The following is a 72,089-nucleotide window of genomic DNA, read 5'->3' as shown; positions in this document are numbered from 1 at the left end:
GATTGAATTCTTCACCAAACATTTGAATTACGAAAGTGTGAGTATAAAAAACGAAAATTTAATAGGGAAAAAAATTTATGCATATTTAGTTTCTTTCCTCAAACAAGAACAAGTGTCCTCAGTAGCAATAGAAGCAATAGACAATAAGAACCCATTCATCCAGTTTGAAATTTCAATATTGTTCAACATCTTTTGCATTCTGGGAGAAATGCTCTTATTCACTTTTCTTACAAGGCACACTTGAAATCAAACACATATACCTAAAGAAAATGAAATTATAATAACTGGTGGTCAACAGAGAATACCATTTTAATCATTGGGATATATGAACATTTTATGTTCCTTCCACAGAATATAGTTAAATCTTCTGGAAAAGACAAATAAATACTTATTGGACAAATTAATTCAATTCTAAAAATTTTATGTTCTTTAAGCCTATCAGGCAAAATATGTTTAAGAATTAATATTTGAAAGATTCTGTTAGTTTGTGTCTATGGTATTATATATAAATTGTGTATGCAGAACTTAAGTCTCTTACTGTACAGAGTAGGGGTATGTGGTTAACATTGGTCCTCTAAGACTTATAAAACTTGTAATAGCTTTTTATTTACAGCAGAAGAAAATAATAAACTAGGTTAAGGGCCTGGGGTTGTAACAGAATTATTTTTCTATTCCAACCTGACTACTCTGGAGGCAAAATTTTCTGGTCCTGTGAAAAAAATCTTAACTGTTAAGCCAATATGAAAAACTAGACTTTTTAGTATTGAACAGAATTTAAATCAAAGGAAGCCAGAATAGCTATATCAATTAAATTTTGCATTGCTGCAAACTCTATGTTAGCAATACCTGATCTCAGTCTTGGCCATTTTATATTTGTATTCATTGTTGTCTTTTTTGTGTGTTTTTACCTAAGAACTCTACCATTTAATACCAACCATACAATACCCTCTCTACACAATAATTAGCAAAAAAGATGAAAGTGAGACAAAAATCATACACAATTGCTGTATATCAGAGCTTCACATATGCTGTTTTACCCAATTGGCATAAAAGCACAACAAAGTGGATATTATTATATTTGGGGAGAAGTAGAAAACCAGACTCAGGAATTACAAGTTATGTGCCAAAATCTAAAAACATAGATGGTGATATTTAAATGTGGGATGGGAGGAGAGAAGAAAAAGAAAAAATAATAATAATAATAAATAAAAAGCAGAAATTTTATTCTACAAGGTTTACTTTTATGTTGTAAAATCAACATATATATATATATATATATATATATATATATATATATATATATGGTATGCATAAATATATCTACAATCTGCTGCATAAATTTAGTGGTAAGATAGATATGTAGAAGTCTCTGATCTCCTGATTTCACATTACTATTTAACAGTAATTACTTTGCAGTTAATTTAGTTACAACATGACTTGAAATACCGATTACTATTGTAAGTGCCACAGTAAAAACCCACAGAGTACAAAAGATTAATTATTAGATAACCTGACCTATTCTGGGGAGTAGTTGAAAATATGAGAAGTGATGGAGAGTGTAAGGCATCAGAGAGACTTACCATTTGGACTAATTTTCAGTGAATCCTGATACCTGGTCTAATTTCTTCCTTTTGTTCAGCACTGGAAAACACACACACACACACACACACACACACACACACACACACACATACACACACACAACTGTAGAGTGTCCAGGGTAACATAGAGTTAAGGGTAGAGAGTATATGTCAAAGAGTTTAATTTCAACAGTACTTATAACATATTCTGGAAAGGTATCTGTGTTTGCCACCATATTGCTTTCTGGAGCACTAGATTAACTATGCAACTAATTATTCTCTTTCCTTAAAAATTTCACTCACAATCACCTATTCAAATACTGGAGTGCTTTCAGTGACTTTAGTTACCAACTGTTCATCCCTCTGACCTTTCTTGCCACCTCTTCTCTACACCTACTTTCTAAAAACATGATAATTTGTTATATGAAAGCAGATAACTAATAACCTCTTTCTGGAAATTATGACCCAGGTTTTACTCTCTCTCATTTATTTTTTCATGTCTTTTCCCATCTTGTTGCTGAGAGTTCAGTTATAACTTTACTTAATCAAGAAGATAAGCGTCATATCTTCAAAACTGTGGAGACTTGAGCTAGAACAAATCTGAGTTCCTGAGGGGTATTCATGTGAACATAGCATTTATCTTATTTAAGCCATTATTATTTTTCATTTTTAAATCTCTTGATGTTAAATAATTATACATAATGTAGTAGGTATTGTTAACTAAAATTAGTTTTATTTTACTTTTTTTCTATAAGAAGAATCATGTTAATTACAGGTGCTTAGGAGAGTACAAAGTATATCAAAGAAGAAATATAACCCATTACTTTATACTCAGAGATATCATTATATTAACATTTTGGTATACTTTTATAAGTATTTTGATCTAATTTTTTGAAAATGAGGACCTCTGTAAAGCGAATATTTGTGACATTTAAATGTCATGACTTCTTGTTATAAGAAAAGTTTGTTGAAATCACTTTAAAATATCTGGCTGTAATGTAAAAAAGTGCAATCAAAACAAGCATGTAGCATGAAAAAGAAAAATATTCCATCCATTTCTTTAGTTAAATTTAAGCATGTTTTATAAAAAGACAGTTTAGGTCATTTTTTAATATATTCAGAAACCTCAATAACTAGGCAGATAAAGAAAATTAGATTTCCAAGCCCTAACTAGTAATCCAGGAGTTTATTTCAGATACCTAAGTAATCTAGATTTTTTTAAATACTCATTAACTCATTTAAATTTTTACATATATAAGCTTTTATTTTGCTAACATTTTCACATGCTAGTTAAAAATTTATGCAAACTCAAACTTACTATATTATTGCACTTTTTTAGAAATTGAAGATTTGCTAAATATAAGTTGTGAGTTTTAGAATTTCTCAAGTCCAATGTTCTTACTAGTTATGAGCCTTTATATTTTTATAAACTTTTTCTAAATAAATTCTTAGCTTTAGGCAAACTTGCCGGCACTCCTGCATACCTTTACTCAGCATCTCAGTTTATAATGATCTCTTTCCAGCTCTGAACAAAGTGAAGGGTCAGCTTCTCCATGAAATCCCTCTTAGATAAGGGCATTTCTCTGTGATTTCTCTATCCCCCAACCCAGATCATTCCTCTCATCCTACTCAGATGGCATTAAGCACCTTACTTCTACCTAAGGTAAAGGATATTTTTATTCTCATCTCTCATAGCTTGACTACCTAGAGATTTAAATAAATGTTAAATAAAGATTAAATTTTTATTATAATTATTCTGTTAGCATTACTACTGAACAGTTACTTAATAAATAGAGATTGAAACTGTATTAGTAACTATATTTTCTCCTTAGTAAAATACATAGCCTCTTTTTCAGTGAAATATGAACTTATTTCACAGTTGAGGAAAGATTTAAGAAGAGTTTACAAAATTAGGAAATATAAACCTGAATATTGGAAATTTGTAACAAATTTATGATCTGAACTAAAGCCATGCCAAGGAGGAATGGACAGAGTTATTGCATCCCATGTGCATTATCCTTAATGGAAGCAAATATGTGCATGTAATCACACTGAATTTCCTTTGGAAATGAAGAAAATGGAATAAAAAAGTGTAAGGAGTACAACATGACATTTAAAAAAGAATTTTGGTAATTTATAGAAACTCTTCAATTCAAGGTGAAATGTCAATTAACACCCAGAGCCTTTCATGTTCCAGAGTATTTCACAGAGAAGAAATAACCATATAGAGGTGTTCCTTTTCTGAAAGGCCTCCAGAATGTTTAACTGTATATTTATACTGCAGAACAATAGGATCTCTGATGCCAGGGTTACATGGAGCAACTTTCATGTGCTTAATGGAATAGTCGTAATTTTTTCTTAAACTTTATAGTTTCTCAAAGTTATACTAGAAACTTTTAAAACCTAAAACGGATTTGTGCATTAGAAAATGAAAAATAGGCAAGTTTTATTTGGTGACTTTATGGTTTGCAAAATATATTTTTTTCAAACTTAACACTTTATATTTAAAGTGTTTTTCTTTTTTAATACAGCACACATACTGGAGAGGATGAAAATAACACAATAGATTTGTTTGGACTGTGTATATACCAATCATTAATCCATCATATTTGATTATGAAGATTAGTTCTATACTCTCATCACAGTATACACAGTGGGTTTGCAAACAAACAACACACTGGAGACACCTGAGGGGAGGAAATGGCATACATGTCCACTGTGACCACAACGTACACTTGAGATCACATTAGTTAGGGATTTTGGTTTTCAGTTGAAGCAAGGAAGTTGGCTTCTATTATCATTTTTTTAATTGACACACAATAATTATAGTATGGTGTACAGGGTAATACTTTAGTAAGTTTATACAATAGGTAATGACCAAATTGGAGTAATTAGAATTTACAAATTCTTACCACTTATGTATGTTTAAAGTCTTAAGACTCCTCTTGTCTAAGATCATCATAAAATATACAGTAGATTGTTTTGAATAATAGTCATCTTGCTGTGCTGTGGAATATGAGAGCTTATTCCTCCAACCTATATTTTTGTATCCATTATCCAACTTCCCTATCTAACCCCCACTGCCCCCTGTACTTTCTACCCAATAGAAATCACCATTCTACTCTATTCTTCATTAAGATCAATTTCTTTAGCTCCTACAGACAGCATGAACATACAATGTTTATCTTTCTGCATCTGGCTTGTTTCAGGTAAAACAGTGTCCTCTGGTGCCACTCATCTTGCCACAAATGCCAGTGCTTAGCTCATTTTTATGATAGAATAATGTTCTGTTGTGGTATAAAGATATACCACATTTTCCATATCCATTTATCTGCTAATGGATATCTCAGTAGATTCTGTATTTTAGCTATTTTGAGTAATGCTACAATAAATAATGGCATGCAGGAATCTATTTGAATGCTGACATCATTTCCTTTTGGTATATAACCAAAAGTAGGATATCTGGAACATGTGCAAAATCTATTTTAATTTTGTAAGGAACTTTCATATTGTTATCCATATGCCAAATAAAATATTTTATATAATGACTATAGTAATTTACATTCCCATCAAGTATGTCTTTTTTCTCTGTGATTTTATTAGCATTTGTTATTTTTTTTGCTTTTTTAAAAAATAAGAAACATATTTTTCAAAGAATATTATTATACTCTTAAATGATTCCATGCATTACTGTACAGGTACAGCAGACAATACTTTCAGAGATTCAAGTTAGTGGTACAATGAAGGCTTCAACTCTGGTTCTTTAACTCCTTTAGATGAACTTATCATTCTTTTAAAAATTTTTATTATTTTTTCTCATTTATATATGACATCAGAATGTGCTTCAATTCATCGTACACATATGGAGCACAATTTTCAATTCTCTGGTTGTACACTAAGTAGGGTCACACCATTCGTGCAATCATACATGTACTTAGGATAATAATGTCTTGTGGGAGGCCATCCTTACACGTGATTTGAGTTACCTCCCTGGCTGGATGAGAGGCACTTAGACATAGCTGTGTCAGAGCTTTCCCCATTCTTCTCCAGGTCCGAGGGCTTGTCCATGCAGAGGCGTGTATGGCCCCTGCCCTGAAGACCCAATCGTGGTCCCTGACCTTGGGATGCTGCCCCCCTTAATCTTCATTGGATGGGATTTTCCCCAGAATTTTTGTTCCCCAATAAAAGTCCACTCCCTGGTGTGTTCTCTCTCTCTCTCTCTCTCTCTCTCTCTCTCTCTCTCTCTCTCTCTCTCTCTCTCTCTCTCTCCTCTTCAGTAACCTCGCTACCACATTAGGAGGCTGGAGCTAAGAGAAGCTGTCCTGGAGCTGGTTTTAAGGGTAATTAGAGTCTTGTCTCTTTAATTTAAAGCTCCCTAGCGTTTTTCTCACAGTTCGAACCTTCTTTCATGAAGCCAGCGTGGGTTGCAGCTAGAATGTCTGTCTCATTCCACCATCTTTCTTACCCCCATGTCCCCTCCCCTTTTTTCCTTCTCCTTTGCTCAATCTATATATCCTCCACTCATCCCATGCCCCCCATTTTGGAGTAGCACCCACTTATCAGAGAAAACATACGGACTTTGTTTTTTTGGGATTGGCTTACTTCTCTTAGCATGATATTCTCCAACTCCATCCATTACCTGCAAATGCCATGATTTTATTCTCTTTTGATGCTGAATAGTATTCCAATGTGTATATAGACCACATTTTCTTTATTCATTCATATATTGAAGGGCACCTAGATTGTTTCCACAATTTAGCTATTGTGAATTGTGCTGCTATAAACATTGATGTTGCTGTGTCATTGTAGTATGCAGTTTTTAAGTCCTTTGGGTATAGACAGAAGAGTGGGATAGCTGGATCACATAGTGGCTCCATTCCAAGTTTTCTAAGGAATCTCAACACTGCTTTCCAGATTGATTTCACCAATTTGCAGGCTCACCAGCAATGTGTTAAGCGAGCCTTTTCACCCACATTTTCACCAACACTTATCATTGCTTGTATTCTTGATAACTGCCATTCTTACTGGAGTGAGATGAAATCTTAGAGTAGTTTTAATTTGTATTTTGTATTTTGATTTGTATTTCTCTAATTACTAGAAATTTTGAACATATTTTCATGTATTTGTTGATTGATTGTATATCTTCTTCTAAGAATTGTCTGTTCGGTTCCTTTGTTCATTTATTGATTGGGTTTTTTGTTTTATTGGTGTTAAGTTTTTTGAGTTCTTTGTATATCCTGGATATTAGTGTTTTATCTCATGTGCATGTGATAAAAATTTTCTTCTCTTCACCTCATTGTTTCTTTTGCTGAGAAGAAGTTTTTTGGTTTGAATTCATCTCATTTATTGATTCTTGATTTAAACTGGAAATCCATATGTAGCAAAATGAAATCAAACCCCATCATACCCAAAACTCAAAAGTAGATCAATGACCTAGGAATTAGACCAGAGACCATACGCCTATTAGAAAGAAATGTAGACCCAAATCTTCATCATGTCAGATCAGGCCACAACTTCCTTAACAAGATTCCTAAAACTTTTCATCCTTGAGAAAATTTGTTATTATTTATGGTAGTATGGCATTTTAAAGCCATGATAGGCAATTAAATTAAGAACAAAAATCTTTTTGTTTATTTAAATTGATAAATCTGATGATTATCTTAAACAGATTAGCTCTCTTTTTTTGTTTGTTCGTTTGTTTTGTTTTGTTTTTTCCCTCTCACTCTAGGAGAATAAATTTTTTACAGTGATTCTTTCATTTCATACAATCTCAGATATAGTTGCTTTTCTGATTGATCCAGACAGGAAGAATCAGAAATCCTGTATTTTAGGATCTAAAATAGAAGGCTAATGAAAGGTAGGGAATTTCTTTTCTCTTCTTCATAGGCATATTGGTTCAAATATTTGATGTATGATTTTAGATTACATTTTGTTGCAGTTTTATTTTTTATGGTTCAATGTAAGGAAAACATTTTGACTATTTGGCATTTTAAGAATGACTTCCAATTTCAGAGAGTGCAGCACTTTTAACCAAATAAATCAAAGCTGTCATTTATGTGTTCAAGGTGTTATTGTCCTTGAAAATCTTACACAAGTCAGAGGCTCTTTTCTAGCCCATGGGTCAATTTTTGATTCCTCAGCTCTATTTTAACTTGGAAATCACCAATCACAACCAAGTAATTCCTCTCTGTACCATAATATGGAAAGAGACAAAATGACTTCTGTGTAGTTAAACAATTAAAACAGTCCAAGAAATTGTAACATTTCTACATGTCAACATTTCTAGAAGTTATGATCAAAATCGGTGGACACTTTGGAATTTTAATATGTTCCAGTTAGGTATTAGGTTTAATAGAATTTCATTTAAGATTGATTTACAAATTCCTTAAAAGTCAAAGGTCTTTTAATAAAGTAAAAACAATTTTGAAAGGTACACATCAAGGGCCCTGAGTTCTCATTTATTTGAATGTTTATCAAATAGACTCTGAATCAAAATCACTGAGAATATTTGAGAAAAAGCAGGTCCTCTCAAGTCTGCCTTAAACCTATTTAATTAAAATCTTTAGTGGGTACATATTAGGAAGCTGCATTTTAACAATCACCTTAAGTGATTCCTGTGCAGTGAAAAATATAAGATCCTATATTCCTATTCTTTCTTAATTTTCCTTTTCTATAAAGTGAAAGTACAAAATATGTAAGGATTTTAAGCATGTTTTTATTTCCTAGATCTATTAATTTCATTAATACTTGAGTACCGTAATGTGGGGCACAGTAGTCATTTTGTTTTAATTATTATCACCCATATAAATGAAAAATTATAATCTATAATTCTAGTTAACATATAACCTTATGAACATTGTATATTGTAGCCATCTCATCTTTTATTTACTTTCAGTGCTATTTTTAATCTAAAAATTTAAAATTTAATGCTGTGTGGTTTCCCTTGTCCCAGTTTTAGAACATAAAGAACTTGAAATTAGTCTTATGGTATACCCTTCAAAGAAGAAAAGAGATACATTGGAGAGAGGGGAAATATTCATCCTGCTGAATGATCACAAATCCTATAATGATTCCACAGTCAGGTATTATTTTATCAAGAATTTGTGCTGAGAGAAAGAACACTGAAATAAAAAACTAGGATAATGGAAGATCCTTGAAGAAGAATGAAAATAATAATAAAATAAAATTATCAAGCAAGATACTAAAATTAGAGATGATGAATTTCACTTCTTTGAAAGCACCACAAATTCCATAGGGGGAGCAGATTCTCACAAAATTCCTCTGAGCAATATGTTGGCTTGATTTTCTTTTTTTCATTTTTTAAAATTTTTGAAATATTTGTTTTAATTAGTTATACAAGACAGTAGATTGTATTATTGTATCTTATTAATAGTTTTTCTCCCTCTTACACTATCCTGAATGAAACATAGGGAGAAAATAATATGATTCCATGTAAAGATAAAGAAATTAAAGTATAAATGGTATTTATTTTTTCATGTAGAGAAAGAAAGGAGGTTACTGATTTGCAATCCAGTATGCTTTGCATGATTATCTGAGACAATATGCAAGGTCTGGGATAAGTTACATTATGAGTTCCCATGCTTGAAATGTTTTGGAGAAATTAGATTACAATTTTTCATTAAAAATAATATTAATAGGAAAAATAAAAGAGCAGAACATTCTGATCAAAACCTTTATGTAAACATGAGAAGTAATAATATAATTAGTTTTGTCTAGGGGAGAGTGTCATGTATGTAAACCTAACATGTAACATTTACTGCCTGAAGATCTTTCTTTTCCCTCTACCAATGTAGTACTCTCCCAAATTGCAACCCAGATATTGGGTGAGATTTGAGTCTATCATTAGTTGTTGGCTTCCAATTCAAGAGGAAATGATTTTTCTCATCTCCTAAAATGCATAGTTAAAATAATAATGAACCTAAATCCAAACATTAAATATACTTAAGAACATTTCGTGAAGTGTTGATTGCTACTGAAATATTGACTGGAACTTTATTTAAAAGGCAAATTAAAACTTAAAAGTTGTCATAATGTTAAATAGAGAAGTATTTTTTGAAAGTGTATAAACAAAGAGTTACAATGAACAGCTTTGCAAAAATCAACAGAGTTGGAGTAATTTTTTCAAGTCTCCCTTTTAAATGACACATTGATATATTTGACCTATTTTTAGACACATGATTATTGTTCAACACTTCATTCTACAGTGTATTTCTTCCCAATCTATTTCATTTTAGTTTTTTTTTCTTTTTCATTTTAGTTTTAAAACAGATTTCTAAGGAATACTCTGACCAGAAACAGAAGTATAGTAAAAGAACAACAAAAGAGTAGTTGAGGGGAAAACACTTGAAGTATAGTATCAAATAGAGTGTTAATTATCAAAAAATAATATATAATCTGCTCATTGTGTATATTATTTATAGGATGAAAACTTAAGACTTTCTCCTTTAGAAATGATTAATTTATTTATCCTGTTACATTATGAAAACATTACTTGTGGTAAATAAAATAAAAACATTACTTGTGGTAAATTTAAAACATTACTTGTGGTAAAATTTAAATACTTTTGTTTTAGAGTCCTTACTAACCCATGTTGTTTGCTAACATATAGTAATTTTTGAGCAAAAAAAAATTTCTAGTTGCATCATGTCTAATTTTAAAAATTCCAGCAGCCATTTGCTTTATTCATAATCATATATTAGTAGAAGTGAATTCTGTGCTTTTGGCAAATGAATATCACCTTCACTGTCAAACACTATCGTATTTCTTCACTTTGACATCAACCATGTCCAAAGTACTCCTATGAATCCACATATGGCACAATTGGAACAAACACAAAATGATTTATACACACTTCTGTGTGTCTTATATCTTATTAGATAAAAAGAATTACTGTACTATGCAGGGACACATTCTTCCCCCCTAAAATCATTATTTGTAGATTTCCAGGACTTGGTCTGAGGTCTCCTGAAAATGTATTTTAACACAGTACCACAGTTTTTCCTCTTTCTTATGTCTGATACATGATTGATCATTGTGTAAACTCTGCAGGAAATCTGAACTGTATTCCATTTTGGATAGGACCCAGTATCTACACATTTTAGACTGCTCTTTATGTTACTTGTTCATATGAGAATTCTATTAAAAGTTTTCCAGTGTTGTATATCAGATTCCAAGTTTATTCTTTATGTGACTTAACTGTCCTAATTATTTTCTCTGTATGTGTGCATGTTTGTGACTTTATGAGGTCACTAATGAACTTTCTCTTAAAGCACTTTGGTTAAAGCACTTTTTAGCACACACAAAAGAAAAAATGGCTTTTAGGGATCAATAATTATGGCAAATAAAGTAATGCATTAATACAGAAAAGTATCATTTACCAGTAACTTCATAAATGCACAACATCTTATGGTTTAATGGACAAGCTAGCTCTAATCTATCACTCTATAGAGTATTATCATTCATAATATGACTGCTGTTTTATCAGAAAGTGCCAAGACAGAAAATTAAGAGTTTCTAAGAAGCCAAAGAAAGGTTGTGTGATCTCATCTTTTAGCCTCAGGGAAATATTTTGCATAAAATCTGTTCTCTGATGCTTTCAAGTTTAGGATGGTGGAAGGCCTTTGATTTTTCCTGTTTGATTCTGCTGATGTGTTTAAAGGTCAAATAGGAAAGACAATTAAGTAATTTGGATGCTGAAAGGCTTATTTGTTACAAAACTTAAGTAATATATGTTCCACTACTACAAAAATGCCCAGTTGTTCATATTCGTATAAAATACAAACTTCAGATAAAATAGCATTAGAGATATGTAGCAACAAAATTGTCAATCTATTTAAGATCCAAAGATTTTATTTTAAAGTATTTCAAAAACCCTTTCATTTTGACTCTGTAATTGAAAGGTCAAAAGGTAATCAAAAGAAGATCTCTAAAATTTTTTTTTTGGAGATAATTGGACTGGATTTGTGTTTTATAACAATTCTTGTCCCCAATCTGCAGGAACAATTCTTGTTTCTTATTGATCATAAGCTTGTTAGCCAAATTTTATCTCGTTTTATCAAAAAAGGCACCAAAGAAAAGAAATTAACTGAATTTTACTTGCTGAGCTTCACAAAAATACAGAAAGCTTTCCATGATAGAACAATTTCTGAATTTTTATTTGATGAAAATGTAAATGACATGAAAATAAAGGGAAATTATAGACTAATTAATCTCCAAACTCAAAATAATATTACTGGCTTTGTTGTCAATTGCACAGAATCATCTTTTTTCTCATATATTCTGGAAAATTATCAATTTTTAATTATTCAAAACAGATAAGAAATTGCTTTTTTATGATCATGCTCGAAAACGAATAAATAAAATCACATTGAAATTTCAACTTTAAATCATTTTTTGACTTCTTTATTATTAAGGAAATGCATGTTATATAATTTTGTATGTCTTTATTTTATTTCTTTTTTATGTGATACTGAGGATTGAAACCAGTGCCTTACATATACAAGGCAAATGTTCTGCCACTGAGCCAGAACCCTAGCCCACATGTTGTATAATTTTTTTTAAAAACAAAGTTAGCCACCATTTTATTGCTAAGAATTTTTTATATGTTTATGTACATATATGATAGAAAAAATATATTAATGTACAAACAGAAACAAACATGTATATACAAATTATTATTTATATATGCATACACAAATATACACAAATATAAGTGATAATATCAGATTATTTCTTTACTGCTTTGCTATTTCCAATATTATGCTGTCACAAATAATGGCAAAAAATGTCCACATCTCTAATTTTGGCAGGGGGGAGGGCTAGATTGCTAAAGTGAAACTTCATCAAATTTTATGAGTGTTTTTAAGATGTTTGATGCATATTTAAAATTGCTTTCCAGGCAGGTTTTGCCAGCTCTTTAGAGCACTCCAAGTTTCTTCTTGATCAAAAAGAAAAGTAAGTTAAGTATGGGATAAAATGAATTAGATTAATATTAATTAGATTTCTAGTAATACTAATAATTACTAATAATGATAATTAGATTAATACTAATACATTTTATTGCAAGCTTAACTTACTTTTCTTTTTAATCAAAGGAAAATATTTTTAAGTATCTTAAATGGTACTGTATTTTAAAATTTGACTTACTAATATAATCTATTATATACATTCTTATTTATTGAATACCTACTACTTTCATCTCTCTCCTTCTCTTTCTTCCCTTCCTTCTTCACTCCCTCCCTCCCTTTTTCTTTCTTCTCTCCTTCCTTCCTATTTCAATAAATGTACAATATGAGTTTCATGAATTATTCCCTTATAATAATATTTTCAGTCTTTTTAAATAATATGAATTGATTAAATGGGACCCATGTGAAATATTAACCGAGTGTAAATTTTCTAGGAACCATATTCTACAATCCAAAAATCATAGGAACTAGCTTTGTTGTACTTATTTAATTGCCATTTTAAAGCCAAAGCTGCATTAAAATTTTCTTAGTTGTTTCTTAGTTATTGTGAATCCAACCAAAAATAAAAATTAATGAATGAAGGTAGTTATAAAAAGAGGGGTGGGATGGAAAGGGAGGGGGCAGGGGATTAGCAAGTATCATGGAATGTGATAGACATCATTATACAAAGTACATATATGAAGACTTGAATTGGGTGTCAACATACTTTATATATACAGAGATATGAAAAATTGTGGTATATATGTGTACTAAGAATTATAATGAAAAAAGTACATGTATAAAGGCACAAATTGGTGTGAACAAACTTTTCATACAGAGATATGAAAAATTGTGCTCTATATGTATAATAAGAATTGTAATGCATTTCACTGCTGTCCTGTATTTAAAAAAAATAAAATCAATAAAAGAAAAAAAATTACATAAAAAAGAATATTTAAATGAGTCCTATTTTCTATGATTTAAGTATATAAGACTATTTCACAACTAAAGCAAAATACCATAACAGCAAAGAGTTCTTTAATAATTGGGCATATATTGAGAATATCAGAATAACTCATTATAGGATTCAACTAGAAATACATAATTCCACGTGCATGGATGATTTTTATGACAGGATTTTGTGATTGTATTGCATGCTTGGATAAACTGAAGAAGTTTTTTTTTATCAATTTGTTTCTTTTTTATTTTTTCCAAGCATTCTTTGGTGTTAAGATGCATTCTGAGGTATCTTGCTACTACTTTTTATTTAAGTGAAGAAAAATTATTTAACTGTTTGATCCAGTATATCAAATATGATGTTAAAATATTCAGCCTTATTATATTCAAAGGAATACAAATTTAAACAAAAATTAGGCTGTTTTGATGACTTTTAAATTATCATCCACATTAAAAATAATAACACCTTAAGCTGGCAAGTCCCCAGTAATGCTGGTATATTACATAGAACTCCTTACATATCTTAGAAAACAATTTGATATTATATATCACAAACCACTGAAAACTTAATGTTCTCTGACTCTGTATTTTCTCTTGGGAATTTATCCCAAGGAAACTTCAAAAAAAGAAAAAAAATAAATAACTTTGAGTATAAAGAATTCATTAAGTACCAATTACAATGAAAAGTTAAGAATAAATTTAATACTAAAAACATGAAAATAGCTAAGTCAAAGTGTAATGGTTAATTTAAATTGTCTACTTTACTGAATTAAGAGATGCTGGAAATTAACAGGTTTTGGGGTGTGTTAATGATGGTGTGTGTAAAAATGACTGGCATATGTGATAGTGAAGTGAAGACCCTCCTAAGTGTGGGCAGCACTGTCCAAATGGTTGGAGTCTTGGATGGAATAAAAGTTGGAAGAAGAGGGGAGTTGCAGCAGATGTAAGCTGAATTCTTCTTTAATGAGTTCTTGGTTGCTGCTTCGATTGCTTGAGCATATCAGACTCCCATTTCTTAATTTTTCTAAGTGAACTCTGCCAATGATTCTCCAGGGAGTTTACAGAAGTCTTCCATTTCAGACTGGAGTAACATCATGGATCTCTCTTAGAGTTCTGAGTCTTGGATTGTGCATCTTGGATTGTGCATCTACTTTTGCTCTGACTCTCCAGCCAGCAGGTGGTCATTGTGGATTATCCAGCCTCTGGTTGTGTAAGCCAATCTAATAAATCCCCTTTTATAATCCTACCTTCTATTGGTTCTGTTCCTCTAGAGAACCCTAATATACAAAATATTGTCAGTTGATATAATATTATAGTATTATTAAATAAAAGTTGTGGAAATGAAATCAACATGTGAAAGTATTTGAGATAGCAGATTAAATAGCAAAAAGTGAAAAACCATATTTTGTGTTCACTACTATCACATATAAAATTTCAGTCTACATGAACATATCCTGGGGAAAATAGCTAAAGAAAAGTGGAAATAACCGATTTTAGATTTGTAAATTGCAAATTTTTTCTTTGAAAGTGTCTTATTCTTTTAAGTATGTGTTTGTTTTTAATGACTAATTAGCTAATTATTTATTAATGATTTATTGAAATATTCAATGAAAAATTAATTCTTATAGTTCATAGCTTAAGACCCATCCATTTCTTACTTAGAATTATAGATTTACTACACTATTTTAAAAATATGTTGTATTGGATAGTTTCAGTGAATATGCTGTGAAGATATATGTGATTGGGCATATCATTTGCTTACTTACCTGCCAAAATATGTTTGCTGTATTTAATGTGCTTATACACATATAATGCATTGTATTTCTAAAACTCACCACCTTTTTCTTACAGCATAATTATTTATTTAATAGAAACGTGATTATTTACATCCCAACCTGTACTTTTGTCCATAAACTTTATGCATGAGACAGTTTGACTTTTGAGACATTTTTTTTGTATGTTGTTATTATTTTTCCCTGTCAAAATAGGTTCTCAGACTGTGATAGAGTCAGCTTTCTGTTACTTTAGCAAATACCTGATTGTGGTGAGCCGTTTCTGTGAACTGTGGCCGCCATTACAAGATGGCGCTGGTTTCCCCTGTAGTCTGTGACAAACAACTCCTTATCAGAATGAGTTGGCACGCTGTGACTTGGCACCCTATGAGAAAAGTCCACGTGGCAGTTGTGCATTGGGGCTTTATCTGCTTTATTAAGGCTGGGGCACACGGCAGTAGTAGTAGTGGCAGTAATAGTAGCAGTAGTAGTAGTGGCAATAGGAGTAGCAGTAGAAGTAGTAGTAGGAGTAGCAGTAGAAGCTAAAAGACATGTCAATACAAAGGCCTGAATAAACAGCTGAAAGAAGAAAAAGTATCAAGGACCTGAATAAACTGCTGAGAGAAGATTCCCGAGTTGCGTCTTCCTTGCGGGCAAGGGGTCGCGACACCTGATATTACCAATTTTTATAGAGAAAAGATTAATTTTTCATTCACAGTTTTGGAGATTTCAGTCCATGGCTATTTGTTCCTGTTGCTTTGGGAATCTGATGGCAAATCATGGCAGGAACGTGAGGCAGAGCAAGTCTCTTCACCTCCTGACTGGAACAGAAAGAAAAAGGCATGGGGCCTGGGGTGCCACTATTCTATTCAAGAGCATGTCTTTAACGAAAAGAAGAACTCTGTTATAATTTAGATTAGGTGTCCTTCAAATTCTCATGTATGAGACAATGCAAGAAAGTTTAGAGATTAAATGTTGGGGTTATAAGAGGTTAAACCCAAATCCGTGCATTAATCCCCTGATAGGATTAACTTGGTACGACTAGGCAGGTAAGGGTGGGGCTGGAGGAAGTGGGTCTCCCATGGCCTGCCTTTGGGGTTTATATTTCATCCTGGTAGAGAGCTCTCTAATGCATAAGGGTTCGCCTCTCTCTCCCTCTCCCTGGATGCCATGTTCTCAGCTTCCTTTCTCTGCCACACACTTCTGCCCTTATGTTCTGCCTCACCTGAGGCCCTGAGAAATGGCGTTGGCTTTCTATGGACTTCTGAAATCATGAGCCTCCAAATAAACTTTTCTTCTCATTGTTCCTATCTGGTGGTTTGGTCATGTCAGGGAAAAAGCTGACTAAAACAAACTCCCTCAAGGCACCACTGCTTATAGGTTCTACTCCTTCTTAATAGCACCAAGCAGAGGAATAAGCCTTTAAAACATGTACATTGGGAGAAGTTTAGGATCCAAACTGTAGCACAGGCACTCCTTAGCCTGTATAAATACACCACTTCAATCTTTCCCTTGTTCATCATTTGGGGCTCTCTTCTTGTGCCTCTGTGTCTTTTCCTCTTCTAACGAGGATACTTGTAGAGGATTAGGGCCTACCCTAAATTTAGGATGATTTCCTCTTGAGATTCTTAATGAATTATATCTACTGATCTCCTAAATAAATTCTATTTCTAGAGTTATATTCTAAGGTTCTGAGTAGGCATGGGTAAAAGTGGCACTATTCAGTCCTCTACAGAAAGTATTACCAATATTGGGAACAGAAGAAGATTAATTAAAAACAAACAATCAAAAAAAAACACTGGGGACCGAATGAAGTGTAAAATGTGAAAAGAGAGTTTCTACACTAAGTGGAAGAGAATTTAGGTACCAGAACACTAGCATAGACCAAGATTCTCCTCTTAGGTTAGGGATGTGGCTTAGTATGCTTGGCTAGCATGTGCAAAGTCCGGGGCTCTATTCCCAGCACCATAAGAAATAAAATACAATAAAAATACACTACCAAAGACAATGCTCCCATGGCATCACTTAAAAACAACAACAAAAAAAGTTTCTTCTCTCAAAATTTGTCATGGAAACAGTAGTCACTTGCCTTCAAGAGACCAAACAGGCAAGGACCATTTTAGATTTAAATAAATTAAATTCATAGTTTTTGCACATCAAATTGTATAAAAAACTGTGTAAAATATAAGTAACTACAACCATACATTCTACCATCTTAAAAAAACTGGACTCAAATTCCTTTCTTCTATAAAAACACAGGCTGTTAATTCATTTCTTCTTTGTATTGATTTTGACTTTCTTTTGGTTACTGGTCTTGCCTCCTCTCATGTTTTTTTTTTTTCAAAATATTTGTATTGTAAGACTGTGATAATATAATATCATGACTTTGTTTTCTGGCTATGTTAGGTTTTAGCTTCCTTAGGGAAGGAACTGTCTCTATATCTTTCTAGCCATCACCCTTGTTACTACCATACACTTATTAGATAACGAATTTAACTTAATTTATTGCTTTTACTTTTTTACTGGTTTTTACATCCATCCTTATTTCATTTACATATAAATAACATATATAAATTATATATATATATATATATATATATATATATATATATATATATATATATATAGATTTGTCTTTAAAAAATATAGTATGTATTTTTCCACTGCAAAGTATTTTGGAATTATATAAAAGCATCTTCAGCCTGCATTGTCTTCTTTGATTTTGACCAACCTATTCCAAGAAAATGGCAGATGAAAAAAAAAAAACCTTTTGTTTTTTAAGGCCCTTGGCATTTTAGGTGTACTAGATTGCTGTCCAATCCTGGTAGTTTCTGAGTTTCACAATTTAGTTTGCTTTCTCAGAAGTATATAGCAGCGAGCTCTAAGTAAATGGGAAATGAAATACAATCTCATACACAAATCCTCTGGGCCTCTGTTGATGTTCTCAGTAGAATTCTCGGCTTTACTTGATTTTCTTTCTTTGATGTCTAATTCTAACTTTTATATCACATAGGAACTAGAAATACAAAACATTGAAAAAATTAATCAGAATACCTCAGTCATTTTCAAAGAAAACTCAATTACTCTTCCATCTCTAGGATCAAGGAGCATGTTCATTTCCTTCTGTTTGCCTAGAAAGACTGACAGATTTAAGCACAAAATGAGAATGTCAGATATCAATGAAAATTTTCTTCAGTTCTAGAATATTCATTGTCCAAAGAATATTTCAGTAGATCCCCCCAAATCCTTAATCCATACTCTGTGAGAAAAGTATGGAGATTTCAGATCTGACATTATTTTTTACCTGATGAACTTTTTAAAATATATCTGAGAAATGAGAAGCAGTTTATTCTTACATTAAATACCTAATTGTTTTTATTTAACTATACTTACCTAAAATCACTATTATTAAAAAGAAAAGACATAGACTTCTTTGCCAAAATCTACATTACCACAAAAATGGGTTTTTTTTTCCTATACTAAGTAAAAAGTTATTTCTCCATCAAATTAGAAAGGTGAATATATTTCTGTACAATTTATGGATTGTCTCTGATGTACCAACCTCCTTAATTTCACTTGTGAATTTACAGTCTACAAAGCTAGATCCTTTAACTTCTGCCTTTAGGATAAGCAGTGCTTTGGCTTTGAATTGATAACTAACATTGACTATTTGGTCATTTTGCATATAATTTGTCTTTTTTTTAAGTTAGATGATCCAAAATTTTGTGGTCCATAATCTCCAGAAGAATAAATATGACTGAGCTAACTCTTTCAGACAGTTTCTAAAATAAATCATGTATTTAGTCCAGTATACCAGGCTCCTTTATCATAAGCTGGCATTTGACTGGAACATGTAAGACTTTTGTCCGTATGAACAGTTGTATCTTGAAGACTCTGGTTTTAGTAAGTGGTTTTTGTACTTATAATCCTGTTATCCCATTTTTCTTGGTGCTTTAGTTTCTTTATTTATACTCTTATAATAGCATATATTGGCCACTGTTCTCTGTGTCTACTTAGTTCTCTTTGGTGCGCTACCTTCATGATCTCTGTATACAGTCTTTTTAAATATCCTTGCCCCACAGCCCAATTGTGCTCTATCTCATAGTGATATTTTTAGATTATATATTATTATTTTGTGGCCATAAAATTATTCAGAAGCTCAATTAAACTTACAAAATGAGAAAATTAGAAGTCAAAGAAAGGCAATTAGGAAAGGTACAAAGGATGAGGGTATAATCCTTTGGGTATAATCCTTTGGGAGTGGGTGATAGAGGCCTATTAGTACAATGGTGACCTGTCAGTGGTGTTGGTAATGCTGACACCAAAGCTTTCTGTGGCTTTCACAGTCTCCATGTGGAGATCTTTCGCTTACTTAAAGACTACATGATTTTCACACAACTTGCCTGGAGGCCAGTTGAAAACTTTAGAACAATTTGTGTTGTGTTCTATTGTTGCCTTATTCAAGGTACCAGGACCACTGTGCTTCCAGAAGTTCTCAGAAGTATATTTCCTCTGGGGGTTGGATTTCCCCTCAGTGTCATTATTGCTTGTGAATTTCCTCAGACACAAAGACCAAATAATCATTCCATAAATATAAAAATACTTGTCTGATTCTCAGAGACTATGTATTGTTTGATCTTTAGAACACTGAAAAGAGGTAGAAATAAACAGGCTGTTATTGTTGTAGTAATATTGATTTCTGAAATAGAGTTGAATTATGAATAGTTAATTCCAAATTACTATTTGTAATCAACCCAGCATTTACAAATTGGCAGCTCCTAGAGGTAACATGTGTGAAGTGCCTTGATGACTCTTTGGACACTCACTTAAGCTTGGGGATCTCATGTTGGACCATATTCTTCCTTCTAGATGAAATTTTATCACCTGCTTTTCTTTCTTTCCTTTTTTTAAGATTGATGTGATTTTTATATCTTTATTTTACTTATTTATTTTTATGTGGTGCTGAGGATCAAACTCAGTGCCTCACACATGCTAGGCGAGCACTCTACTGATGAGCCCCTGCCCCAGCCCCAATCACCTAATTTTCAATGCAGCTATTTCCTCAGGGTAGGGGTGTTAGAATCCAGGTTCAAGCTTCTGCTTTCTGTTATGAACAAACTATTATATCTACCTAGTAGCTAGGCCAATGGATTAAACTGTTTATGTCCCTTGACCATGTATTCTGGTTTAGAATTAGAAGAGATGGAGTGCAAGATGCAAATGGCATTAATTATGAGAAGTAACAATGGAAGGATGGTTAAAGAAAAGATTTGGAAATAAGGAAATAAAAGAAAATTTTATTCTGTGTTCATGAAGTGAAAAGCATCAGTATTCATTTCAAAAGACTGATTTCATAATTATACATGTGGCTTAGTATAGATGTGAATGATTGGCTGTGAAACTTGATAAGAGTTTATGATGTTTACTTTGAGTCATTAACTGTTCCAGATTATTATCTCCTGACCAGAGCACTCTTCTGCACCCTTGATCACAGTTTTTAATTAGTGAGGAAATATTCTCTGTGCATTAAATACTGAGGAGTATTAATAAATAGAAGTCATGACAAATTTATAAGTGTCAAAGATTCTAATATTTTCAGATTTTATCCTTGCTTTTTGTCCACATAAGATTTAGAACTTGCACAAGTGTACTAAAAATGAGTTTAAATTTTTGAATTAGTAGGACAACATTGAAAAAAATGGTAAATTGCACATAGCAGTTCCTTTATCTTTTCTTGAAAAAAAAAAAAAGAAAATGAATGTTGTAGCCATTTGTGGTCATATCCCTAGGTTGTTAGAGTTTCTCTTTAGGACGGATTATATGCCCTCCATGTGTTCTGGACACCACAGTCCTGGAATACTGGATCTCTTCTGTCTCTCGAATTGTTTTTACATCTGACCTGCTTCAATTAAACACTTAAATATGTTGCTTGCCAAGTCCCTGTGAGCACTTGAGATTCAACCTCTTTTATTTTCTCAGGCATTTCAGAAAAAAAATACTTTAATGGGATAATACCAAGTCTTTGAATTCTAGTAATCATCTGGGAAGAGGAACCTAGAATCCAAGGCCCAATGTTTGCTTTGCTGTGCTGTAGTCAAAGGTGTCACCACTTCAGTGACTGACTACAGGATGTCTTTCTCCTTCCTTAGTGCTCTGGCCATAGCATGGACTTGAGTCCTGGTTTTGGTTTTCTCTTAAAATAAACACTGAAATGGGAACATTTAAATCATCTTATTAATAGTTACAAAGAGGAATAGAGGTAGCATGGAAGAAATATAAACATCCTTGATTATAGGATATAGTTTGCTCTTTGGTAATAAAGGCCCCATCAGATTCCATATAAAGTGATAATCAAGCTCCTATTTTCTGAGTGCCTGCCATCTGCTAGTTACTATATTAGATCATTCTTTATTTGTTTTCATCCAATCTTCACAAAAATCCTATCATGGAATGATATTTTCTCCCATTTTCAACCAGGAAACTGAGACTGAGAGGAAAAATAAGAAGCAATACATCACGTTGCTTCTTAGCTGAAGAGCTTAGCTTTTACTCCAGATCTGACACTGAAGCAGTTATCTTTCTCATCTTGCTAGATTGAGAAAAATACCAACTGAAGCCCTTCCACAAGGCTGACAGCCCTTTAACATCACATCTTGAGCATGTCAAGCTAAAATCCAAAATGAATGACGTTACACTCTTCTACAAGAGGCCTGTTTTTCAAACTAAAATTTGATCATTTTGACTGATCCTTGAACTCCAGCCATATTTGCTGTTTGGTAGTTTCATGTGGCCCTATTAACTCTGTCTATTTTATATCTGCAGTGTTATCCTTCACACTGTGGCAATGTCATTTATGCTGAAATTGGTGGGGAAGGTTTCCACACAAGGTCCAAAGAGAGAGAAAACTGTTCATCTCATGGAAGAAGACTGATGGTCTAGAAAGGAATGTGATCTAGGTTGAAGGAGAGAAAAGCCTTACCTTTGTAGTGTTCTTTGAGGAAGTGGGTAGGGAGTGTAAGGTAGGGTAGATAGGACAAGAATTCCATCAATATAGATCAGTTTGGGGCTGGAGATATGGGGCTTCAGAATTTTGACCTCAGTATGACTTTTACATACCTTATATCTTTCTCTTTCCAGAGATAGTAAACTTTGGGACCTTTGTTTAGTAGCATCAAAGAGAAAGGGAATATGCATGAAGATTAACAGTAGAACTCTGTGCTGAGGGCCCAGAAAGGCATTGGAATGATGCAGCATTTATAACATGGGCCACATGGAGTGCACTATGATGTGAAGCCTAGATTCCCACTTCCAAGTTGAAAAGTTTACTTCCCCAGGAGTGCTGCAAGCATAAAGACTTCAGCTGTCAGCCTTTTATACAATATATCACTAAGAAATCACCTCACACAATACACATTGCATTTCTGAAGATAACTGTATCAATTCTTTTTGTTTACATGGGATATAAAATGTTGGTCTTATCCCACTGATTCAGAACAACTTAAAAGACTCACTCAGCTTTACAACTTTCCATAGAGTTGGTTGAAGGCTCCAGTGAAATTGTACTTAAGTTCAACAACTTTTGCCTGGTCCTGTTTTTATCCCCTTATTTTCACAGATATTGAGCCTAATAACACTTCCTAAAAACTGCTTTACACACAAAACTGTCTTATCATTTTCTTCCTATGACAATTTATATGTGATAATCAGAAATGAGGTGTAGATCTGAAGAATGCTCTATTATCAGCTGCTGATGGTCTAGTGATCCCTATGGACTGTTCTAGCATGGAGTAGCCTTTTAACTGCCATGTATGAGGGCTTTTAACTGCAGGATATGAGGGCAATATTGGCTAGAAATACACCGGCAGGGATTTTGTAATGTTTTTGCAACATCATTTCTTTATTTATTTGGTTTCCTCAAGTTTTTTTTTTAAGATGAACACAATATCTTTATTTATTTTATTTATTTTTATATAGTGTTTAGATTGGAACCCAGTGTCTCACATGTACAAGGCAAACACTCTACTGCTGAGCTTTAACCCCAGCCCCAATTTGCTCAAGTTTCTAAGGCTTTTAAAAATACATGTTAAATTTATATTTTGGTATATTTAGAGGCAAGTTGGAAAAAAGTTTTTTCTGTAGAAAGCTGGTAGATTCTGTCTTACACACAAAGATTTTTATGAGTGGTTAGTCTACATGGATTTTACTTGTCTGTAATTCTGTACTTAGTCTGTACACCACAATTAGCCATTTATGACTGGTTTTCTATTATTTAGAGAGTATGATTCTACTCCACAGTGTGATGTCTTGTCTTCCTAATAAGTGTAGAAAATAGAAAAGGTATGTGCATAAAGATGTACAGCATGTAAAAATAGTTATTTTTCTCAAAATAGTATTTTATTTTCTAGTCTGATATTTAGCTCAAAACTGGACACAACAGGAGATGCATCTCAGCCTAAACTCTTCTTAATGAAGTTTGAACAATGGATGTAGAGTTCAAAGAACTATGTCATGATGGAAGCAGAATTGGAACAATTTGGTCAGTAAGTGGTCTTGGATCGTGTGATTATATTTTTAAGTCTCTTACTTTACAAGTCGCTCACCTTTACCTCAACATAGAAATAGCTTATATTCGTCTAGATACTCCTTATATGCATGGCTCTACATGTTTATATCTCACCTAAAAATTAGGGCATGATCACTCTCATTCATCTTTGCTAATATTACTGGTGAAAAGTAATGTTTTACCATGTTATATTGTATATATTTTGTTGCTAATGAAATTAAGAGTAGTTTACCGTATAGTTATTGATATTCTTTTCCTCTTATTGAGAGCCCACCAGCATTAAGACAATATTCTAAATGACATACATGTGTTAACATTTAATAAATATGACACTGTAAGGTCCTTATTATAATCTCTACTTTATTGAAATTGAGAATTTAAGTAATTCACCAGAGATTGTAGAACTAGTATGAGACAAATTCTACTTCTCTGCCTCTATCACCTTATCATGTTATAATTATCCAGGAAGAGGAAAATAAAGGAAAGTATGGGGAAGAGTCTGCAGAATTAAAAGCAAGAAATTCAAAAAGTATTTGGGCAAGACAGTGGCAAGAAAGAAGAAGTAGTATAGAGATAAGAGTAAACTTCTGGCCTTTTTTTCTTTACTGGCCTAGTGTCTGTTTCCGCTTGCTGGATGTACTTTTGCCGTAGGTAGCTGTAAGGAGTCTTCTTTTTTCCTATTGTGATATTATCTGGTGATTTAGAAACAAAATGTCTATTTATTTTTTCCTTAAAAACCAAATGATCAACTCACGATTACCTAAATGGAGAGATAAAAATAAAGTTCTCTTAGGTGACAAATTGATCGTATTTCTTCTTTTAGCACTTAAAGAAACTGAGTCACAGAGAATTTGAAGTCCCAATATATTCTGGGACTCATTGCGGACCTGTGACTGGTCTGGGCATCCTCTTTGCTGGTCCCATTTTCTGTCAATTATTTCATACCCTCCTCATATATTATACACTATCTAGATACTGGTCTCAGGGAAGTTCCTAAATTAAAGTAAAAATAATTTTCCTAAATAGAAGATACTGGAATTATTTAAAAAATAATAATAGTAACTTGAGATTTGAGCATGCAAGAAGCCTTTCAAGCTAAAGATCTTACAACTTTACACGGGTGGAATAAGCTTCTTAGATGGGGAAACATACCTTTTATCCAGTAAACGAGAGATGACGAATTTAAATAGCTCTTTATAAACCACAAGGCAATTTGCTATGAAGGTGAGTACATTGCGATTGCTTATACTGTGGGGACCAATGCGGATGCTTTCATTGTAGAAGCATAGTAGAGACTTGGAAAGAAACAGAACTTGGGTGCTATTAGTGTAGTAATTGTATTGAGTCACTTTATCAGTCATAAATCTAGAAAGAAATTCTGTAAGGCAATAAATTACTTTTATTATTAAGCAAACTCACAGGATGAAAATTCAAAATTTTACTTTACAATTTTATCTACTTTTTTTACATTTGATTATGGAAAATATTGATTTTTGAAGGCTCTATGTTACAGTTGAGAATTATTCACAGGATATGGAATGAAATGATCCATTTTAATTCATTGCTTGCTTCAGTGAATTCTGGATCAAAATACATCTCTCTGATGTTGACAGCTTAAACTCTGTGGATGAATGCATTCTAAAATGATTCATTCCTGAAGAAGTGAGAGCTTCGTTTGGAGGCAGGGGTCACACCTATTGGAATGAAGGTGTTGCTACATGGACATTCCTTGTGGACAATTCAAGATTATCGGTGTGCTTCTAGAGCCTAATGGAAATAACTGAGGGAAAGGAGAATGTGTTCTTTCAGATCTAGAGGTTAATGCAGGAAGTAACACACCCAGAGCCATGACAATTTGCAATTTACATGAGCTACCCTACATAACAAGTAAATAATACTACTCTAAAGTTTAGGAACTAAGAAGTTGCAAAGGCTAATTCCATGTTGATTTGTTTGAATGGATGAAATAACTAAATCTAAATGTACCTTTTATTCCAAGTGTGATGACCAGTTCAATTATAGAAGAGTTATAAAATAATTATGGGACAACTCATAATCTTAGCAATGATAGCATTAACTATAAAAGAAAGTTAGAATCTTGTGAAATATTAGATATACTGAGGGTTGACTTTTTCCAATACAGAAGTATAGAAAAACTTGTAGATTTAAGTTATGAAGTGAAAATTAGTTTTGAAAACTGAAAGTTATACTTGGAATAAATACTTTGATGCCTGGATCCAGTACTTACTAGCTCATAATCTTTATTTAATTGAGGCCTTTAGCAGAATATTCAGCTATATCAAGGATAGTGTGCTTATCATCTTAAACTTTGCAGAACTGAAAGCAACACATAGTATGAAAATCATAGAAATCCTGGCTTTTGCCAGTTAATATCTTTGTGACACTTAGGAACTCTTTGTATTACCAATTGGGAAATGAGAATAATTCCAGTTTTTCCAATTTCTTTTATGTCACTATGAATATTAAATGGAAAATGTAGGATAAATACTATAGAAATATATGAAGTTATTTATATGCATTAATAGAAAGAACCCAACCTTAGCAGTAGTAAGAAAAAAGTCAAACTATTAAAGAGGGACAGAAGACCATATCAATTTTTACAAGTTCAGTAATATTTCAATATTTAAGTATAATATTTCTATCTTTGGGTCATTGGTCTTTTGGCCAATTATTGAAGGTAAGGAACCAAAGTTTCCTTATAATGTTACTGCAAATACAGTAGGTATTTTCATCTACTATTTCAGATAACTGGATGCTCAGTGACATTATTCGATGCTATGATATGAGAAAGAGAAAGAATCTTAAATATCTCTAATCCAATCTCACCATTGTGTAGATGAGCGAAAGAATGTCCAGGTAAGTTAACCAAGCTGTCTAAAGGTGTAGAGATCAACATTTTGGAAAAGTGAGAATTGATATTTAGCTCATTTGGTTCCCAGTCATATTTTTCTCAGTGATCCATGTTCATTCTTCAAACAAACCAATTCCTAGCTTAAGCAACTTTAATTATTAAGTTATTTAAACTGAAATGCATCTGTTATTTCTACTGTTTAAGGAAAGAAGTGGAACAAGACATCTTCTATGCATATCATATATTATAATACTTTGCAGTACATTTAATGAGAGAAAAAGTCCCACTGTATGATAAAGACACTGTCAGTCTCATAATAAAATCATAAGAAAAATTGCAGAATTACTTCTTTTAACATTTTCTTTGCTCCAAAATCTAGTGATGATTTTATTAAAAAAAAATTAAAGGTCAGGACTAAAGGCATAAAAAGAATACAGTGTTCCAAAAAATCAAAGAAGATAAGTTAGAGACTGTGGTTTCTTCTGGCAAACTAGGCAGATAGAAACCTCTTCCTCCCTAATTTGGACAGCAATCTGGGTTTTGTTTTGATTATTTGTTGTTGTTTTCTTCGAGGACATTGACCCCAGCGATTCCAGGCCAGGAAGTAAAGATACAGTAGAATATAAGCAAGAACTATTATATCAAAAGTAGATAGAATATTATATGAAAAAACAGAAACCAAATGGTGAGACCAACTAGCTTTCTTACACTATTTGGATGTGTGCCTTTGGACACAATATTGCTCTTAGATTAACGTTTACGCAGCACATTCTTCCTTGGATAAACTGTATACCTCCTGAGGAAAGACATATGGCTAGCTGACATTTGGGGGAAATCTTCACAAGTTGGCTGGGTTCCACTAAACAAAATATGCCCATTCATGCATAACTTCCAATCTGTCTGGTAATATCTGTTAGACATTAATAAGCCAAAAATAATCATAAAATATTTGAGATAAATCTCCAGGATTCAATACAAAACAAAAGCAAATCAGTAGAAAATGGAATTTAAGAAAAACAGATACAATGGATGGGACAGAAGAAAATAACAAAAAAGATAAAATGTATACAGAAAAAAACATTCAAGGATAATCAGAGTATGCTTAAATATTAAAAAATATATAATAAGTAAAACCATGTTATTAAGAAGATAAAGTAGGCCGGTGATGGTGGCACCTGCCTATAATCCCAGTGCCTGCAAGGCTGAGGCAGAAGAATCAAGAGTTCAAAGCCAGCCTCAGCAAAAACAAGGCACTAAGCAACTCAGTGAGACTGTGTCTTTAAAAAAACACAAAATAGAGCTGGGGATATGGCTTAGTGGTCGAGTGCTCCTGACTTCAATTTTTGGTATCCACCCCTTCAAAAAATGAAGATAAAGTGAAAGAAGTCTTCCAAAAGCCAAAAGTAACAAAAAAGTCAGAGACCTAAAAATGTGAGTAAAAGGTTAAAAATTTAGAGAATGTATCCCAAATTATTCAATAAAAATTTTAATAAAAACTAGTTCAAGAACTTAATAACAATTATTTTCAAATTCAAAGAGTTCACTATCTATTCCATGTCACTTTATCATACTATCATAAATTGATAGATTTATCAATATAAGTAATTTTTCCTTAAGTGCTCCCTATATACCAGGTGATAAAATGGGAACCCAATTAAAGGAAGCCTGCCTTCATAAAGCTTACCTTCTAGTGAGACAGAGATAGGAATAAATCATCCCATCAAAAACTGTCATACTAATGGCTTTCAAGCATTTGGATGTCCATGTGTAGGGCAAACTGGATGGGGCAGGGGAGAGGGAGGGCAGAGCAGACAACAAGCATGCAAACTCAGTGTGGCTCTGATGTGTGACAGTGACTATGAGGATGCAGATGTGGCAGGTGGAGTGCCAGCCTGTGTGTCCATGTGGATGCTGGCCCACTCATCCCTGCTTCCCAGGATGGAAAGTCCCTGTTCTGGGAAGCCTCTCCGTCCTGGGAAGGCTGGTGGAAGGGTGGTCATCCGTTCTTGGTGCAGGAGTGGATGTGTGTATGTGCATGCATGTGTGTCCTTGTGTGCATTTGTGAGTGTGCACATGTGAATGTGTGAGCCTGTGCCTGTGGGTGGAGTCACCGTGTGATACTACATGAAGCAGGATCTGCCAAGGAGTGTGTGTCCACTTGTGTGGCTGTCCCTGGGGCTTTGTAGATATCTCAATGCAAATGTATTTATCTCTTCCTCTGTTGCCTCCGGTGCTTCCAGAAAGGATCTGAGGTGTCTCTGTGGGACACTTTTCTCTGCCACTGAGCCACAACCCCAGCTCCCCCTCTTTGTTTTAATATTCTTATTTTGGATTAAATTTATTGAGACATAAGGAATATCACCATTACTTATTGGTACTTATCATGTCTCTATAATTTAGAATTAGAGAGATAATCCAAAAAAAAATGAGAGAAAACAATAAGATCCTATAAAAGTCAAAGTTTTAAGTCACTGCCTTGAGTTAACTTTCATTAAGATTTCTCCCATAGATCCCTCAGAAAACTTGGAATGGAACCACCATTTGGCCCAGTTATCCCACTCCTCAGTTTATACCCAATGGACTTAAAATCAGCATACTACAGTGACACAGACATATCAGTGCTTATAGCAACTCAGTTAACAACATCTAAACTATGGAACCAAACTACGTGCCCTTCATCAGATGAATGGACAAGGAAAATGTGGCATATACACACAATGGAATATTACTCAGCCTTAAAGAAGAATAAAATATGGCATTTGCTGGTAAATGGATGGAGGTGGAGAATATCATGCTAAGCAAAAAAAAAGCCAATCCCAAAAAACCTAAGATCGAATGTTTTCTCTTGTATGAGTGTGCTAATTCACAATAAACTGGAGTGGGGGAGGGTATGGGGAGAGAATAGAGTTACTTTGGTTTGGACAGAAGGGAGTCAAAGTAGAGAAGGGAGTATGTGGGTAGAAATGATAGTAGAATGAATTGAAAATTATTACCCTGTGTGCATATATGCTTACATTACCTGTGTAACTTACAACATGTAGAACCAGAAGAATGAGAAGTTATACTCCACTTATATATGATGTCTCAAAATTCACTCTACTGTCATGTATAACTAGTTAGAACAAATTTTAAAAATTTTAAAAAGATTTCTCCCATATGATGTACATTGCACTCATCAATATACTTGCTTGTTTTTATCTTTAAAAGAGAGAAAAAGTAAAGCAGTCTAAATATAAATTTCTAAAAGCCAAAAAAGCTTTTATGCCTCCAGATTATGGTTTCTATAATTTTAAAGATTTGGCAGAAATACATTCCAGGTAAAGCAGGATGAATAATTGCAGTCTTCTTTGGGCAGTGTCAAGGCATTTTGGAGTTATTTTTACAAACTACCAATATCCACAGAGCATATTGTATTTTAGAATTTACAAATTCTGTGGTTGTACAAACAAATACTATGGTATGCTAGTTTTTTATTAAAAGACTATCACAAACTATTAAAAAATGACTTAGTTGAATAGTTCTTTCACAGCTGTACTTACAGGTACAAGTCCTGTAACTCTACTTGTTCTCATAAATAATGATGTGGTTCAACACACAAAACCACAGGGATAAGACTAAAGGAAGAGAAATTTAAGTATTTGAAAATATCTACACTAGGCTTCTAATGTGCTATTTGCTTTAGATGAAACTAAGTTGTATCTGTATCTCAAATTTTAAGTTTATTTTGAACGTGATAAACTTTCATGTAGAATTATTTTATTGTTTTTTTTTGTCTGAATACTCTTTTAACTTTCTTTTTCTTGAGAAATTGCCTGTGTTTCACCAGCACAGTTATACACAACCTAAAGGAAAAAAAAAATGTTGGTGCTACATTTTTATCCCTAGCCCTATTAATAGCTTTTTATTTATTTTTTAACCTCTTCAATGTATCTCAAAGTAGACAACATCATCCCTTCTTCCCTGCAGCCATTCTAGGCCAACACTTCACTGTTCACTTTTTATTCTGGAAAAAAGTCTACTAATTGCTCTCTCTGAATTCATTTTGCACTATCATATGATACTTCAGAGAGTAACTAGAGTGACCATTTTAAAAGGAAGGTTTTACTATGGAACTGCTAATGTATCATTTCTTAATGAATTTTCCATGATCTTGCTGTATTATCAGAATCTTAGCATGTGCTATTAAAATCACAAATAGCTCCTGAAAAACCCTAATATTTCCTTGACAACATTTATCATGGTTAGCGATTATATATTAATCTGTATAAGTTTTATTTTTGCTATTTATTACACCCTTTTATCATAATTTTTATTGGTTTTATTTTCAAGTATGTATTTGTGTGTATATAGTATATCACAATATATTGTTACTAATGTAATTTTTAACAATATTTTAAAAATATTTAAAAATCAGATAAAAATGGTCTAAATATTTGCTTCCATTTTTTTAACCACTTATGCAGCTCTTTAATGCTTTAATGCAGATAAAAGTTTCAATCTGGTATCACAGACTCATTGCCTAAAAAGAACTTCCTTCTCTTAGGGCAGGTATTCAAAGATGCATTTTATCCACATTTTATGAGATAACTCTCTGAAAAAGTCTTTGTTTTTATGCTTGAAAGATATTTTTGTTGAGTAAAGATTTGTTTTTTACTCTGTTTGCTTTTAATGATTCATTATTGACTAGTTTTGTGTTATGCATTTCTGACAAGTCCGCAGAAAGGTTATTTGTAGATATTTCATTTTTTTTAATAATTTTTGATAAACTATATTGTCGTGCCTTCAGTTTTACTGATTCTTTCCTCAGCTTTGTCTAGTGTGTTGATAAGCTCATCCAAAGATTTCTTTATCTCTAAAACGGGGTTTTTATTTTTACCTCTGGATCTTCTTCTACTAAATATTTTATCTCTATTTTCATGCCTTTTTAAGTGTGTAAATAATATTTATTCCTAAAATGATCAGAAGTTCTCCTCTCTAGTCATTAATTTTGAGGACTGAATATTTTTTATCAGTATTTGATTTGGGTTTTGTTTTTGCTTTTGATATATCCAAAATCAGAGCCCAATACAATTCAGATTCCTTCAGATATATAGACCCCTGCTAGATTGCTCTTAGTCTTAAATTTTGGGATCTTGGTGTGTTTTCTCCATGTTTTGGTCCACTTTCTCCTTTGAAAGTCTGTGTACCCGTGAACCACAATAGGGATTCTTTCTCCATGCTCTAGCTTCCAATTATAGACTTCAAAATACTGTTTTCATAGAGCCTTCCCATACCAAAAGTAAACAAAATATATTTTCTCTATATTCTGATTTTCTACCTTTCTGAGATTTTATGCTTTACATTTTACTTCAAAGCTTTCTTAGAACTGAGATTCTCTTCTAGGTATATGAGTAACTATTTTAATGTGTATTACTAAAACTATTTTAGGGTGACAAATTTTTCTTACTAATTGAATGTTCAACTGTATTAAAAAATGTACTTACTGAAATTTTTAAAATTTTTTTGTGGTTGTAGATGGACAGAATGCTTTTATTTTGTTTATTTTTCTGTGGTGGTAAGGATTGAACCCAGTGTCTCACACACGTTGGGCAAGCATCTTTCACACATGCTAGGCAAGCACTCTACCCTTGAGGTATAGCCCCAGCCCCTGTACTCAAATTTTAATATTAAATATTTAAATAAATTTTAATATTAAAATATGTATGATATGATAATGATACTGTGATTATGTTTAAAATAGCTCCCATCTTTAGGGATTCACAATACAATACCCCAAAAAGAAATGATATAATTCAGGGAATTACTTTAAAATAAAATTGGTATAGGGCGTGGATAGGTACACAGGTAAAAATGGTTTATCATGAAATGATGATTGTCAGATGAGTATGAAGTATCATAATTGTGCTTCATTAAGATATATATTATAGTATATTTAACCTTTATAATATACTTTTACTCTGAATATTTTTATTTGTATTTTGAAAATGTTTTTATTAGTGAATTATAGTTATACATATTACTGCAATTCATTCTGATATATTTATAAAGTAATATCACATAGTTTGCTCCATTTAATTCTATAGTACTTTCCTTTCACCTCTCAATTCCCTCTCCAACTGAGCCAATTTCTTTAAACTGTGGATCTTCCTTCTATTTATTTATTAATTTTAACTGGATATGTTATAGTTATATCTGAAAGTAAAATACATTGTGATAAACTTTTACATCCTTCAATTCTTCCCCTTATCCTCTGCTCCACCCTTCCCCACATCTACTCTACCAATCTCCTTTCTTTTTTTTCAAAGAGTAGTTTTTATTTATTTTATTTTATATGAGAGTGGAATGAATTACAATTATTATTACACATTTACAGCACAATTTTTCACATCTCTGCTTGTATACGAAGTATATTCACACTGATTCATGTCTTTTCTCTTTATGTTCTCCATCTGAAAGAAAACATTTGACCCTTGAATTTCTGAGTCTGGCTTATTTCACTTACTATGATATTCTCCAGTTCCATTTATTTACCAACAAAAGACATAAATACACTCTTGTGGGGTTTTTTTTGTCACCTTTTTGTTCTTTTTTTAAATTAATTTTGCTTATGTATGACAGCAGAATGCATTACAATTCTTATTACACATATAGAGCCTGATTTTTTATGTCTCTGGTTATATACAAAGTATATTCACACCAATTTGTGTCTTCATTCATGTGCTTTGGATAATAATGACCATCACATTCCACCATCATTTCTAACCCCATTTCCTCTCCCTTCCCCTACAACCCCTCTGCCCTATCTAGAGTTTGTCTATTCCTCCCGTGCTCCCTATCCCTATCCCACTATGAATCAGCCTCGTAGAGTAGTTTTAATTTGCATTTCTCTAATTGCTAGTGATGATGAACAATTTTTCATGTATTTGTTGATTGATTGTAAATCATCTTCTGAGAAGTGTCTGTTCAGCTCCTTGGCCCATTTATTGATTGGGTTGTTTGTTTGTTTTTGGTGCTTAGCTTTTTGAGTTCTTTATATACCCTAGAGATTAGTGCTCTATCTGATGTGTGAAAGGTAAACATTTGTCCCCAAGATGTAGGCTCTCTATTCACCTCACAGATTGTTTCTTTTGCTGAGAAGAAACTTTTTTGTTTGAATTCATACAATTTGTTTATTTTTTATTTTAATTCTTGTGCCAAAGAAGTCTTATTAAGGAAGTTGAGGCCTAATCCCACATGATGGAGATTAGGGCCTACTTTTTCTTCTATCAGATGCAGGGTCTCTGGTTTTATTTCTAGGTCCTCGATCCATTTTGAGTTTTGTACATGGTGAGAGAGAGGGGTTTAATTTCATTTTGTTGCATATGGATTTCCAGTTTTCCCAGCACCATTTGTTGAAGAGGCTATCTTTTCTCTAATGCATGTTTTTGGCACCTTTGTCTAATATAAGATAATTGTAATTTTGTGAGTTAGTCTCTGTGTCCTCTATTCTGTATCATTGGTCTACTGTTCCATTTTGATGCCAATACCATGCTGTTTTTGTTACTATTGCTCTGTAGTATAGTTTAAGGTCTGGTATAGTGATGCCACCAGCTTCACTCTTCCTGCTAAGGATTGCTTTAGCTATTATGGGTCTCTTATTTTTCCAGATGAATTTCATGACAGCTTTTTTTTTATTTTTATGAGGAAAGTCATTGGTATTTTGACTGGAGTCACATTAAATCTGTATAGTGCTTTTAGTAGTATGGTCATTTTGATAATATTAATTCTGCCTATCCAAGAGCAAGGTAGATCTATCCATCTTCTAAGGTCTTCTTTAATTTATTTCCTAGGGTTCTGTAATTTTAATTATATAGATCTTTCACCTCTTTCATTAAGTTTATTCATAATTTTTTGAGGCTATTGTAAATGGGGTAGTTTTTTTCATTTCTGAGGATTTGTCACTGATACACAGAAATGCTTTTGATTTATGGGTGTTGATTTTATATCCTGCTACTTTGCTGAATTCTTTTTTTTATTTTTTTTTATTGGTTGTTCAAAACATTACAAAGCTCTTGACATATGTTTCATACATTAGATTCAAGTTGGTTATGAACTCCCATTTTTACCCCAAATACAGATTGCAGAATCTCATCTGTTACACAACCACATTTTTACATAATGCCCTATTAGTAACTGTTGTATTCTGCTATCTTTCCTATCCTCTACTATCCTCCCTCCCCTCCCCTCCCATCTTCTCTCTCTACCCCATCTACTGTATTTCATTTCTCTCCTTATTTATTTACCTGTTCCCCTCGCAACCTCTTATGTGTGATTTTATATAACAACAGGGTCTCCCTCCATTACCATGCAATTTCCCTTTTCTCTCCCTTTCCCTCCCACCTAGTGTATCAGTTTAATGCTGATCTTATCTTCCTGCTCTTCCTCCCTGCTCTGTTCTTGGTTGTTCTCATTATATCAAAGAAGATATTTGGTATTTGCTTTTTAGGCATTGGCTAGCTTCACTAAGCATAATCTGCTCTAGTGCCATCCATTTCCCTGCAAAATCCATGATTTTGTCATTTTATAGTGCTGCATAATATTCCATACAATCAATCAACAAGTACATGAAAAAATGCTCACCATCTCTAGCAGTCAGAGAAATGCAAATCAAAACCACCCTAAGATACCATCTCACTCCAGTAAGATTGGCAGCCATTATGAAGTCAAACAACAACAAGTGCTGGCGAGGATGTGGGGAAAAGGGTACTCTTGTACATTGCTGGTGGGACTGCAAACTAGTGCGGCCAATTTGGAAAGCAGTATGGAGATTCCTGGGAAAGCTGGGAATGGATCCACCATTTGACCCAGCTATTGCCCTTCTCGGACTATTCCCTGAAGACCTTAAAAGAGCTTGCTACAGGGATACTGCCACATCGATGTTCGTAGCGGCACAATTCACAATTGCTAGACTGTGGAACCAACCCAGATGCCCTTCAATAGATGAATGGATAAAAAAATGTGGCATTTATACTTTGCTGAATTCATTTACTAGTTCTAGAAGTTTTCTGGTGGAACTTTTTGAGTCTTCTAAAAAATATTGTCAGCAAATAGTGCTAATTTGAGTTCTTCTTTTCCTATGTGTATCCCTCAATTTCCTTGTCTGTCTAATTGCTCTGGCTAGTGTTTCAAGAACCATGCTAAATATAAGTGGTGAAAGAGGTCATTCCTGTATTGTTCCAGCTTTTAGAGTGAATGCCTTCAATTTTTCTCAATTCAGAATGATGCTGGCCTGGGAATTAGCATAGATAACCTTTATGATGTTGAGATATATTCCTGTTATCCCTAATTTTTCTAGTGTTTTGAAGGAGTATTTTGTCAAATTCGTTTTCTGTGTCTATTGAGAGGATCATGTGATTTTTATCTTTAATTCTATTAATGTGATGAATTATAGTTACTGATTTCTGTATGTTGAACCAACCTTAAATCCCTGGGACAAATCCCACTTGATCATGGTGCACAATCTTTTTGATATGTTTTTGTATATGATTTGTCAGAATTTTATTGATAATTTTTGCATCTATGATCATTAGAGATATTGGTCTGAAGTTTTCTTTTTTTGATGTGTCTTTGCCTGGTTTTGGAATCAGGGTGATATTATCCTCATAGGATGCGTTTGGAAGTGCTGCCTATTTTCCTATTTCCTGAAATAAATTCAAGAATATATTGCTATTAGTGCTTCTTTAAAGGTCTTTTAGAACTCGGCTGTGTATCCATCTGGTCCTGGACTTTTCTTGGTTGGTAGACTCCTGATGGCATCTTCTATTTTGTCACTTGAAATTTATTTGTTTAAATTTTGTATATCATCCTGATTCAATTTGGGCAAATTATATGACTCTAGAAATTTGGCAATGCTTTTAATATTTTCTATTATGTTAGAGTATAAGTTTTAAAAATAATTTCTAATTACCTTCTGTATTTTTGTGGTGTCTGTTGTGATATTTTCTTTCTCATTACATATGTTAGTAAAGTTGAGTTTTCTCTCTCTTCTTTGTTAGCATGGCTAAGGGTACATCAATTTTATTTGTTTTTTCAAAGAACCAACTTTTTATTCTGTCAATTGTTTCTTTTGTTTCAATTTCATTGATTTCAGGTCTGATTTTAATTATTTCCTGTCTTCTACTGCTTTGGGTGTAGATTTTTTCTTCTTTTCTAGGGCTTTGAGATGTAATGTTAAGTCATTTATTTGTTGACTTTTTCTTCTTTTAAGGAATGAACTCCATCCAATGAACTTTCCTCTTAGAACTGCTTTCATAGTTTCCCAGAGATTTCAATATTTTGCATCTGTGTTCTCATTCACCTCTAAAAATGTTTTAATTTCTTCTTTCATGTCTTCTGTAACCCATTGTTCATTCAGTGGCATATTATTTAGTCTCCAGATGTTGGAGTAGCTTTTATTTCTTATTTTATCATTGATTTCTAATTTCACTCCATTATGATCTGATAGAATTCAGGGTAGTATCTCTACTTTTTTATATTTGTTAACAGTCGCTTTGTGGCATATTACATGGTCTATTTTAGAGAAGGACCCATGTGCTGCCAAGAAGAAAGTGTATCCTCTCATTGAAAGATGAAATATTATATATATATGTCAGTTAAGTCTATGTTATGGATTATATTATTGAGTTCTATAGTTTCTTTGTTCAGCTTTTGTTTGGAAGATCTATCTATCTAGTGATGAAACAGGTGTTTTAAAGTCACCCAAAATTATTGTGTTGTGGTCTATTTGACTCTTGAGCTTGAGAAGAGTTTGTTTGAAGAACATAGCTTCTCTGTTGTTTGGGGTATGTATATTTATAATTTTTAATTCTTGTTGGTGTATGTTCCCTTGAGCAATATGTAGTGTTCTTCTATTTCCCTTTTGATTGACTTTACCTTGAAGTCTGCTTTATTTGAAATGAGGGCAGAAAATTCTGCTTGCTTCTGCAGTTCCTGTGAGTGGTATGATTATCCCTAACCCTTCACCTTCAGTCTGTGGATGTCTTTTCCTATGAGATGAGTCTCTTGGAGGCAGCATATTGTTTTGGGGTTTTTTTTGTTTGGTTGTTTGTTTGTTTGTTTTAATCCAATCTGCTAGTCTATGTCTTTTGGTTGGTGAGTTTAGGCCATTAATATTCAGGGTAATTATTGAGACATGATTTTCATTCACAGCCATTTTTATTTATTTTTTGGTATTTAACCTTAGTTTCTTCTCTCACTAGATTTTCCTTTAGTGTAGTACCTTCTTCTGCTGATTTTCATCCTTGTTTTTTATTTCCTCTTCATGGAATATTTTGATGAGAATATTTGGTAGTGCAGGTTTTCTAGTTGTAAATTTTTTTTGACTTTTGTTTATCATGGAAGGTTTTTATTTCATCATCAAATCTAAAGCTTAATTTTGCTGAATATAGGATTCTTGGTTGGAATCCATTTTCTTTCAGAGCTTAGTATATGTTATTCCATGATCTCTTAACTTCTGGATGTATTTTCAAATTCTTCTTTGTGTAGTATTTGTTTAATTATTTTATGTTGTGCTGGTTTAGTAATAATAAATTCCTTTAGATTATCCTTATTATAAAATGTTTATTTATTCATCAATTCCTGTATAATAAGTTTTCTGGATATAGCAGTCCTGGTAGGCAATTATTTTCTTTTAGATCTTGGATTATCTCCTTCTAAGCCTTCCTGGTTTATAGAGTCTGAATCAAGAAGTCTGAGTTGAATTTTATTAGTTCACCTCTAAAAGAAATCTTACATTTTTCTCTTGTGGCTTTTAATGTTGTATCTTTGTCCTCTTTTACATATTTTGCTTATATGTAAAAGATGACAAAGATACAATATTATCTATATTAAATTATATATCTTAAAGAGGCTCTATTTTTTATCTTCTCTCTGGGTTTTATATGAATACTACATGTAAATGTCCATCTCATTCCTAAGGTCTGGAAACTTTTCTGCTATTATTTCACTGAGGAGTTTCTTAATGCCATTAGCCTATATTTCTATATTCATTTCTATCCTAAGATCTCTTACATTAGTCTCTTCAAGTTGTCCTAGAGATTTTGAAGATTCTGATCATGATAACTTTTATTTATTTATTATATATTTATTTATTTTTCTTTACTGTTTACTGAGTGTTCCACTTCAAACACCCTGTCTTTGAGGACTGAGGTTTTCTTTTCTATATAATCTAGTCTATTGATGATACTTACATTGAAAATTCTATTTGATTTGTGTCTTTTATTTCCCAGCAGTTCTGGTATTTTTATGAGAATCACAAATCACTGAAGATCATTGTTTTGGGGTCTCTATCTCTTTATGGAAATGACCTTTTACCCCCCTGTAATCACTCTCTTTGTTAATTCCTTCATTTATTTCTTAAATATTTTAGCTCATTAATCATTTTAATAATTCATTTAAAAAAGCATTTCTGTGTCATTTCATCCCATGTCATGTCTCTGTATTCTTTTTGGGTGTGACTTTAACTTTTGGGAAGACACTGTTTGCCCATTTCCTTATGTTTTTAGAGGTCTTGGACTTGCACATCTGTTGATATGAATTCTTCTTCCTCTTTTGTGAGAATGTTCTTTGGTGTGTAGTTACCTATTTTGTAATAAGTTCTATGTTGTTATGTCATATCTTTAACAAATAAACTCAGTATAATCCATGTAAAACAAGCATCATCAATGCTTCTCAGTGTGAACTGAAGAACTTCTGATTTGATTCATTCTTGTATACCTGTGGGTTTTTCTAAGCCATTGTCCACTCCATATCCCTAGATTCAATTTCTCTCCAGGTGCAAACCCCTCTGTGACTGCCTTAGTCACACTCCTCCAGAAGAACTCATAGTAGGCAAATGCCTGAGCAGTTAGATAATGCTTGTTATGATCTGTTTGACTCCAGCCAGAGAAAATCACAGCACATTGTTTTAAAATTATTCTCTGATTTTGCTGAAGGCATTGGTGGCGAAGAGTATGCATTGTTATCTCCTCTCTAGTCATTCTTATTGGGATTGTAGTCATTGGTTTGGGGTTTTTGTCTCCTACATTCCATGTGTTGTTGTTGAAGTTTGAGAAGGATTAGTTTCTGTATAATGAAAAGTGCACTGTCACTTTGCTGACATGTGGGTGTAGTTTAATTATGAAATCTATACCCTGTGAATTCATTGTGTACCAGTGGCTTCCCTGCACCTCTCTGTAAAATGGGAAACAAGCAACAGCAATAACAATAGTGATCAATAGCAGAGGCAGTTAGAGTTTTGTCCATGCAAACTAGGCAGATGCCCTCCAAGGGTGGGCAGATGCAGAATTATGAATGTGAATTTCAGGTGGGATGTGGGGACAAGTGCATGGAGTACTGCAAACATGGTGTACATTAAGGGCATCTGAGTGGTAGGCCACTTCCATTAGTTCTAACAAATCTTTTTAAACTTTGTTGTGAATTATATGCTATAGAAAAAAAATAGCATTACTCACCCTATTGCCAAGCAGATGCAAATTCCTGCTGGGTATCTGAATCTCAGGGGCTTCTTGAGAACTCCACTGTTGGGGCAATGCAATGAACTCTCTACTGGTCTCACAAACTTCACTGTCCTCAATTGTTGTTTCCCTAGGATAAGACAGAGTCCAAGTGAAAAAAATGTGTTTACCTGTTCAATTTCAGGGTTATCTCCAGCTAATCTTTTAAACTTCCAAGCCCAATGGGAAAGCAAGAAACTGTCCACTCCATATCCCTAGATTCAGTCTCCCTCCGGGTAAAAACGCCTCTGTGATTGCCTCAGTCACACTCCGCCAGAAGAATTCATGGTAGGCAAATGCCTGAACAGTTAGCTAATGCTTGTTATGAGCTATCTGACTCCAGCCAGAGAAAATCACAGCAGAAAGACACCATTTGAAGAAGATGACATCCCACATTGGTTATCTGTTCTACAGCCAAGAAACATGGAACCTCTTATGAGCTTGCTTACTGAGCTCCCGCTGGTTCACTCAAGTTCAGACAGCCCCTCTGTTACATGGGCTTCTCCATGCCAAATTTTCTTTGCAGATTCTCTCTTCTCCTGGGTTGCCTCTCCCATCTGTGTTGAACTGGCCAGAGCACTTTTGTCTGGATTCTCAAGGTATTATTTCCTGTCCTATGTTCAAACAACTAAATTTCTGGGTCCCTATTATTCTGATATTAAATTTTAGTGCATTTACTCTGATACACCTCACTGGGAATCAGTATTTCTGATGCTTGGATCCTGAGACACAGAGCAACTGGAAATTGCAATCTTCCTCTACAATGCTGTTTTCCCCCTTCCACAAATACTAATTAAGTGCCAAATAAAGAGCATTTAACTTGTATGAAGAATCTCCAAGACCTCATAATTTATATTTATAACGTTATAAATTATAAATTTATAACATATATGTGTGTATATATATTTATATGTATTATATATTATAACATATGTGTGTGTATATATATATATATATATATATATAGTAGAAATGCTGCACAAAAACCAACTCAACCACTTTTCTTCAGTTCTCTACTTTTGGCATGTTGATAAGTAAGGAAGATATGAAATAAGAAGGAACTATATGTTGCCCTATCATTATCTTTCTGCCTATGTCATCACTTATAGCCTAATTTAGTGCCCCAAACAGAAAAATAACCTGAGAAGGGAAATGATGAGATTCCTTAATCATATGTGTTTTCTAAAATACTATTACTTTCTTTATGCATTTCAAATCAGTTCTTTGACTCCAGCATTATTGAAGTATTAAGTATTCACATAGAATAACTTAAATTAAAAAAATGTCAACTTAATACTTATGTTATAAATTGATTACAACAAGCAAGCTATTTAAAATATCCATCACCCCTTTATTTACCTTTCTTTCTCTCTTCGTTTCTTGTCTTTATTTATTTACTTATTTATTCATTCTTTATTTCTCTTGGTGGGAGAACACTTAGGATCTATAGTTGCAAATTTCAAGTAGATAATACATCATATTTAACTATAGTTATGGCCTTATCCTGGTTTTCCTTGCTATAACAAAATACGTAATGCTGGGTAATATATAAAGATATGTATTTAGTTCATAATTTAGATGGCTATGAAGTTCAAACAGCACAGTGGTGTCCACTAACTAAACTATAGTAGTTGGCATCTGTTGTGATGAGCAAAATTGTGACTTACACAGTTGAGAGGGAGAACTAAAGAATGTCCACACACTAATGCCCTTTTCAATGCTTTTTTCACTCAAATCACTCAATGTAATTTCACTGTATAGGTTCTTAATCAAGAAAATGACAATCCTTAATGCTGGGCATTAAAAACACAAATAATTCAAACTGAAAAAAACCATAAACACAACTAATTGAAAGCAAATAAATTTTAAGTTAACTCTAAGTACTGCAAACACACTTAATCATGACAGACCTATTACAGACATTTGCCTGCATGCTAAGCTTACGTGCTAGATTAAAAGTCTTAAGTCTTAGATCTTAAGTTCGGCAGATGCACCCTCACTCAGACTGCAGTGACCAAGTCAAAATCTGATAGAGGCTTCTTCTGGGGTGGAGTTGATAGTTGGCTAAGGGGATGTTGCCATTATCACCAGAGTCAAGAGGCTGCTGTAGAGTTCGAGAGCAGTGAGGAAAATGCAAAGGATCAGGCAGATGAGAAGAGTTCAGATGTCAGTCCAGGTCCTCATCAGGCTCTCAGGCTTCTGTGCATCAGTGTTGGCTGGCCCAGATGTCTGATCATTTGTTCCTATTAAATTTTGAGGCTTTTTTCATGTACGTGTTGATTGATTGTATGTCCTCCTCTGAGAAGTGTCTGTTCAGGTCCTTGGCCCATTTATTGATTAGGTTATTTGTTATCTTATTGTCTAATTTTTTGAGTTCTTTGTATATTCTGGTTATTAGGGCTCTATCTGAAGTGTGTGGAGTAAAGATTTGTTCCCAGGATGTAGGCTCCCTGTTTATCTCTCTTATTGTTTCTTTTGCTGAGAAAAAACTTTTTAGTTTGAGTAAGTCCCATTTGTTGATTCTATTTGTTAACTCTAGCGCTATGGGTGTCCTATTGAGGAATTTGGAGCCCGACCCCACAGCATGTAGGTCGTAGCCAACTTTTTCTTCTATCAGATGCCATGTCTCTGATTTAATATCAAGCTCCTTGATCCATTTTGAGTTAACTTTTGTGCACGGCGAGAGATAGGGATTCAGATTCATTTGCAGTCAGAGAAATGCAAATCAAAACTACCCTAAGATACCATCTCACTCCAGTAAGACTGGCAGCCATTAGGAAGTCAAACAACAATAAGTGCTGGAGAGGATGCGGGGAAAAGGGCACTCTTGTTCATTGCTGGTGGGACTGCAAATTGGTGCAGCCAATTTGGAAAGCAGTATGGAGATTTCTCGGAAAGCTGGGAATGGAACCACCATTCGACCCAGCTATTCCCCTTCTCGGTCTATTCCCTAAAGCCCTAACAAGAGCATGCTACAGGGACACTGCTACATCGATGTTCATAGCAGCTCAATTCACGATAGCAAGACTGTGGAACCAGCCTAGATGCCCTTCAATAGATGAATGGATAAAAAAAATGTGGCATTTATATACTATGGAGTATTATTCTGCATTAAAAAATGACAAAATCATAGAATTTGGAGGGAAATGGATGGCATTAGAGCAGATTATGCTAAGTGAAGCTAGTCAATCTTTAAAAAACAAATACCAAATGATTCCTTTGATATAAGGGGAGTAAACAAGGACAGGGTAGGGACGAAGAGCTTGAGAAGAAGATTTACATTAAACAGGGATGAGAGGTGGGAGGGAAAGGGAGTGAGAAGGGAAATTGCATGGAAATGGAAGGCGATCCTCAGGGATATACAAAATGTCATACAAGAGGAAAGGAGGGGTAAGACAAGATAATACAAATGGAAGAAATGATTTACAGTAGAAGGGGTAGAGAGAGAAAAGGGGAGGGGAGGGGAGGGGAGGGGAGGGGAGGGGAGGGGAGGGGGGATAGTAGAGAATAGGACAGACATCAGAATACATCAGACACTAGAAAGGCAATATGTCAATCAATGGAAGGGAAACTGATGTGATACAGCAATTTGTATACGGGGTAAAAGGGGGAGTTCATAATCCACGTGAATCAAACCGTGTAATATGATGTATTAAGAACTATGTAATGTTATGCACGACCAATAAAAAAAAAATTAAAAAAAATTAAAAAAAAAAATTTTGAGGCTTTTGCATACCCTTTTGATGCCTATCAGCTGCTACCAGATTTCTTAGTGACATCTTGCATTTAGAGTTAAAAATCTGGTTTGGTGATTTCTGCCCTGATATCACACTTTTGACTCTTATCAGTGATGAGGAAAGTGGCTTGCTTTTATCAGGCTATGCCTGTTAACATATTGGAAAGTTCTGTAGGCTTGCCTGGTGAGACTGCAGGTTTATTTTTAAATGGAGTTTTAAAATTGAGTTTTTGCTTAGGCTAAGGCCTAAAGGCATCCTTACAGCATCACGTGATGGGAGTTTGTGGGAGAGAGGTCACATTGTGAGACAAAGCTAGAGATTTACAAAACATAATAATCTTATAATTTAAAGTTTGTATCTTTTACCTAAATCATTCCATTTTCTCCACCTAATGAAGCCAGATTTAAAGATAGGTAGTTAGAGTAGTTAGGTAAATTGGGTCTAATATTGAGTAAAAGCAAAAATGAAGGCCATGTTGAGAATGGAGCCCAGGAAAGCAGAGCAGCACTTGGGAAATTGAAACATTAATGTTCCCAAGGCCCAGAGCCCATTCTAAAGAAATGTTAATGAAATATCTCCCAGCAAGTGTTGGGGGGGGGAGATGCTAATCAAAAGCAGTCCCCGGCCCTTCCAGCCCAAAGTACTTCTCCCGCCCATCTGCCTCTCACCTTTTGGGTCTCCTGCCTACATTCTATCACTGCAAGATGACAGAACAAAGGACAGGAATGCTGACGGAAGTATGGGAAAGCTGAAAGAAGACCTTAGCTATAAAAAGAGGAAGACATCACTCTTCCACAGATTCCACCTCTTGGGTCCCCTTCTTCCTCAGGGGAGAAGAAGTCTTTTCTGCTGTCCTTAATAAAGCTTCTAGTTTCCACTCTACACTTGTGCTTCTCTGGTGTTCTACTTCAGCATTGGGGAAGCAAGGACTCATCACCAATAAACTGCGGTAATACTAATATCCTGAAAAATACCTCTCTATCTTCTGTTGTTGTCAGTCCAACTTTATTCAGTTTCACATATAACTGATATCAGATAGTGTTTGACTCACTGTGTCTACCTCATTTTATTTATTATCACTTTCTTTTTGTCTCTTATATTGCTACAAATGCAGGATTTACTTTTAAGGCTGAAATATTCTATTTTAAGTATACCATATTTTATTAATTTATTCATCTATTGATAGACAACTAAGCTTGTTCCATATTTTGGTTATTGTGAAAAATTGTGCAGTGAATATAGGGGTATAAATATTTCTTTGAGGAAATAATTTCAATCTCATTGAATATACACTATAAGAAGTATTACTGGATTCTATGGCATTTCTATTTTTAGTTTTCTTTAGGACCCTCCATATTATTATGCAAAGTGACTCTTCCAGTTTTTTAACAGATTTTTTTTTTTTTTTGGAGGCGAGTACCAGGTATTGAACTCAGGGATTTTCAACCACTGAGCCACATCTTCACCTCTATTCTGTATTTTATTTAGAAACAAAGTCTCATTTAATTCTTTAGCCTTGCTGTTGCTTAAGCTGGCTTTGAACTCATGATCCTCTGATCTCAGCCTACTGATTCTCTGGGAAAAATATAGCATTTTTTTTGTTTGTGTCCCCCAAACCTAATACTTATTATTATTTGACTCATAGTAGCCATCTTAACAGGTATGAAGTGATATTTCATTGTGGTATTGATTGGTATTTTATAAACCTATTGGGTATTTTATGGGTTTTTTGGAAAAAAATGTCTATTCAGGTTCTTGGCCCATTTTAAAAATTATATTATCTCCCTTTAATTGTTTGCTATTGAATTGTACAAATTTCTTCTATGTGATACACACACACACACACACACACGTATATATATATGGAATTTATCAAATTGTCAGTATATGTTTGTAAATAATTTTTACTGTCTCTAGATGACCATTTTACATTGTTGATTATATCCTTTACTATGCAAAAACAGATGCAAAAATTTTCAAGAAGATATTAGCAAACAAAATATAACAAAATATTAAAATGATCATACATTATGAACAAGCAAGATTAACCCCAACTATGCAAGAAGGGTTCAAAATATGCAAATCAATTAATTCAATGAACCACATTAACGAAATGAATAATAAAAATGTAGAAAAATATTTTAAAAATTTAGCATCCTTTGATGATAAAACCAATAATGAATTTATTGTAAAAGGAATGTAACTCAACATGATGAAAGTTTTATATAACAAACTCAGAGCTAACACTATATTTCCTGATAATAAATTGAAAGGTTTTCATCTAAAATAAGCAATGAGACAAGGATTGTGCTGTGTTTGGATATAATTTTGGCCCTCCAAATGTTAATGTTATTTGAGGCTTGTTCTTCAGAGTGGCAGGAATGTAGGTGCTGTTAAGATCTTAAATAATTACCATCACTATTTAAACAGCACACACTTCAAAAGTGAAGATTTGGCTTTGTGAAAAATCCAAAAGGAAGTTTGAATTAAAGGATAATTACCTCTAAACCAGCTCAGGACGGCTTCTCCTACCTCCAGCCTCAAGCTACCTATTAGAGTAGCAAGGTTTATTAAAGAGGCCAGCAAGAGAGAGAGAGAGAGAACATGCCAGGAAGTGGACTTTTATTGGGGAACAAAAAATTCTGGGGAAAATCCCATCCAATGAAGATTAAGGGGGACAGTGTCCTAAGGTCAGGTGAGATGACTGGGTCTTTAGGGGTTGTGGCCAGGCATGCCTCCACATGGACAAGCCCTCGGACCTGGTAAGGGTGGGGAAAGCTCTGGACACAAAGATGTGTCTAAGCATCTCCTGCCCAGCCAGGGAGGTAACTCAAATTACGTGCGAGGATGGCCTCCCAAAATTACTAATAAATATTGTCCCCTTCCAATATTTAGTGTGTAACTAGTGAATATGATAAAAAGTGAATGTTCCTTCATAAGCTAAAGAAAATTCTATGCTGTGTTGAATTAGATAACAGCAGAAATGGTGAGCCCAAGTGGAATAAGATCCAAAGGAGAATGAAGGTCACAATAATGAATGTGAGATGCTAAACAAACAATAACAAATAACAAATAAATTTCTTTGATAAAAATAGAAAATGGCTCCTACTTACACTGTGTTTTTTATGTCAATGTAACCCAATCCTTGCCCTCCTTCCCATTTATAAAATAATTTGAGATTGTCTCATTCCTCAAATCTAAGCCCATAGGAATACGAGCCCACATGGTTAAGATATGTGCCCTTCTAAGAGGCCCCAAGGAACCTGCACATCTCTAGCTTTTGGATTGTACTCTATCTGCCTCCTTTCTTTGCTAATTCTAATCTGTACCCTTTAAAAAAATTATTTATTCTAATTTGTTATATATAACAGCAGAATGCATTTCAATTGATAGTATAGAGCACAAGTTTTCATATCCCTGGTTGTACATAAAGTAGTCACTCCATTCATGTCTTTATACATGTATTTAATGATGTCCATCTCATTCCACCATCTTTCCTACTCCCTGCCCCCTCCCTCTTCTCCTTCCCCTTTGCCATATCTGAAGTTTCTCCATTCCTCCCATGCTCTCCCCAACCCTATTGTGAATCCACATTCTATCTCAGAGAAAACATTCAGCCTTTGTTTTATTGGCATTGACTTATTTCACTTAGCATGATATTCTGCAACTCCATCCATTTACCTTCAAATGCCATGATTTTATTCTATTTTAATGCTGAGTAATATTCTATTATGTACATATGCCACATTCTCTTTATTCATTCATCTATTGAAGAGCATCTAGGTTGGTTCCACAATTTGGCTATTGTGAATTGTGCTGCTATAAATATTGATGTGGCTGTGTCACTGTAGTATGCCATTTTTAAGTTCTTTGGGTATAGACAGAGGAGTGGGATAGCTGGGTCAAATGGTGGGTTCCATTCCAAGTTTTCCAAGTAATCTCAATACTTCTTTCCAGATTGGTTGCTCCAATTTGCAGGCTCACCAGCAATGTATGAATATGCCTTTCTCTCCACACCCTTGCCAACTCTTACTGTTGCTTGTGTTCTTAATAGCTGCCTTTCTGACTGGAGTGAGATGAAATCTTATAGTAGTTTTGATTTGCATTTCTCTAATTGCTAGAGATGTTGAACATTTTAAAAATATATTTGTTGATTGATTGTATATCAACTTCTAAGAAGTGTCTGTTCAGGTCCTCGGCCCATTTATTAATTGGATTTTTTTTGTTTTTTTGGTGTTTTTAAAAGTTTGCCCCTATTCTCTAGGTTCTGTCTTCACCTCACTGATTGTTTCTTTTGCTCAGAAGAGGCTTTTCAGTTTAAATCCATCCAATTTATTGAGTTTTCATTTTATTTCTTGTGCTGTAAAAGTGTGTTTATGGTTTTGTCACTATATACCACAATGGAGAGTTCAATGATTATCCACAATATAAACAGCAGGTTTGCAAAAAGGTCTACAGTTTGTGATGGTGAACAAAGAGAGAACTGGGGGTGGGATGTAAGATGAGATGTTAAGGAGATAGGAAGTGAGGATATAGAGTCATTAGATCTTAGGAAGCAAGAAAGAGCAATCTAAAGAAGTTGGCTAGTAGCAGGAGAAAAGAGAGAATGTGATTTGGGGGAGTCAAGTAAGTGGGAAAATAATATAGAGAATGCAAAAAACAAGCAAACATGAAAATTTTTAAAAATGTAAAAACAAAATATATTCAGAGATCCCAGTCCTCAGTAGCCTAATCCATCAGAAATACTTGGTTTCACAAATGTTGAAGATGTGAAGGTGGGAGAAGAAACAAAGAGAAAAGGAAATAAAAAGACAAAAGAAAAAAATCTACAAGGGTTGTTCTTGTTGGAGTTCAGTATCTTTCCTGCTTCCCTTCTCATCCAACAGATAGGGTTGTCTGTTGTTTGCTTGTATTTCCACAGTCAGGATGGTGAAGGTTATTAAGGTGGGAGGTGTGATCTTGGGGACGGAGCTCCTGGAAATGAGGTCCCCAGCACTTGCTGGTTCCCAATGGGAGGCTGCACTCCAAGGATCTCCTTCAGGGCCTGGTCCTATCTGTAGGTGCCTGGTCTTATCTGCTAATATTGCCTGTAGACTTCACAATTCCTGGTCTCTAATTTAGTCTCTAAACTTTATCTTTCTCACCTCCTTCCTTTCTCCTTCCCAATCAGGAACCTCTCTCTCTGGAGGTCTTGAAAGCTGCATTCTGGGGACTGTGCACCTGTGGAGAAAGCTGTTTTGTATTGGGAAGTTCAGGACCAAGCTTTGTGAGCTATAGACTGGCTGCATAGTTTCAAGCACTGTGCTAGGTTAGTGGCTGCAGGAGAAAGGAAGGTGTTGGGGACTATAGGTACATTGATATTTATTTTAGGCCCCAGCTAGTGTCCCAAACTGGGAGCTTCCCCAACTAAAGTTGGTGACAAAAGTTTCCCAAGATGGAGACTGCTTTCTGAGATGGGGGTGTTGTGTCAGGTCAGATCAAGTGGTGGTGTTGGGTAGCATGTTCAGAGATACAGCTCTGTGGTGGGCAGAATTGTAGCTGGTGGTTGTCTCCAGAATCTGTTTGGTGTCCCCAAGTGCAGGCTACCACATGTTTGGGACTATGGCAGTGGTTGCAATGTCCCAAGATGGAGGTGACCAGGGGAGCCCTACATTGGTAGATGGAGGTCCATGTGGGAGTGGTAGCTGGAGGTCCTGCACATGGGTAGCAGCCAGGATTCCTGCATGGGTGGGTGATCAGTGGTCCTGTTTGGGTATGGTGGCCTGAGGTCCTGCATGGGCAAGCCAGGAGTTCTGTGCTGATGCTGAGACTTGGGGACCTGCACAGGAGCAGCTGTCAGGGGTCCTCTAATAACTCACAGAGAAACAGTATTCCCACTATTTGAATCCCAGGTCACTGAGCAACACAGAATATAGCCTCCCTTTAGCCCTCCATCTTGGATCCCTGTATCTTTTTTTTTTTTTTTTTTTTTTTTAGGTATCAGCAATTGAACCCAGGGGCACTTAACCACTGAGCCACATCCCCAGCCCTTTTTAAATTTTATTTAGAGACAGGGTCTCATTAAGTTACTTTGTGCCTTGCTAAATTGCTGAGTCTGGCTTCAAACTTCTGATCTTCCTGCCTTGGCCTCCCAAGTTGCTGGGATTATAGGCATGCACCACTGTGCCTGGCTCTAATCTAAATGTTTTTGCTATAATAAACCATACTGTGAATACAATAGCTTTACTGGGTTCTGTGAGTCTTGCTAGTTAATCATCAAACCTGAGAATGGTCCTGGAATCCCCTGGTACACATCTTGTGTCACGTGATTGCTATCACATCTGTGTTGTAGTTAACAAAAAGGAGAAATCAAGATGATGGCCATCACTTTGCCAATAAGCATACTTTGCAAAAATTAAAAACTATTTTTTATTTATATATTATTAAATAAAATCAGGTCACACCACCACACTATCTGTAATATTTTAGTTTGGTAGCAATGTATTTATCCAAAATTTAATTTTTGTCACTAAAGAAAATAGGAGAATAGATATTAATAGATAAAATTAGATTTGATATATGAGGAAAAATAACATTTTATCTATTTTAATGTTGGTTCTTATTTTAAACTTACTTTTTCTTTGTTTTATAGCATGGGTTTAATTTTAAAGTTATATAAATGTTTTTTCATTGCTATCAAAATCTTGCTTCATTGCAAATTTGACATTTTAATATGAAGTAGTTTCCCTTATATTCTTATTTAATATATGCATGATGTATGTGTTGCTGAGACACCAGTGCTAAATTAACGAGATGCTGCTAATAAAAAAAAAAACCTATACTTTATGAAGGTGAAGTATTTGATAGAAATTTAGTCATACCTTAAACCTAAAATAAAATCTGTTTTAGGTTCTCATCTTTGTGTGTGTGTGTGTGTGTGTGTGTGTGTGTTATCTACTTTTTCCATGTATTAATTAATGGAGCTGAATTTATGGCCACATTTTTTAACAGTTCAATACTTATGTTTTTAAGTGTTCCTCAGAAACTTGGATTTTTTTCTCTAACTTTGATGTAGCCCTTTGATGCTTCATTTCTGTGCTGTCTCATTTAACACTCTGGATATGTGCCCTTTCCCCCTCCCTTCCTTCTTACAAACCTATTTCTCTTTAGTATATCTATTATCCACCACTGATAGTAGACAGATTTGCCAGGATGACTGGTCTATCTCAGGGAAGAGCCCCTCCCAGGGAGATGGTTTAAATCATTTCAGAAATAGTGGTGTTGATGGTCTGTACCACATGACTCCCTCATTCCTCAGGAAGACCTTTCTGCCATGAGGCTCCTGACCAATTCATAGACTTACCCCAAGTGGTGATTTGACATGTGAAAACTCTACCCAAACAAATATTAACTAAGCAACTTACAATTTTTTCTTTTGTAAATTTTAATACAAAAATGAGCCAGGTGAAGCTAGGTGCAGTGGCAGGCACATGTCTGTAATTCCAGCTGAGACAGGAGGACCACAAATTCAAAGCCAACCTCAGCCATTTACCCAGGTGTTAAGCAGCTCAGTGACATCCTGTCTCTAAATAGAATACAAAATAGGGCTGGGGATGTGGCTCAGTGGAGGGGTGCCCCTGAGTTCAATCCCTGGTACAGAAAGAAAGAAGAAAGAAAGAAAGAAAGAAAGAAAGAGAGAGAGAGAGAGAGAGAGAGAGAGAGAGAGAGAGAGAGAGAGAGAGAGAAAGGAAGGAAGGAAGGAAGGAAGGAAGGAAGGAAGGAAGGAAGGAAGGAAGGAAGGAAGGAAGGAAGGAAGGAAGAAAAGAAAAGAAAGAAAGAAAGAAAGAAAGAAAGAAAGAAAGAAAGAAAGAAAGAAAGAAAGAAAGAAAGAAAGAAAGAAAGAAAGAAAGAAAGAAAGAAAGAAAGAGAAAAATGAGCCAAGTGATTAAGTAGTAGATGAAGAAGTTGAAAAAGACATTCGGAGAAGTGGCGGGACAGGAACACTTGAAAATAAAAACACAAGCTGAAAAGACTAGATATTGTTGTTGACAGTTTGCAAAAAGAGAATAAACAGAGAGATAGGACCTTGATACCATGCAGGCAGAAAAACAATAAACTTCTGCCTCCCAGCAGGTGAAAAAAATCTATTAATTCTCCAGAGTTTTGTCTAAGCCTTCACTTTCTAAATTGTGTTTTAGCCATTCAAATGTTTTATCTTTCAGGAGTCTTGAGAGATTTCTATGATTCTCATGTGAACATTTATCTTAATAATTAAACTCTCATTATTTTAGGTAATCCTGTATGAACCCAGGTCATATATCTGCATATTAGCTTTGTCATTTTAGATAAATTCTTTCTCCTGTATCTTCAAACAAGTATTTCTATTTCTGGCCTCTAATCCTCTTGTCCTTTTGTTCTTCACAACTTAATTTTCACACACCATAGTTCTTCATAGTGCTGTTCTTAGGAGAATTCCCTTTTTTCTTTCACAGGCATAAACTCTTTTTATGGTATATCACTATAGGGACTCACAATGTATTTTTATGTGTTAAAACAAACTCTCACTGACTGCCACTAAACATTTAAACCCTCCCCCACCTTACTGTTATGCTGGAATTCAGGAACCCCAAAAGACCACCAGAGACCCAAGATCCATGTAAGGAGCAAAGAGGTGTTTATTGTGAGCTAGCTCAGTCCTCTGCATGCACACAGCAGCTGGTCCTCCATGTGCACACAGCAACTGGTGATGCTGAGAGCCCAGGGTTTGCAGCAGTTTTATACTTTCTTTGGAGAAGGCAGGGACTTCACATACATCATACCATCTCTTAGCAAATCATCACCCACCGAAGGAAAATCATAAAACAACTCTAAAACATGATTACCACATTCACTGGTGGGAACAAGTTGGGCAGGGATGATTGGCTAGTACTAGAGGGGGATTCCTTTGAACTGATTGGTTTAAGCCAAGAGGGGTGTTCGTGCTGAACTACATGGTTTCCCAACAATAAACTTATCAATGCTAGGGTGTTGATATGGGTCCCCACCTAGCCTGACTGAGTCAGGGACACCTGGAGCAGCAATCTCTCCAGTTATTTGTAGATAAACAACTCAGCAGGGTAGGTACGTGCTTAGGAGTGCTCTGTGGGTTTCCTGCTTAGGAGTGCTTTGTGGGTTTTCCAAGGACAAAGGTCATGCCCCCTTCCTTGGACAGGCTTTGCTCTGAGGTAGAGGCTGGTTTTTCACTTCCCTCATCCTCCCTGTCTCCCACATTTTTGTTGTAAGACATACTACACAAAACAGAGAATATTCTCCATGCTTCATAATGTTTTGAAGAGGAGGACTGGTCTCTCTCTCTCTCTCTCTCTCTCCCTCACTTTCTCTCCCCTCCCTTCCTCCTTTTCTCCCTCCCTCCCCCCCTCTCTCTTTCTATCTGTCTAGCAAATAAGGTTGTATAACTTTAAAACTACTGTTGTCATGGCATTTATAAATTAGATCTTGGGAAATGTTGGAATGACTCACTGTACTAAATAAAATGCAGAATGTGAGAAATAAAAGTCTCCTGGTCCATCTTCAGAATACAGTACTTAACCTTAAAAGTAAGATCTAGATGTAAGTAAAACTGAAGGAGGGGAGAGCAGAGCAAAAATTTAAAAGCAGGTAAGGTAACACCAGAGTGAACAATTCAGAGCCCTTTTACAAATGGGAGGAAAGGGGGAAGGGACAACCTGATCAACTAAGTGGCAAAAGTTACTCAATCCAAGACTTTCCTGCTACAAGGAAACAAAGGAACATGGAAATGCTAAGGTATATATCTTTAAATAACCCAATAGGAGACATTAAAACATAGACTACATTTAGGAAGATTGTGCATCCCATATTACTCAACCAATGAGGAACCTGGGAAGGAACCTTGTACTCTAGGGGATAAAATGCTGATTGAAACTGCTCTGGGGTGTCTGCTCCCCCAGCAACCCATCTTGCAAGTTGGGGCAAATGAGCATGTTTCCTACACAGAACATGTTAACAAACACATGTCAAGGAATTTACATATTCATTTTCAAAAAAACAATTTCTAATCAAACATATTTCTCCTAAACCAATGGTCTCCAAAAATCTTTAAGCCATTGAACCATTTGTTTTTTTCCTCCAAATGGGAAAGCTCAATACAAAGAGCAGTTGCTTTGCTGGGAACAGAAATGCACATAGAAAAGACATACTGTCTCAGTCCTTTATCCTGTCAAATCCATGCTGACTGGTCCTTAAGGTACCTTCTTAGAGCCTCAGCTATTTAAAGTACAGTTTAAAAAATCATGCCCCTAAATGTTGAGACCCTTAAACAAAGATTAAATGATAAAAATAAATTCTTGACATAGTTTTTCTAGTTTATTTAGTTCTCCTTTCTATCAAACTAGATTTACAAAAAGTCTGGGGAGTGATTGAGTTTCTAAGATTGGTATATGGTTTCTAAAGTGTGTGTTTTGGCATGTTCATGGATCCATATTTGTCTATCAGCATGAATGGAAAAAGAAAATAGAATAGCTTTTCTAACTAGTATCATTCTAAATTTTGGATTTGTTTATGCCAGTTTTTAATTTTTTTTTTACTTTTTTATTGGTTATTCAAAACATTACAAAGCTCTTGACATATCATATCTCATACATTAGATTCAAGTGGGTTATGAACTCCCATTTTTACCCCAAATACAGATTGCAGAATCTCATCTGTTACACATCCACATTTTTACATAATAGCCTATTAGTAACTGTTGTATTCTGCTACCTTTCCTATCCTCTACTATCCTCCCTCCCCTCCCCTCCTATCTTCTCTCTCTACCCCATCTACTATAATTTATTTGTCTCCTTGTTTATTTTCCCATTCCCCTCACAACCTCTTATATGTAATTTTGCATAATAATGAGGGTCTCCCTCCATTTCCATGCAATTTCCCTTTTCTCTCCCATTCCCTCCCACCTCATGTCTCTGTTTAAAGTTAATCTTTTCTTCTTGCTCCTCCTCCCTGCTCTGTTCTTAGTTGCTCTCATTATATCAAAGAAGACATTTAGTATTTGTTTTTTAGGGATTGGCTAGCTTCACTAAGCATAATCTGCTCTAGTGCCATCCATTTCCCTGCAAATTCCATTATTTTGTCATTTTTACTGCTACGTAATACTCCATGGTGTATAAATGCCACATTTTTTTAATCCATTCATCTGTTGAAGGGCATCAGGGTTGGTTCCACAGTCTAGCTATTGTGAATTGTGCTGCTATGAACATCGATGTGGCAGTATCTTTGTAGTACGCTCTTTTAAGGTCTTCAGGGAATAGTCTGAGGAGGGCAATAGCTGGGTCAAATGGTGGTTCCATTCCTAGCTTTCCCAGGAATCTCCATACTGCTTTCCAAATTGGCCGCACTAGTTTGCAGTCCCACCAGCAATGTACAAGACTACCCTTTTCCCAACATCCTCACCAGCACTTGTTGTTGTTTGACTTCATAATGGCTGCCAATCTTACTGGAGTCAGATGGTATCTTAGGAACGTTTTGATTTGCATTTCTCTGACTGCTAGAGATGGTGAGCATTTTTCCATGTACTTGTTGATTGATTGTATGTCCTCCTCTGTGAAGTGTCTGTTCAGGTCCTTGGCCCATTTGTTGATTGGGTTATTCATTATCTTATTGTCTAATTTTTTGAGTTCTTTGTATACTCTCAATATTAGGGCTCTATCTGAAGTGTGAGGAGTAAAAATTTGTTCCCATGATGTAGCCTCCCTATTTGCCTCTCTTATTGTTTCTCTTGCTGAGAAAAAACTTTTCAGTTTAAGTAAGTCCCATTTGTTGATTCTTGTTATTAACTCTTGTGCTATGGGTGTCCTATTAAGGAATTTGAAGCCAGACCCCACAATATGTAGATCGGAGCCAACTTTTTCTTCTATCAGATGCAGAGTCTCTGATTTGATATCTAGCTCCTTGATCCACTTTGAGTTAACTTTTGTGCATGGTGAGAGGAGGGGATTCAGTTTCATTTTGTTGCATATGGATTTCCAGTTTTCCCAACACCATTTGTTGAAGATGCTATCCTTCCTCCATTGCATGCTTTTAGCGCCTTTATCAAATATAAGATAGTTGTAGCTTTGTGTATTAGTCTCTGTGTCCTCTATTCTGTACCATTGGTCCACCCGCCTGTTTTGGTACCAGTACCATGCTGTTTTTGTTACTATTGCTCTGTAATATAGTTTGAAATCTGGTATCCCTATACTGCCAGATTCACACTTCCTGCTTAGAATTGCTTTTGCTATTCTGGGTCTTTCATTTTTCCATATGAATTTCATGATTGGTTTATCTATTTCTACAAGAAATGCCTTTGGGATTTTGATTGGCATTGCATTAAACCTATAGAGAGCTGTTGGTAATATCGCCATTTTGATGATGTTAGTTCTGCCTATCCATGAACAGGGTATATTTTTCCATCTTCTAAGATCTTCTTCTACTTCTCTTTTTAGGGTTCTGTAGTTTTCATTGTATAAATCTTTCACCTCTTTTGTTAGGTTGATTCCCAAGTATTTTATTTTTTTTGAGGATATTGTGAATGGAGTGTTTTTCCTCATTTCCATTTCAGAAGTTTTGTCAATGATATACAGAAATGCCTTTGATTTATGCGTGCTGATTTTGTATCCTGCCACTTTGCTGAATTCGTTTATTAGTTCCAGTAGTTTTTTTGTAGACCCTTTTGGGTATTCTAGGTATAGAATCATGTCATCTGCAAATAGCGATAATTTAAGTTCTTCTTTTCCTATTTTTATGCCTTTAATTTTTTTTGTCTAATTGCTCTGGCCAGTGTTTTGAGAACTATATTGAATAGAAGTGGTGATAGAGGGCATCCCTGTCTTGTTCCAGATTTTAGAGGGAATGCCTTCAATTTTTCTCCATTCAGAATGATGCTAGCCTGAGGCTTAGCATAGATAGCTTTTACAATGTCGAGGAAAGTTCCTGTTATCCCTAGTTTTTCTAATGTTTTGAACATAAATGGATGCTGTACTTTGTCGAATGCTTTTTCCGTGTCTATCGAGATGATCATATGGTTCTTATCTTTAAGTCTATTGATGTGGTGAATAACATTTATTGATTTCCGTATATTGAACCATCCTTGCATCCCAGGGATGAATCCTACTTGATCATGGTGCACAATTTTTTTGATGTGCCTTTGTATCCGATTCGCCAGAATTTTATTGAGGATTTTTGCATCTAGGTTCATCAGAGATATTGGTCTGTAGTTTTCTTTCTTTGAGGTGTCTTTGTCTGGTTTTGGAATCAGGGTGATGTTGGCCTCATAGAATGAATTTGGCAGAGTTCCCTCTTTTTCTATTTCCTGAAATAACTTGAAAAGTATTGGTATTAATTCTTCCTTAAAGGTTTTGTAAAACTCCGCTGTATACCCATCCGGTCCTGGCCTTTTGTTGGTTGGTAGTCTTTTGATTCCTTCTTCTATTTCATCCATTGAAATTGGTCTGTTTAAATTGTGTGTATCCTCCTGACTCAGTCTGGGCAGATCATATGACTTAAGAAATTTATGGATGTCTTCACTATCTTCTATTTTATTGGAATATAGGTTTTCAAAATAATTTCTAATTGTCTTCTGTATTTCTGTAGCATCTGTTGTGATATTGCCTTTTTCATCCCATTTGTTAGTAATTTGAGTTCTCTCTCTTCTTCTCTTCGTTAGCATAGCTAAGGGTCTGTAGATCTTATTTATTTTTTCGAAGAACCAACTTTTAGTTTTGTTAATTTTTTAATAGTTTCTTTTGTTTCAATTTCCTTGATTTCTGCTCTGATTTTAATTATTTCTTGCCTTCTGCTACATTTGCTGTTGTTTTGCTCTTTCTTTTTTAGGGCTTTGAGATGAAGTGTGAGCTCATTTATTTGTTGATTTTTCCTTTTTTTGAGGAATGACCTCCAGGCGATGAATTTCCCTCTTAAAACTCCTTTCATTGTGTCCCATAGATTCCTATAAGTTGTGTCTGTATTTTCATTTATCTCTAAGAATTTTTTGATTTCCTCTTTTATGTCTTCTGTAACCCATTAATCATTCAGTAACATATTGTTCATTTTCCATGTGATGTAGGATTTTTCCTTCCTTCTTTTATCATTGATTTCCAGTTTCATTCCATTATGATCAGATAAAATGCATGGAATTATCTCTACACCTTTATATTTACTGAGGGTTGCCCTATGGCATAATATATGGTCTATTTTTGAGAAGGATCCATGTGCTGCTGAGAAAAAAGTATATCCACTTGATGATGGTTGATATATTCTATATATGTCAGTTAAGTCTAGGTTATTGATTGTGATATTGAGTTCTATAGTTTCTTTATTCAACTTTTGTTTGGAGGATCTGTCCAATGGTGAGAGAGGTGTGTTGAAGTCACCCATAATTATTGTGTTCTGGTCTATTTGATTCTTGAACTTGAGGAGAATTTGTTTTATGAACGTAGCAGCACCATTATTTGGTGCATAAATATTGATAATTGTCTTGTTGGTCAATGGGTTTTTTTAAACAGTATATAATGTCCTTCCTTATCCCTTTTGATTAACTTAGTCTTGAAGTCCATTTTATTCGATATGAGGATGGCCACCCCTGCTTGCTTATGAGGTTAGTGTGCATGGTATATTTTTTCCCAACCTTTCACCTTCAGCCTGTGTATGTCTTTTCCAATCAGATGTGTCTCCTGGAGACAACATATTGTTGGATTTGTTTTTTAATCCATGTTATCAGCCTATGTCGCTTTATTGGAGAGTTTAAGCCATTAACGTTTAGAGTTACTATTGATATATGGTTTGTACTGCCAGCCATGTTTGATTATTTATCTTTTTTTTTTAATTTAGTTTGTTTCTCCATGATTAGCATTCCCCCTCGCCCTCTGTCATTACTGAGGCACTTCCCACTGATGGTTTCGGTTGTTGTTTTTCATTTCTTCCTCGTGTAGTGTTTTGCTCAAGATGCTTTGCAATGCTGGTTTTCTCGCTACAAATTCTTTTTGCTTTTGTTTATCATGAAAGATTTTTATTTCATTGTCGTACCTGAAGCTTAATTTTGCTGGATACAGAATTCTTGGTTGGCATCCATTGTCTTTTAGTGTTTGAAATACTTTGTTCCAGGATCTTCTCACTTTCAGCGTCTGTGATGAAAAATCCATTGTTAACCTTATTGGTTTACCCCTGAATGTAATCTGCCTCCTTTCTCTTGTAGCTATAAATATTTTCTCTTTGTTCTGTAAATTGGTTATCTTCATAACAATGTGTCTTGGCGTTGGTCTACTGTGATTTTGTGTGCTCAGTGTCCTGTATGCATCTACAATTTGTATATCGTTTCCATTTTTATTTCTGGAAAATTTTCTGTAATTATTTCATTCAGCAGGTTCTTCATTCCCTTGGTTTGAATCTCTGTACCTTCCTCTATCCTGATGACTCATAAGTTTGGTTTTTTTATGTTATCCCATATCTCTTGGATGTTTTTCTCATGATTTTTTACCAGCATTTCTGAGTTGGCTAGACTCTTTTCAAGATGATATATTTTGTTTTCATTATCTGAAGTTCTGGCTTCTACTTGCTCCACTCTGTTAGTGATACTCTCAATTGAGTTTTTAATTTGGTTTATCATTTCCTTCATTTCTAGAATTATTGTTTGATTTTTTTTATCTCTATCTCCTGATAAAGATGCTTAACTTCTTCTTTTATCTGTTTATGTAATTCATTTTCAATGTGTTCTTTCACTGTTTGGATTTGCTGTCTCGTATCCTCTTTAAGGTTTCATTCCATCTGTCTAAGGTATTCCTTGAGTTCTTTATATGACCATTTTTCTGGTGACTCTAGGTCCTCCTGAATATTTAGGCTGTCCTTCATTGTTTGTACTCCTTTTCTTCCTTGCTTTTTTATACTGCTCATGTTACTTCTTGTTCTGTTTGACTGCTGAGTTACTGTTTACTCTTATAAATTTATTTGATGCTTGGGAGGAAAGATATTAGAAGGGAAGGGAAGAAGTCACTAAAGAGAATGAGAGTAGTGAGAGTAGGCAGGTAGAATTCAAGGAAGGTGGAATAAGAAAATTGAAAAGAAATGAAAAGACAAAATAAAAAAAATAGAAAATAAATAAAGAAAGAAAAAATTAAAAAAAATAATAATGATAATAAAAAATGAAAAATAAAATTTAAAAATAATAATAATAAAATAAAATATTTTAAAAAAATTTAAAAACATTTAAAAAAGTTAAATAACAACAACAACAAAATATAAAAATGAAAGAAAAAACCCAAATTAAAAAAAATAATAATAATAATAATAAATGCAGTCATAGAGTTCGAGTAACTTCTCTTCCAGTAGGTGGAGCTGTGCCCACTGGGCCAAGCTTCTCCTCTCAATTGGTGGGAACCAATCACTGTACAGCAGCTCTTCCTCCCAGACTGGGAGGGTCTCCAATCCTGAGTGTCTAGGGCCTTCTTTTGTGTCTAGGGCTTCTTTTGGAGCCAGGCCCCGCTCACCTGTGACGCTCACCACAATACTGGCTACACGCCAGGTCTGCTGTTCCTGGGAGCCCTGTTTTCATGAATGCCTGGGCTCACTCTCCCTGTTTGCTTCCCTCAGACCCTAAGTTTGTAGAGCTTGGCGCTGAGAACCCCCAGCGAATTTGCTTGCCCTCTGGTAGCCACGCCCCCATAGCTGGTGCAAGAGACCTCAGTTGTCAGCACTGGTGGGAGCAGTAGCCCGGAGTTCCGCGCCTCCAGTCCCCCGCCACTCCTGATTCCCTCTGTCTGGATATTGCCCTCACGGGAGAGCTGGGAGGGGCCCTTATGGGAGAGCTGGGAGGGGCCCTTAAGGTTTCCCAGCTGTGTGGAGAGGGATGGCTAGGGGATTACACACCTGTCACCGCTGGTTTCAATGTAGTTATCTCCTCCGCTCATGAAGTCAGTTCTCTGCCATGGTGGTATCCCATGCAAATGGTGACTGTTTGTTCCTTTTGCCGGGTGACCAATGCAGCAGGTGGGTCCTGACTGTCTCTCCCAAGCCCCGTTTCAATCCTGTGGTCACTGCCTATGAAGCCTCGGTTGGCTTTTACCTCTGTAAGTTTAGAAGGGCCGACCAGTTAATTCAGCGGGATCATTAGTGCTGAGTCACGAAAAGCAGGCAAATCAGAGCTTGAATGCAGCCAATCTGGACTCGGTGTGTGTTCTGAGAGACCCAAACTGTTCGTCCCAGATCCACATCAGCTCAGCATTGCCTAGTGATCCTGAGCAAACAGCATTTAGACAGTTTACTACTCCCTATGCCCCCGCGCAGCTGAAGAGGTCAGAGACTTGATCTCTCTGCGCCCATCACCATGTTGGATCCTTCAGTTTTTAATATTTTAAAGACCCTTTTCTTATAAAGGCCACTTTGACATTGTTATAAGAAACATTAAAAGGAGAGTTACAGATGTTTTAGTCTGTGTTTATTGAGCATTACCAGCCACTTAAGGATAGCTCATCACAAAAGCAAAGTTGCTGGAACATGGGGGTTGCACCATAAGCAAAGCCTTGTGCTTCTGCCTGTACTATCTTTGATTTTCAACAGTTCAAAGTCAATAGCTTAGAACACAATGGTTGTTAATGCTGGGCTTACATTTCATGAAAGAGGAACATTTATCAGATGATAAATTTTTATAGTTCCTGTTCATGGTGTGGTTGGCAAAGGAATAATTAAAATATACAGCATATTTTTTTCCTCAATCTATTTTCTCTTAACCCCAGGCCATTTAAAACCCAACTAAATCAGTCAGCTATAGAAGCCAAATGATTTCTTCCTGCATTACAGATTTTTTTTTTTTTTTGCATTTTCTTGGGAAAGTTAAAAAATAGTTCCACAGGACATCTACCTATTCTAGATGATAAGTGTTTGCACAGAAGCAGTGAGTTTTTACAAGGCATAGAACAATTATGAAAACTATATCCTGTTGAAGCTTGCCTTGTGCTTCTGAGCATGAAGGGGAAGACAGATATATGAGTAACTGTTTTCAAGCCACAATAAGACAGGAGACCAATTTATTTATTTCAAATGCATTCTGAGCAGACGTCTGATAAAGCAGGTTACCAGTGACGTAAGTAAGTTCTGTTTCCCAGATGTAAAGATTAAACACAGGAGAAGTGCTGAGGCAAGTATAAAATGCAAGTTTTATTTAAAAATTAGTTAACACAGACTTCTCGTGGGAGGAAGGTGGAGGTCACATCTGGTGTCCCGGTATCACAAGAAACGGGAGCATCCTGCCCCTTTTAAACATTTTGGATATTCTTTGTTCTCCTACCCTCTTCCTTCCTAATCTCTCCCCATCCTGCTCATCCCTAGGCTCAGAAGATGCTGGTAGGATGGGCAAGAGGTGATAAGCAGATGGGCAGGAAGGGAGCAAAAGCCCAGGACCGAACTAGCTCGCAATAAACACCTCTTTGCTGCTTACATCGATCTTGGGTCTCTGGTGGTCTTTGGGGGTCTTGAATTTGAGCATAACAATCCCAGGTGTTTTCCTGGTCTCATGCTGATTGGTGGCTGCTAGGGGGTTGCTATGGGTCCCCACCTAGCCTGACTGAGTCAGGGACACCTGGCAAAGCAGAGATCTCTCCTGTTATTTGTAGATAAACAACTCAGCAGGGCGGGTTTATGCCTAGGAGTGCTTTGTGGGTCTTTCCAAGGACAAGGTCACGCCCCCTTCCTTGGACAGGCTTTGCTTTGAGGTAGAGGCTGGTTTTTCATTTTCTCTTCTATTTGGTGGAAGTATAAATTGGTAAAAGTTCTGGGGAAATATACTGAGAATATCTATCAAAATATAAATATATATACATTTTTACCTAGAAATTTTAATTTGAGTATTTATTCCTGCAGCCCATATAGGGAATATGTATCCAAACATAACTGTTTAACCTCATTAATAGAATTTTCCATATATTTTAAGATTAGAAACCACCTACATTTCCTTATAGGTCACATTAACTAAATTCTGAAACACTATAATGTGAAATGTTAAGTAATCATGAAAAAATAAAACAGTTCTATATATGTTCTTATAGAGTCTGCCTTAAGGTAAGTGGTAAATAAAAAAAATGTTAGACATGGAACAAGATTATGATATGCACTATTTATGTACTATTTTAAAATTACAAGTTAGTACATGAAAATACTGATTTTCAAAAGTGAAAATGTTATGGCTGATGAGTCCTTGCTTCCCTGAATACTGAAGCATAACTCCAGAGAGGCCCGCCAAGGCAACTGTAGAGTGGAAAGTGGAAGGGTTTATTAAAGGATAGCAGAAAAGACTACCCACCACCACCCAGGAAGAAGGGGACCCAAAAGGTGGAATCTGTGGAAAGAGGAGGTTTTCCCTTTTTTATATCTAAGGTCTTTTGTTCTCCCACATTCCTGTTCTTTGTTTTGCTCTAACCAGCAGTGATGGGGGATGCAGGGGAGAAGGCCAAAAGGTGGGAAATAGGTGGACCCGTGGGGTGAGGAGGAGTGATCTGGGCAGGAAGGGCCTAGGGTGGTTTGATTAGCACCTCCCTATTTTGCTGGGAGCTGATTCATTAACAGTTCTTCAGGATGGGCCAGGCCTTGGGGACATTAACATTTCAGTTTCCCCAGGTGTTATTCTGGTTTCCTGAGCTCATATCCGACTCCATCTTCTTTATGGCTCCATTTTCCATATGGTCTCCATTTTCTTTATTGGACTCTATATTAGACCCAATTTACCTAGCTACACTAACTACCTATCTTTAAATCTGGCTTCATCCCTCTCTCTAATTTTAGGAACTCCTTACTGCTATAAGGAAAGGGGATCATGACCGCTCTGGCTTCAAAAGTCAGTCACTGGTTGGATTGCCTAGGGGTGTCACTTAGGAAAATTTTCATTAATTGATTATGTTGATAAAATCAATTTGGTGGCAAAGTGTTGCCACAAAATCAGACATTTTCCAGGATATAAGGAAACTATTTTTTAAATAATGTTTTTCCTGTACTGGCCATTGAATCACAGGATCTCCCACAAGCTAGACAAGTGCTCTACATGAAATACAGATTTTAATCTCCATGATCGAAGGTATTCTTTACTCTGTGTGGCCTATTTTATCTATTCATTCCCAACAACTTCTGCTCTTCTGTACCATACAAAGGCATCTTCTTGGATATCAGTAGGTAGGTATTGACTTTTTTTTTTCTATTTCATCCTTGATCATTTTCTTATCCCACATACAAAATGTATGAAAGAAGTATTGATATCTTTTTGCAGGAAGTAATGGGTAATATTCTGAAATTATGAAATCACTTTTATCTTTTCGCAGCCAGAATCCTTGCTGAACCCAGATTTCTGAGAGGAATTTGTTTTATGGGCAATCAGTGGTCTATTTACATGACAGCCTGGTAATTTTGTCTGAAAGAAGAGGTTAGAGCACAGATCTTTTATCTATCTATCTATCTATTCATTTATTTATTTATTTTAATTTTTTAGATGGACACAACACCTTTATTTTATCTATTTATTTTTATGTGGTGCTGAGTATCAAACCTAGGGCCTTGCACATACTAGGCAAGTTCTCTACTGCTGAGCCACAATCTCCAGTGTTAGGGCACAGATCTTTGAGAAAGAACAGAAAGCAATGAAGGAATTAACAAGATCAGGTCCTCTCTCAAACTCTCTACAGATTTTCTTGAGCACCTATGGAGAGAAAAACTATTTCATGAAAACTATTTTACAGACATGATGAGAATTTTGCACAATACTTTAACTTAGATGATCTGGGCAACAAAAATTGATAAATAACATAGGAAATCTTATCTGTGGCTTTTTGACACTTATGGAATTATGGTTTTGTAATCCTTGGGAGACAGTAACCTTGTTGACTTCTCCACAAGAAATCACAATAGTGAGACACCTTCAGTCAGGTGGGGGTGCAAAAGTATTGCCCAGGAGAAACTGGGGCCATAGGGTAAGGTTGGGTAAGTACTAGAAGGTATATTTGCAAGTTCATACAGGCTCTCACCAGGACCACAGAATATTGGGTCCATGTTTTCTAGAAGGCTGGAGACTTTGGAGGTAACTTGGGACAAGAGTGGAATATTTATGTGATTGCTACATTTATAATTGTATATATAAAACTATTGAGTGACTCCCATCTGCATTGATAATATTGAGTTCTAGGGACATTCAATTCAAATTTATTTAGTTCTGATTAAAATTCAACTTTGATTTTGTTCTATCTTTGACATTTTATTTCTTTGGGACTCATAAGCACTTTTTCTAATTGTTTCTAATAAGTCAAGTTATTAATTCATTAATCTATTTATTCACTCATGTTTTCAGACAACAAACATTTATTGGGCAGTTGCAATTATGAAAAGACAGTTTTCTACATTTACAATTTGGTGCTTGTGATCTATAGTTAATAATCTCAGTGCTAAATATAATATTTGTATTTTGTAATGCAGTTGTGTGTGGAGTAAAAATCTGCACAAAGAAATAGCCCTTAAATCATCTGGGTAGAGTCAGGGAAGGACTATCACAAAAGGTGAAACCCGAGTTATAAATGAAGGTTAGTTGCTTTTTGAGGTGGTGACAGTAAGGGAGAACATCCCAGCAGTAATGTGCAAGCCATCAGATTTGTAGGGTAATCAAAAATAATTTTAAATTACTTGATCATTTGGGTTAGAAGTGGAGTGTAAAAAGATGGTGTTTGGATCAATGTTAAGGATACATATGATAAAATAATACTTTACACTATAGTACAGAGCTCATTATGGAAAATAAGTGAAAAATTTGAGTAAAAGAGATCAGGATTAGATTAGCATTAATGCAAATCACCTTGATAACATTTTTAATATAATGAATATAAGTAGTTGCATAGCAGTATATATCTACATTTTCTAATCTAGTTATCTATTTCTCTAATTTTTTAAAAATTCTCTACCTTTCTTATCTCTTTCTCTAATACCCTCTTCAATTTTACATGAAACTCTAATAACTATTTAGAGGTAAGATAAGAAAATCCTTGAAACTGATTTTAGTGAGTACGTGGAAACGACCTCAGTACAGCTAGTATTATTTTTCTAGTCAAAAAGCAGCATTTTTCTTTTAACTGAGCATACTAAAAATACATCTGCAACTGGCAACTTCAGATTCATATTTGGAAAAGCTATTCTCCAAAGAAGAATGTCCATTTCTATTCCTCCAACTGTGCACTTAATTTCTAGGAGACCATTAAATAAAAGTCCCACTCCATATTTTTGCCTATGGGCAGACCCTTTTTTCTAAGTCTTTTAGTTCCTCTCCTCATTAGTGATGTAATTCCCTCAGGAATCCTTGCATAAAGACAGACATCTGTTTCCATTTTCTCCTCCAGAGAGAAACAGGATCTCTGTACATCCTTGAATAGGTTAGTATCCTGAGTTTAGCACTTTTCATGAGGCCCAAGCCCTAAGACCAAGAAGAATGAATGTCTCTGTAGGAGAGGATGAAAAGTGTTTTCCCACACCACTGGGTGTTTTACTGCTGCTGCAGTACTCACTGTGCAGAGGACACATTTCTGGTTTTTTACTTTTTCTCCTTTTTCCTCCTTTTCTCCCTCTTTCCCTCCCTCCCTTTTTTCTTTCTTCCTTTCTTCCATCCTTCCTTTTTCTTTCTTCCTTTTGCCCTCCCCCTCTGTCCCTTCCTCCATCCCTCTCTTTCTTTCTCTCTTTTTTGTTTTTTTTTCTTTCCCTCCCTCCCTTCATTCCTTTTTTATGTGCAATTAATTAATAATTTACATTAATTTATTAATTTACATTTATAATCTACATTATAAACTAGAAAATTATAATATGATTTTGTTTTTCTAAAATATCTTACTAATACCATGTGTCTCAGAAAATTCTATAGCTCAAAAGATGGGCATTAATCTAAAATTTAAAAAAAATAATATCTGGAGGGTGAGAATAATGCATGAGAAAAAACAGATGGTACTTTTTTTCAAGCAGCATGATTAATTCAATATTTTTGAAATTCATTTTGGAAGATAAATACTGTATGAATAATAAAGAACTGATAAATTCGTTCAGTATCACAAATCAGAGTTTTTTTGAAATTTTAAAAATAGGCTGGGCACAGTGGCGCATGTCTATAATTCCAGTGACTGGAGAAGCTAAGGCAGGTGAGTTGCAAGTTGAAGTCTAGCCTCAGCAAATTAGCAGGGCCTTAAGCAAGACTATCTTCTAAAATAAAAATAAAAGTAAAATAAAATATAGAATAATATAGGATGGTGAATAAGACTTAGTGATTAAATGCTTCTGGGTTCAATCCCTAGTAATCTCTCCCCAAATCAGCACATTCTAAGATAGGTTAAAGTGATAGATTTAGTGACTTTTTTCTTTTGCAAATTATGTAGTGGGCCTTGTAAAAGTCTCCTTTGTACTAAATATTATTCCCAGTCTCAGAGTTCATGTATATTAAACACAAAGTATACCTAATTAGGCATTCACATATAAAGTATTTAAATATTTACTTGAAATTCTTAATAATTACTAAATTTAAATATGATGTTCTTTTTAATCACTACTTTGAAAACATGGAAATGAATTTTTGTCAAATGAACACTATGGTATATACAATAACTTATCAGAAACGCACATAAAATTTTAAATAGCTCTTGTTTTATCCATTTAATAGATGAAGATGCCAAGGCTGAGAAAAATTAAGAGATTTGGCCCTGTTATTACAAAAGGCAAGCATTTAGAGCCTTGAATTAAATTCAGACATGCCTGGCTTCAAATGCATACTCTTTGCAGAATATTTTGTACAAAAGATTTGAAGTTACATGACTCTATTGTCTCATTTAACATTTTTTAATAAATTTAATAAATGTTTAGTATGTAACTTTATTACTCTGTATGGTGAGCAGGGGTCAGTGACAAAATTGCTATTTTAACCTTTTCAAATCCTGACACTTTTGATCTCTGAGTTATAAGTTGTTACTGATCAAACATTAACTAAGGGTTTCACCAGGGAGCTAAACGCTATCCACCTCTTCAGTTTTGACTGAGGTGATATCAGACTTCCAAGTATCCACTGGCATGGTTAGTCTAGATCACCTTAGTCCATGCTGACCAGTTCTAATTGGAATCCTTAATTACACATTCTTACAGATTTTATTGTTAGGAGGGATTATCTGTATCTCTTTGATGTTTCAGGATCTAATCACAAAAGTCTCCTAGGTTTCTCCCATTGACATTATTTTGGGTCTGCATTTCTCCTGCAGACAACAGGTAGTTTGCAGGGGAATGTGACATATCCTGTACACTTAGGCCAGGGAGGGCTGCAGATAAATTGCTTCTTGGAAAAGAAAGCTTGTGGGGGTCAACATATTGGGCCCTTTTTATAGAATTATTCTCTTAACCTCATATTCCCACTATCCTCATCTGTCTATCCCCTAACACAACTACTCCTCAGTGATCCCAACTTGTAATAGTATCACATTGAGTGTTAAATTCCAAGATATGAATTTTGAGACAATGCCAGCACTCAGACCATAGTTTCATGGAAACTTCTTATAATATCATTCTGCAAGCTATGGTTTCTCAACCCTAGCACTATTGAAATTTTGAGTTACATTCTTGTTTGTTGTGCAGGGCTGCTTTATATTAATGATGAACAACTTTTCTGGATTCTAACTACCAAATTCTAGAAAAACCTCCCTTTTTAAGTGAGAAAACAATATTTTAGGGTATTATCACATATATTTGGGGTTCAACAATTATCCCTAGTTAAGAACCACCTCCCTCAGCTTCTTGAACACTATTTCTGGTAGTTTGGGATACAAAAGCTAAATATGGTCTTGAAGATAAAGAAGAGGAGAGATAAGAAAGAGGTAAATAAGGAAAATTTGATGTGAGTAGTATTATTCATAACTGTACCCAAGCTGAAAACTAGCCAAATGTTCATCATCTGGTAAGTGGATAAACAAACTGTGATATGTAATTATATAATGGAATTTCAACAACAAATAAATAATAACAACACCACCATACACACACAAAAAAAAAAAAAACAGGAACTACTGAATATTGACAAAACATTTTGCAGTTTGAATAAATTTCAAAAAAACTGTACTCATAAAAAAAACAAGTTACAGAAAACAAACAAGACATAAAAGACTATTTATGCTATCATTCCATTTATATGAAACTCTAAGAGAGAGAAATGTACTGACAGAAAACAGATAATGGATGCCCAAGGCTAGGTGTGGGAAAAAGTGATCCATCTCCGAAGTATAATAAAGAAAGTTTGTGTGGTGATGAAATGTTTTGTATTTTGGTCTTTGTGGACATATGACTGTGTGCATTGCCAATATGCATGAAATGCACACTTAAAAGGGGTGATTTTATTTTATTTAAATTATACCTCAATTGAGTTGTTAAAAAAACAGATGGGAGGATATAGGAAGAGAAAACAATACAGAAAACAAGATCAGGAGCCACTTTCAGATTCATCTTTGTAAATAGTTTGTGACAGTTGACCTTGAGGAAGAAGACAAGGGTGCCTAAGGCAGGAGTTGATTGGCAGGTCTGACTTTGTCTTGGGAATGTTCCCTGGCAGTCACTATTTTTACACAGTGGCTTATTCCTCTTGGGGCTAGTCAGAGTTGCTTCAGAGATGATCTGGCAACTTCCGGATCCTTGAGAACTATCATCTGGGAGCCCAGAGGCTCCTTTCAGAAGCCATGAATAAATAAGAGGTAAGAACTTCCTGCTGCTACCAAAGTTTGGCCCCAACAATATAAAGTCAAACAGTGACTCCTCAGACTCCAAGATGGTGAGGCAGACTTAAGGAACTTCTTTATGGTGCTTTGTTCATGGACTAAGCAGATCTATTCAAAGTTTGTTTCTTCTTCAACTCACCTTGGAAGTTTCTTTACTTAAAAAAAATGTGAATTAAATAACTATGTTTAACATAAACTTTTTTTGCGGGGGGGAAATGTTAATTAAAAAGTTTTAAAAAGTCATGAATTTAGAAGAGAAATGTATATTTTAAAGAAAAAAACCCTAAGCTGGATAGACCTAGGTTTTCATCCTAGCTCAGCCACTCTCTAGCTCAATGCCTTTGAGACAATTATATTTCTTTCTGATCCAGAGTATCTTGATAAATACATAAATAAATAAAATAAAAATTTTTAAAAATGGACAGTAGTCTATAGTTCTTGTAGTTATTTTGAACGTGATATGAAAACACCATATTAGTTTCTTATGGTTGATATAACAAATTATAATAAACTTGGAAGCTTGAAAAACAAACACTTACTCTTCCAAATTCTGGACTCTGGTAATTAAAAAATCAAACATTTTGACAGGGCTTCCTTCCCTCTGGAGGCTCTAGAGGAGGCTCCTTCCTTGCCTCTTGTAGCTCCCAGTAACTGTCGGGTTTCCTTGGGGCAACATTGTTCCAATCTTCTCTGTTTCACAGGGTCTTCTCCTTGTGTCTCTGTCCAGTCTCCCTATGCCTTTTTCTCTTATAAGGACAGCTGTGATTGGATTTTCAGCCCTTCTTAATTTAGGATGATTTCACCTCAAGATCTTTAATTATGTTTTGGCCTTTTCCCCAAATTTGTTCAAATTCATAGGTTTTGAGTAGATACATCTTTCAGGAAAAAGTGCCATCATTCAACTCACTGCATGTTCTTCTTCATCCAGAGAACACAGAGTGTCATTTTGAGAGTAGCTATTATTACGGTCATGATTCTAAAATATAAAACAAACAAAAATTTATGTAATAATTGTTTGCATTACATGAATCAAATTTCATGTAATTCTACTTTATCTAATAGTGCAAGAATTTCATTCTGAGATTATTTTAAAATTTCACATTTAACTAGTCCTTTTCCAGTATTGCAACAATATTTATTTTCTGTCTTCTAATCATCTATGTAGCCTCATATTTTTTTTCCAATAGGGGTGAACATTAGAATACTCAATAATTATTTTTGTTTTGTATAGTATTTTCAACTAGTTATTAAACAATTATGATGTTGATAATGAACTGGAAGGGTATGCACAGCATAAAATTTGGTTATCTGGAAATTAACCTTGGTATGTGGAATGCAAAAAAAATAATCCATTTAAGATTTCTATAGATATTAACTCATTTGCTTCTACCTTAAACTAGGAGGTACTTACTATAACACTTTCCACAGTCTTAACACAATGGTGAAGTCCCTTGTTGAAGGTCACATAAGCAGTGTAACTGACTTAGTTTACATACTTAAGCGACATTCCTACCTATGGAACTTTTACTATAGTACACCAAATATATAAAGCTCATTATCCCACCTCTCTTTCCAAATCAAAATTTTAATTATGTGCCTCTAAAATGTGATAGCTTTTGAAGTTATGATTAAAACAAATCTCTGCTTTGCTCAGCAGCAGGATTCTGTAGAGTATCTTATATAAGCTCTTTTTTTTTTTGTTCCTCTTCCCTTTTCATAGATTTAATAACAATCTTTTCTCCCTCTGTGTTCCTTTGTAGTGATATATAAGCTTGGTGTTGCCTATAGATAACACAACACAAGATCAAAATGTGCAGAAGTAAAATAAATGTCGTATGAGGCTCATCTGTTGTCTGTAGGCAGAGTGTTGGCAGCAATTTCGTTTGCTTTACTGCAGTCTTGACAGGCATCCTGCTTCCTGACAGTGAAGCTAACATGCTTCAGCAGTGGCTGCAAAAGCAGCTTGGGGTGATTAAATCTCAGTCTTTCTGTCAGGAAACTGCCTCTGATGCCTTTTCTCACAACTACTTATGTCTCATTACAAGCCTCCTTTCTTCTCTGTAGATTCAACTATGGCACTGCAAAGAAAAAGTGTTCACGCAGCATGTCTTGTTTTCAGATCTCTTACCTTTATATTTTAGGGTGACAGGATGGTTTATTTGCTCATTAACAAAAAAGGTGAAAACAGAGGAAAATATTTCTGAAAATATTGAAGCTCGAACACGCATTTCTATTCTAAATAGAAATGCTTGAGTTCCCCCCAGAATAGATTGTAAATACACAGTTACTGTTTTCACTGATATTTTCTAAGCAAATATTTTATGTCAGTAAGGATCTTAG

Source organism: Urocitellus parryii, chromosome 10, assembly GCF_045843805.1.
Source record: "Urocitellus parryii isolate mUroPar1 chromosome 10, mUroPar1.hap1, whole genome shotgun sequence".
Taxonomy (NCBI): Eukaryota; Metazoa; Chordata; class Mammalia; order Rodentia; family Sciuridae; genus Urocitellus; species Urocitellus parryii.
This window is presented reverse-complemented; position numbering follows the sequence as displayed.